The following is a 72,089-nucleotide window of genomic DNA, read 5'->3' as shown; positions in this document are numbered from 1 at the left end:
AATCCTAAATAAAATTAATCAAATAAAAATAAATAAATTAATATTTAATTGAATTACTATTAAATTAATTGATTACTATTTAGTTTGTATTAACTAAATAATTTTAAAAATTAATTGATTATTTAATTTAAATTTATTAAATATTTTAATAATTAGTTGAATTACTATTAAACTAATTAATTATTATTTAATTTGAATTAATTTGAAATCAATAAATATTTATTTGTGTGTTATTTAATTTCAATTACATATAATTTAATTTATTTCTAATTGATTTAATATATTGAGGTTTTACATTTAATCAATTTTATTTTTAAATTGGTGTATTATTCGAAATTAGTAAATCAAATAGGTTCGAAACCCCATTGATATAAATTTTATAATTTTTGTTTTAAATTCATAATTATTTAATATTATTAAAAAATTTGGAAATTATTTTTTATGAATGTATATTGGTCTAGTGGTAAAGACTTAAGATATTGTTTAATAGTATTGAGTTCGATTCCTTATAAAATGAAAACCAACGTGGCAGTCCAGTCACGGTTTAAAAGTATGAAAAAAATCGATTTGTTAAAAATATTAACATAAGGACTAATATGGCCCGGTTAAATTTTGTAAAGAATTAAATCGAGTCCTTTTTTTTTGTGAGGGACTAATTTGAGTTGTGTGATTTTTGTGAGGGACCAAAATGATCTTCACTCTAAAATTAAATAGAATTACATTAATATACTATTACTAATACATAGTAGTTTTATTCCCCTTTAGCACAGATGAGTGTTTTAAGAGTCACATGTATTTGGTGTCTCAATGGATTAAAAATAACTTTATGACTCTTAAAGTGTATGTTGAAAAAACCAAAAACTCAAAAATAAAATTTGGAGCAAATAAATTAAATTCATTCCAAAAACAATGTTACACACGCTGATCAAACGATCCAGGCAAACCAAAACGATTACAAGACACAACCTTATAAGACCAACTAATCAATACACCTACTATTCATCCTCCAATATCTAACTAGTTTGTTGTTTGTTTCCACTCGCCACACCACAATTTGTATGATTACTTTACATTTTAGAGGCCTTGGACAAATATTAAATATTTTATATTATAATTTATTATTATAAAATAAAATAAAAAATAATAGAACTAAATATATATAATAATAAATTATATTTTATATATAAATTTAATAATAAATGAATTTATTATATAATTGATATTTTAAGTATAATTTATATTTGTTATTCAAAATTTATTTTTAAAAAATTGAAAAGTTTCATGAAATGCATGTAAATGTTTTGGGATTTGGATCCATGGTCAAATGTTTTGAGTTATATTAATACTATTTTTTTTTTTTAAGTTAACGTAGATTATCGTATTTCTCACGTTGCCATTGTGGTAAGTAAAAACAAAAATGGTAAAAAGTGCTCTGACAATGATTCAAACTGATGACCTTCAAGTGGCAAGAGCGTGGCACTTTCCGCTAGATCACTACTGCTATTTATGAAAATGAAAATATTAGCGAAAGTTATATTTAATACGTAATATTTATTTTAATTTTATACCTCTCACCCGATTTTGAGGCTCCCGATTTTTTGAGGCCCTGGGCCATAGGTCTGGTTGCCCTGGCCCAAGGCCGGCCCTGACTTCCTTACTGTTTAATTCTTTATTGTTGGGACTTTGTAATATCAATTCATTCCTTTTCCTCCAAATTGTAATACCCTACGAATATGTGTCTAGAATCATATCAGCATAATACTAATAACTGATATTGAGTATATACAAAAGTCAGGAATAATGATATAAGATGTATACATTTCAAGAACATAATGATAAAGTTCATAGCGGAAGAAAAGCTCAAGCACGGTCTTCACGGCATTCGATCAAAAGCTCTTGGTTCAAGCATCCAGCAAAACTCAATCTTGCACGGTACCTGAAAAAATAATAAGATGAATGGGGTGAGATTATTAAATCTCAGTGAGCTCCCCTATCTTAAGGGTCCTCTCGGCTCTACATGGTACATGCATCAACTACAGATCAATCTCAGATCCTAAGGTTTCCTCATTATCCAATACAGGAAAGCCTATCAACTAGTAGCACCACGATTGAGTGCCCACTGACCACCCAATTTGATACTCTGAGAACATATCACATGTTCAGATATTAGGTACATGTTTCCTGCAGAATAGGTCTTCCGGATTTACCTGCCAGCCTTCTGTCGGGAGCTACTCTCAAGGTATAGTCTTCCAGATTACCTGTCTATCTCGGAAACAATACCTAAAAGCACACCTTTTAAATTTACATGGTAAGTGTTCTGGAACTGGGCCAAGGTTAGGCCCAATCCCGCTTTCGGCCCAATAAGCCTTAGAGGCCCACGAATAGTTCATTGCCTTCCTGCACGCCTTACCCGGAGCAGATGACCTTGCTCGGCGTTAACACCCTACCCGGAGCAGATGACCTTGCTCGGCGTTAACGCTCCCCCGGACGTCTCCCTTGCCGAGGACCCTGCTCCGCACAGGGCTCCTTCATATTCAACCCTCCGAATAACTCGGATCCCACGTGGCTCCTAAAAGACCGCGTCTTCCCTTGGACTTCGGAGCGGTTAACCAGGACAGAGGGCGTACACGCACCTCCGATATTTCCGCTCAGGAAACCTGGCAGTCTCCTAATTGGGCTTGGGAATCCAACTCAATAGCGAGATCATGGCCCAGCGCTGGGGGCTATATATACCCTCTTTGACTAGAGGGTCAGGTATTCACTTCTTTCTAACCTTTAGCTAGTACTTGCGCTCCTTTGCTCGTCTTCTCACTTTGGCATCGGAGTACCTTGCAGGTACAACCCCCCTCCTCCTTCCTAGAAGATCCAGTCCGAGCAGCCTACGACGATCCTTCTGATCAGGTACGATCAGTGGCACCGTCTGTGGGAATCTTGCTTCCCCATCTTTAACGAACAAAGATCAAAGCTAATCATCTCCAATCGTCATGGCTGACAACAACAATATCCCAAGCGCTGACCCTTTCCTCCTTCACGAGCTGATCGAGGAATCCTCCCGCGAACTGGCTAATCGTCGTCGGGAGGATCGTCGGCGACAAAGGTCCGGGCATGAAACCCAGGACACTCAGCTGTTGCAGGTCCTTCAACAAGTCCAGAATGTCGACCATGTTCCTCCCGAAGGGCATGTTCAGAACGGAGGCGGCACCAATGGGCCAGAACATGCCCAAAATGTGAATGAGACCGATCCCCGAGACGGGCAACATGCTTCCTCATTCACTCACACCTCTGAAAGGCGGAGAGCCCGTCATGAAGAAGAAGAGGAGCCGCTCAACATTCCCGAGGACGCTGACCCCATCACCGTCCGCCTGCTCAAAGAAATACAATTGACGAACAGCCTCCTCAGAATTCAGGACGACCGAATTCACGAGCTGGAAAGACAGCGACGACGTCGCCCCTCGCCGAGGAAGCACTACAGGTCACGCTCCTATTCCTCCTCGCGCTCACCGCCGAGAAGGTACCGTCGGCGTTCCCCATCCTCTTCAAGGTCTCCACCAAGAAGACATCGCCGCCGGAGGACTCGCTCCCGTTCTCGTTCTCCACCCAGAAAAAACAGGAAGAACCAGAAGCCTGAAACCGCTGGAGAAAGAAGCCCCTCCCCCGAACAGGGCCGTCGGGGCCCTTCCAAAGCTGCGTTGGAGGAGAACCGAGAGGATCCCCGACGAAACAGGCACTACAATTCACCAGGACCAAGTGACGAAGAGGACTTCCGCAGCCCTTTGTCCGGGAGCATCCGAAGAGCCTACCTCCCTCGAGGGATGGAAAAACCTCCAGTACTGGACCAGTACGACGGGACCACTGACCCTGACGATCATATTCGGAGCATCGAAGCGGTCATGGATTATCACGTCGTCAGGGGCTCAATCAAGTGCCGCATTTTCCCAACCACTCTCAGGAAAGGGGCAATGAATTGGTACCGGAACCTCCGTCCGAACTCCATCCACTCCTGGACCGAGCTCAAGGAACTCTTCTTGAGCCACTTCACAGCCTCCCGACGACAACCAAAATCGGAAGCCAACCTTGAGGCCGTGATACAAGGACCCAACGAACCTCTTCGGGATTACCTCGAAAGGTTCAACAAGGAGGCCGTCCAAGTACAGACGGCCGACTACATGAAAAGATACCTCTTGGAGCGAGGACTACTCCCCGGCAGTGACTTCAAAAAGGCCATTAAGATTGAGAAGGTGCACTCGATGAACGCCCTCCTCCGCAAAGCAAAGGCGTTCATCGACTTTGAAGAAGGTGAGGCAGCCGCGGTCAAAGCCTCGAGAGGCAGTGACGCTGCTCGCAGCTCAAACCTCGAGGACCCAGGGTCACGCCGAGGACAAGATAAAAGGAGGGACGACAGGTCCCGAGATGTCAAAGAACGGCGAGGACCAGCGGGGCGGTTCAACGACTACACTCCTTTGAACACCTCCCGGGAGAAAATCCTGGCCGACTGCCAGAACGCCGAATTCAAAAAATCCAACATCAGGCCCCCGAAGTCAAATCCTACAAGACCGGGGACGGACAAATCCAAGTACTGCAAGTACCACAAGAGCCACGGGCATCTGACCGACGAGTGCATACATCTCAAGGATGCCATAGAGACCCTGATCAAAGAGGGCCACCTGGCGAAATACACGAAGAGGGGAGAACCCTCTAGAAGAGACGTTCCTCGAAACTCTGACGAGGGGAACTCACCAGACAGCAGACCGCTTCAAGTTGCGCTGTCCGTAACCCGACCGGAAGACTTCATCCTTTCGGTCGGCGTCACGACGGCTTTTAGTGTCTGGGAGCATTTCCCAACAGCAATGGTCATCTCCAACGGCGGTGACCCCGGCTCCCTCACCATCAGCTCGGTAAAAAGAAAATTCGACGAGCTGATCAGCGCCAACTCGGATTTCGCCCCAACTCTGCGGAAGTTTAAAGGGAAGTCGGACCCGATCACCTTCTACTTGGAAGAACTGCCGGGCGGCGCCCCGAACGCCACAATTCCTTTACTGGTCCGAGCCAGAATGGCGAATTTCGACGTCCGGCGAGTCCTGGTCGACGAAGGGAGCTCGGTTGACATCATGTACTCCCACCTGTTCCGGACACTCCAGCTAGACGACTCGCACCTCACTCCCTATGTGGGTTCCGATCTCCAAGGCTTCAACGGTGCTACCACCAAGCCGTGGGGATACGTCGAACTGATCGTCACGTTCGGGGAAGAGGAAGCATCCAGGCAGGTCAAGACCAGATTCTTGGTGATCGACTGCAAGACCCTCTACAACTGCATCATCGGACGTCCTACTCTGGCCGAGCTCACTGCTGTCCCCTTCACCGTGCACCTCAAGATGAAGTTCTACACTAGGCGAGGACGAGTGGCCACCATCAACGCCGACATCGAAGCGGCTAGAAGAATCTTCGACGCCTCCGTGAAGGGTTTGCAGCTGATCGCCCCTCCATCAGACCCAAACAAAAAGCCGAGGGTAGAAGAAAGTCATCCTCAGGAAGATCAACCTCCACCGAACATCAGCTCCATCGACTTGGACGCTCGGTTTACTGACGAAGAGCTGAAGAACGCCGAAGAAGGAAGGCCGAATGCGACTCACCCCGTCAGGCCCGTCCCAGACGGAGACTTCGACCTCATCCCGCTGGGCGACAACCCCGACAAAGCGGTAAAGATCGGCAAGGACATCCCAGATCTTCCGAGGAAGCAGCTCGTAGCATGTCTTCAAGCCAACGCCGACCTATTCGCCTGGAGTGCAGCCGAGATGCCCGGACTCGACCCTGAGGTCGCCTGTCACCACCTCTCCATCGACCCAGCCGTGAAGGCAGTAGTTCAACGTAGGCGTCGGCAGTCTCCCGAGAAAGCGGAGGCTGCCGAGAAAGCTGTAAAAGACCTCCTAGAGGCAAATTTTATTTCCGAGGCCAAGTATTCAACTTGGCTCTCAAACGTTGTACTCGTTAAAAAATCTAATGGAAAATGGAGAATGTGTGTTGATTATACTGATGTTAACCGGGCATGCCCCAAAGATGCTTATCCTTTACCTAATATTGATAGACTGGTCGACAACTCGGCCGGTTACAAATTGTTATCGTTCATGGACGCTTATTCAGGTTACAACCAAATTCCCATGGCGAGATGCGACAAGCAATGCACGGCATTCATGACCGAGTCGGGCAACTATTACTATAACGTAATGCCGTTCGGACTCAAGAATGCCGGAGCTACGTACCAGCGGATGATGAACAAGGTCTTCCGAGGAGAAATCGGCGACACCCTCGAGGTATATATGGACGACATGATCGTCAAATCTCGAGAAGACGTCGATCACACGGCGCACCTGGAACGAGTATTCAAACAAGCTCGGTCCTGCAAGATGCGTTTCAACCCTGAGAAATGCACTTTCGGAGTACGGGCGGGCAAGTTCCTCGGTTTCTACCTGACCGAGCGAGGAATAGAGGCCAACCCCGATAAGTGCCGAGCGTTCTCGGAATTCCCTACCCCCGTCAACAAAAAATCTATCCAAGTACTGAACGGAATGCTAACGGCACTATCCCGCTTCGTCGCGAAATCCGCTCAGCATGCTCTCCCGTTCTTCAAGTTACTTCGGAAAGAAGCGACCTTTGAATGGTCCGAGGAATGCGAGCAAGCGTTGTCCCACCTCAAACAAGTTCTCTCCAAGCCACCTGTCCTCTCCCGTCCAGATAACAACGAGATTCTGTATCTCTACCTGGCCGTCTCGAACGAAGCAGCCAGCGCGGCCTTAATCCGAGAAACCGAAGACGGGCAGAAACCAGTGTACTTCACGAGCAAAGCCCTGCAAGGGCCCGAGGTGCGGTATCAACAAATAGAGAAGGTCGCCCTGGCCCTAATAACAGCTGCTAGGAGGCTCAGATACTATTTCCTCGCCCACACCATCGTCGTCCGGACAGACCAACCCATCAAGCAACTTCTCAGCCGACCAGACATGGCCGGAAGAATGCTGAGATGGTCCCTCGAATTGTCCGAATTCGACATACAATACGAGGGCAGGAAGGCACTAAAAGCCCAAGCGCTCGCTGATTTCGTGGCCGAGATGACCTCTATTTCCAGCTCCCAAACCCCGACTGAAAACAAATGGACCATCTACGTGGACGGCGCTTCGAGCTCCTCAGGAAGTGGAGCCGGCATTATCCTGGAAAATGACGAGGGACTCATCATCGAGGTATCCTTGGTCTTATCTTTTACCACGTCGAACAACCAAGCCGAATACGAAGCTCTCCTAGCAGGCCTACGTCTGGCCGAGGACGTAGGAGCTCGAGAGGTCATGATCTACACCGACTCCCAGCTCGTCGCTTCCCAAGTCAGCGGCGATTATCAAGCAAAAAACGACACACTGGCCGAGTATCTCACTCTCGTCAGAGAGAAAATGAAAAAATTCTCAAAGGTCAACGTCGAGCATATTCCCCGGGAGCACAACTCACGGGCCTACATACTGTCCAAACTTGCGAGTACGAGAAAGAAAGGCGGAAACAAGTCGGTGATCCAAGAGATCTTACCCAGACCGAGCATAAGCGAGAAGGCCCAAACCCTACAGGTGTTCGCCATCGGGGACGACCATTGCTGGATGACCCCGGTGTACAACTTCCTCACCAAGAACGAATTACCTGCCGACGCGAAGGAAGCTTCAACTATCAGGAGACGAGCCTGCTCGTATACGGTCGTCGAGGACAAACTATACCGACGGGGCTTCTCCATCCCTCTCCTTAAGTGCGTTGACGCATCGCAGGCGTCCGAGATACTCCAAGAGCTCCACGAGGGGATCAACGGCCAGCATCTAGGTGGCCGATCACTAGCCAGAAAAGCCCTCAGAGCTGGCTACTACTGGCCGACCATGCAACAAGATGCCAAAGAACATGTCCGTAAATGCGACAAATGCCAGCGTCACGCCGACATGCACTTGGCTCCCCCTAACGAGCTCAAGTCTCTATCATCACCTTGGCCTTTCTCCACCTGGGGAATGGACCTCCTCGGACCATTCCCGGTCGGCTCATACCAAAACAAATATCTTGTGGTTGCCGTCGATTACTTCACGAAATGGATTGAGGCCGAGGCGCTCGCCAAGATCACATCTCAAAACGTACTCCGTTTCTACAAACGAAATATACTCGCCCGGTTCGGGGTCCCTCAGGCCATAATCACCGACAACGGCACCCAGTTCACTGACAAAAAATTCCAAGAGTTTGTGGCCAAGCTCGGCACGAAGCAACACTTCACCTCAGTCGAGCACCCTCAGACTAACGGGCAAGCCGAGGCAGCTAACAGAGTCATCCTCCGAGGACTAAAGCGAAGACTCGGCGAAGCCAAGAAAGCTTGGGTCGAAGAACTGCACAGTGTGCTTTGGGCATATAGGACGACCCCCCACTCGAGCACGGGCGAAACTCCGTTTAGACTAACCTACGGCACCGAAGCCGTAATTCCTGTGGAAATCCGAGAGCCTTCTCGGCGCACCGAGTCGCCCCTCGAAGAAGAGCTCAATGACGAGGCTATGAGAGAGGAGCTCGACATGGTCGAGGAGATCCGCACAGGATCTTCCCTCCGAGAAGCAAAATTGAAACAACAAATAGCTCTCCGCTACAACACCAAAGTTATCAAGCGCGAATCCGAAGTCGGCGCCCTAGTGCTCCGCAGGAATATGAAGGATTCGCGCGAGGGCAAACTAGCCCCAAACTGGGAAGGCCCGTACCGAGTTTACGATAAAACCGAAAACGGCGCCTACTACCTCGAGGATCTCCTCGGAGTAAAACTCGCTCGGCCTTGGAACGCTGAAAAACTCAGACGTTATTACAGTTAGACCCGATCTAACACCCCCGGACACCTGTATCCATCACAGGTGCTAACCGGGCATGGACCCGCGTCGTAGGTACGAACGCGAGAACTCCACGACAGCAACGGTCGGATCCGACCACAATATGGGAGAACCGACCACACGGAAGACTCTACACCTAGACCCTCCGTGGAAGTACCTGCACGGCAGAACCCCAGCTCGCGATGGGATCGTTCACGCCGCGAGAACTTGGCCATGATCATGGTCTCGTACTCGCTAACAGCGCACACCTGCTCTGCGCACCCGGACCGTAATCAACACGCCCGGGCAGTCATTCTTGGTCGAGCACAGTCCATAAAAACGATAAAATATCCCAAGTATGGAGGTAACTCCTCGGAGCAAACGAGTATAAATCAGCAGTTGCCAAAACACGAAATACCTCCCCGGCACAACCGAGCGTAACCGGTTGCAAACAAAAAATATCCTAAGTACGCAGGAAACACCTCGGTTTACGAGCACAACAGAAGAATTATCAAAAGACGAGCATACAACGATAATACTTTAAAAGATGCAAGTAAACGAATATAAACAGGCAAAGCTATAAAACATTAAAGCTGCCGACCAAATTGGCCGGCGATATCCAAAAGTTACAAACGAAATAACGGGCACGCAGGCCCCCAAAAGTAATCCGGGCATTATCCAACAAAAGAGAAAATGGCACGCAGGCCGAAGAATACAGGCACGCAGGCCCGGGATCACCCTGTCTACTCGTCACTCTCAGGAGATTCGGGCACCAGCACGCCGTCCACGATCTTCGAAGAAAGGCCGATATTGTCCTCCTTCAAACCTGGGTTCAGAAGCCGCAATTGATGAACAACACGCTCGAACCCGACTTCAGCCATGTCGGCCAAGCTTATCTTCAGGCTGTCAATCTTCTCCACGAACTCAGCCCTGGACTTCAAAGCAGCCACGTTCGGGGACTCGTCCGCCGAAGGAGCCCAATCAAGCTGAGAGTCGGCGAGTTTTTTCTTCAACTCCGCAATCTCCCCGTCCCTCTGCTTCAGAGCCAAGTCGATCTTCTTCTTCAGCTCCTTGCGGTCGGTCTCCATGACCTTCATCTTCTCCTCGGCAACCTTCTTAGCCGCTTCTGCCTTCTTCACGGCCTCGGCCGAACCCGAACCACCAGCGGCTAACGCCTGGGCCATTCCCAAAACCCTCATCACGGCGGCACCATCGCTCGCCAGCTGCTTCTGAAGAGACGGGGAGTCCATTTCACCGATCCGACGAGCTTCGTCCGGAGAGGTGACCAGGGGGAACTTCTCAAAGTAACCTCCATCCTTATAGCAGGGAGGCAAGACGAAGGCCCGCTCGGAATTCAAGTTCGACGGCTCGTGACGACCTCTCTTGGGAGATCTCTCATCTAGGTTCACCCGAGGAGAACCTGCCGAGGCCGAATGCTCCCCGGTACCAGCACTCCGATTCTTCTTCTTTTGATTCCTTTTCGCATCCAGAGCCATCTTGAGGACCGTGTCTTCCTTCTCCGGCATAGCATCTGCAAAGAAAAAGTAAAATAAGTTAGCAAAAACACTGGACAGAAGGGGAAAAAACAGAGCGAAGGGACACGACCTAACAACGCCCGAGTTTCCTCGGGAGTCCGACAAGACAACAAAGCCCTAGTGTTGATGGACCGCTGCTCCGCGACCTGCACACCGTTCTCGTCCAATACGGGAGCCCCATTCTTCGTCACCCACTGGGACATAGTGAATCTCTCTACATACTTACACAAGACCGAATAAGACTCCGCATCCTGCTCGTCCAGGTCCCCATCCTCCCAAACATAATGTTTAGGAGGAGAAGAGAAATGACCCTTCCACCAGAAAAACGGGAACCTTGTGCAGAATTCCCTCGCCACCTGTCCGTCCTCGCCCCTTAACACCTCCCCGTCGTCATCACGCATGACCACGAGATCCGATACATCCGAGTAGGCCATTCGGCTGATCGGCCGGACGACAAAATACCGATCCTTGAAGCCTTTCACGGAGTCAGTGTACATCCCGAAGAGTTTTCGCTCGGCGTTTCTGAATGAGACCCAGCTATATCGACCGTTTGCCGCCTGCCTTTGGACGCGGAAACACCGGCCGAACAATGCGGTCGTAGCGCCAATCCCCAAATAATTACAAACGATCTCGAATGCTCGCATAAAAGCAAAGGCATTCGGATGCAGTTGGGACGGCGCCAAATTTAGAAATGCCATCATCGATTTCTGAAAGTCGGAGAAGGGTAATCGGAAGCCGAGTTCCTTGAACACGTATTCATACATTGCAAAGCCATCCCCGTTGAATCGAGAGCATATGCGCTCGTCTTGAGACGGGCAAATCACTCGGTAATTCGGCGCTTCACCCTCCCCCAAGATCTCGATTTCTCTGAACGCCCCATCCAAAGACTCAGTATACCGAGAAGCGACCGTTAAGGCTTCATCAGCTATCCATTCGAGCGCAACCGTACACTCATAACTAAACAAAGGCATGGGGGAAACCCCTCCCTCGGCATCCGAACCCGGGGAATCAGCATGGTCATGATCCGCCGGGGAAGGCGCGTTTTGATCTTCGATGATCTCAACCTCAGAGCTAGTGGCCGTCGAATCATTCGACTCACTCGTCCACGAGTCAGATTCCGAGCCAGACTCCGAACTAGCGCTCGATTCAGATCCACCTGCAGGCAGAAGGGAAAAAGTGAATTCGACGGTCATCAAATCCACCCTTCCACCGCGATACGAGCGAAAGGGTAGAGCAGGAGCAGCGGAGCCCCCGGCTAAACCCCCATCGAGGAAAACGCTCGTCAGCCGAGGACTCACTAATGACACCAATGGAAAACGTATCTAAACGGCTTAACACCAACGTCCTCCGGTCCGCCAACCCACACTAACCCCCGGGCATCGCTGAGATAACCCGGGGAAGACGTTGGTGACGAAGGCCACAAAAGCAAAACACACAAATCCTATGAAAAATAGTAAAGCAACGACAGGCTAAACGAACTTACTTGCAGACATGGTGATGATGGCCGAGGGGAATCCTCCGCTAGGTGACGACCTTGGTGTGATGAACGAGCTAGGAAACTATTCTCCGAGGAACCCTTGATCGAAGCCGAGCAGATAAACAGAGAGAGGAAAACTTCCAAATGAGAGAATTCGCCCCCTTTTATAGGGAAAAGGCTCGGAAGGCGAAGCGTCACCTCTCCTGACAGGCGCCGCCTCCTAGACCCTAGGCCATCATTGCCTATGCCACGTCAGCACGTGTTTCCCACGCGCGACGTTTCGCCCACCACTGGATTTTCCTCCGAGCGCGTCTGTGTAACGAGGGATCAACTCACCGAGCAACTACGAGGATATGGGTCCGAGCATAAAGTAAAGTCACAGCTTCTTGACCTGAAAACTCCGACTTGGGGGGCTCCTGTTCTGGAACTGGGCCAAGGTTAGGCCCAATCCCGCTTTCGGCCCAATAAGCCTTAGAGGCCCACGAATAGTTCATTGCCTTCCTGCACGCCTTACCCGGAGCAGATGACCTTGCTCGGGGCTAACACCCTACCCGGAGCAGATGACCTTGCTCGGCGTTAACGCTCCCCCGGACGTCTCCCTTGCCGAGGACCCTGCTCCGCACAGGGCTCCTTCATATTCAACCCTCCGAATAACTCGGATCCCACGTGGCTCCTAAAAGACCGCGTCTTCCCTTGGACTTCGGAGCGGTTAACCAGGACAGAGGGCGTACACGCACCTCCGATATTTCCGCTCAGGAAACCTGGCAGTCTCCTAATTGGGCTTGGGAATCCAACCCAATAGCGAGATCATGGCCCAGCGCTGGGGGCTATATATACCCTCTTTGACTAGAGGGTCAGGTATTCACTTCTTTCTAACCTTTAGCTAGTACTTGCGCTCCTTTGCTCGTCTTCTCACTTTGGCATCGGAGTACCTTGCAGGTACAACCCCCTCCTCCTTCCTAGAAGATCCAGTCCGAGCAGCCTACGACGATCCTTCTGATCAGGTACGATCAGTAAGTAACTCACATGACTAAAGAGAACCATGGAATCGACATTAAATCTCATCTCACGATTCAACTCCTTAAATATCCCAGGGCCCGAGTCGTAAACGACATTCACCCGTATGAGAGGCGACAAAGGAGAACGTGAGGTCACATCCTCGGGAGTTGATCTCCAAAGAATAACTCCTGAACTACGAAGCCGACCCATTCCCATGACCAAAGTCCGAGAACGCCTGCAATATATGTGGCACATGGGCATCCTTGGAATTTCTTTACAAGAAGTATCCAACATATATGTAACGTGCCTACTCGCAGTTACTATCCTTATGTTCATTCTCTAACCCCTCGTCCATATTTACTACTACTACTACCATTAGATTGTAGGATTTCAAAAGAAGTTGCTTGATAGAAAAAGGAATGGTAGGCTAGCATCTGTCCATATCTCTTTGTCTAGGTATCCTAAGGTTCACCTTACCATATCCACATTTTGTTAACCGACGTAAACAAGTTACACCAAGTAGTTAGACCTCCTCGCCTCTAGATTCACATGGTTAGCTTCACAAGCTATAAGACCTCAACATCTTTGGTGTACGTGGCTAGCTTTGATTTTCCATCACCGCTCATTTCATGATGCCTATAACCCAATTAAAGGAAAACTTGGGCACCAAGGCCTTTATAACGATTAACGGATCAATTATCCGAGCATTATCTTTTAGTAATCAAGGTAAAAGGATACTCACATGGATTTTATTAATACTGTAGATGTTTTCATATTGGCTGTATTTTATGGTAAAACATTCATATGTGTTATGATGTCTTGACTAATGTCATGATATGCTATGTGTAGTGTTCTGCAGGTTTTGTATGTTTGAGCTAATACATGAGCTAGTTGGATGTCATGCTCGATGTCATGACATTAGTAATTGACAGCAGTGGCTGATATGTTTTGTTGTTATGTTTCCTTATTTATCTCAGACTATATTTTAGGAAACTATATATTTAGTGTTGTATGGTTTACTCTAAAAGATCTCATCTACAGCATATGAGTTAACACACTAATGATGTGGAAATTAGGCTAACTTGGTTAACCCTAATTTATGTTTGGAAGGCCCAAGTGGTGCTTATAAGAAGATTTCTAATCCTATTTTCAGCAGCAGAGATTTTGATTGTGAAGAACGTACTTGCTGCGACCTGTGTGTTCTGTGTTATTTGTTCTTAGTGTTTCTTATGAGCCAAGCATTTATCACCTTGATGATTTCATTGGACTAGGGTGTTTTGAGTTGTAATTTGTTTGTGTCACTCAAATCTTTTAAGTACAAGTGTTGTGTCTCTTGATTGAAGCTTTTAAGCAAGATCAAGATTTGTTTGAAGTATGTCTTCACTCTATTTTTATTTTCATCTGTTTGTTCTCACTGCTGTGATTGAGGGGGAGTGAGTAGGAACTCAGGTCTAGCACTATATTGAAATTGCATTGGGTAGATCTTAAGTGAAGAGGGTAAACAGGTTGTTTAACTCTGAATTAATAACTGCTTATAATGGATTTCCTCCCTGGCTTGGTAGCCCCCAGAGTAGGTGTTGTTGTACACCGAACTGGGTAAACAATCATCTGTGTTCTTTAATGCTATTGTTTACTTTTGCAAAGTTTTTAATATCTGTGTCTCAGTGGATGTCATGACATCCGATAAGAAATTGACTGAATGGTACTAGGATTTTCAATTGGCATCAGAGAAGGCACCCTTCCTGTTATTTTTTAGGTGAGAACAATATGTAACGTTTATTAGATAAGGGGCTAATAGGTGAGAATAAACATATATCTGACGGTTTCTCTTCAACCACCTCCTTCTGTTAGTGTCGAACTTATTATCAGATTCTTCTTTGGCTGTCCTGAAAGTTTGAACAATAGAAGTAGAATCTAACAATAAGTTCGACATTAACAAAAGTAGAATCTGGCAATAAGTTTGACACGGACAGAATAAAAAAAATAAAGATAGAATATAATAAATTATTACAAATTAAAACTGTATACATAATTTTGAAATGTTTAAGAAAATAGAAGAAAAAAATAAAGAAAAAACAGTATATTTTTTTAGGTAAATAAAGAGTGTAAAAATGAAAAGACATAAATCATTTACATATAGAAAATTAAATATCATAATTAACTTTAGAAATTGATTGATTGCAACTTTTAATTTTTGATTTAATGTGATTGCAACTTTTGATTTCGTATTTTGAAATTTGAATCTAATATAACTCTTATTAATAATTTGTAATTCTGTATACTTCTTCAGATTGGCGAAGAAATATTGTGTAATAAGTGTTATCAATGCAAAATAGACAAAAAATTTAATTGTTTAGTAAAATTTCATTAAAAAATTATGAATTTGATTTGAATATATATATATATATATATATATATATATATATATATATATATATATATATATATATATATATATATATATATATAGAGAGAGAGAGAGAGAGAGAGAGAGAGAGAGAGAGAGAGAGAGAGAGAGAGAGAGAGAGAGAGAGAGAGAGAGAGAGAGAGAGAGAGAGAGAGAGAGAGAGAGAGAGAGAGAACTTACTCCACATCTTGACCATTTATTATTTTCAATCTAATGGTTAAAAATAAAAATTAGTTAAATATGGAGAGAGAAAATTATTTCTTATTATTTTTAACCATTAGATTGAAAATAATAAATGGTCAAGACAATCAAATATGTTAACCATCAAATTGCAATTTACAATTTACGCGACTATGTACAATTTACGCGCATGGTTCGATTTGGTTTGCGATTTTTATTTTGTAAACGAACCAAACCAAATCAAACCGCATTATGTTACAACCTAAATTTTCCCTAACCCGCATTCAAACGAAACCTAAAACTATTATACATTAGCCTTATGATTACGAACAATTTTCTCATCCTTACGTTATGGTTTCAATTTCAGTCTTCTCAAATCTCTCCTAGAATTATCGCGCCATCTTTCCCACATAAATCTTACCTCTTCTTCTCTAATCTTTACTATCTTATATTCTTTCTTTTTCATCTTCTCATTTTTATGCAAATGTTCCCTCTTTCAATTCCGTTTTTATCGCACATCTTTGTCTATAATCTCTTCTCTTTTATGTTCTTTCTTTTTCATTTTCACTAATCTCTCATCTCTTATATATTTTTTTGTTTCATTACAATATTTTTGATATTGTTTTATGTAATTATTTTATGTTTATTATTTCACTTTTGTCTAATCTAATTTATACATATTAAATGGGAAGTTGTTGTCCAAATATGATGAGTTTTGTTGTTATTTGGTAGTGTATGAACGAGTAAATATAAAGTTATATTGTCATCTATATGTGTATATATGACTCAATAAAATATTTGTAAAAAACCGAACCGAACCAAACCACATAGGTTTGGTTCGGTTTTTTTCTAAAAGCCAACCAAACCAAACCAAACCGCGCGTCTTTTTCTCTTGCGATTCAGATGACTTTTAGCGTTAAAACCACTCAAACTGCACTGCGAACACCCCTATTACAAACACACAGGTATATACTTTCCTTATTTACATTTTTATTATATTTAAAAAACAAAAGTGTGTGTACCACACCAGTACCCGTGTCAACGCACGTGTAACATATCAGTACTATCTGAATGCATGGGTAACCAACCATATCGGAATTCGTGCGAACCCGCTGGTTATTTTATTTGTTTCACAATTAAAAAAAATAAAAGTAAATATATTTAAAATAATGTATGAATTTAAATAGGGGAAATGTGTTATTTTTTTAATTATTTATGTTACTAATAGCTTTGTTTTGGCATTGTTTTAGTTTAAGATATAATATTTTTAAAAATTACACGTAATACAGCGGTATCCGTGCAATTGTCAGGTAAAATTAATGATAAAAATATTAAATATTAACGGAAAAATGAAGTTATTATTCAAAATAATAAATATTTTTGGAATTTTAATTTTTAAATATAATACAGTATTGTGTAACAAACACGTGTAACACGTGTATATGTAACAATTGATTTTTTTTTCTTCTTTCTCTCCTTTATTAAACCCATTTTGATTTATTGCATTCACTGATTCACACTTGCTACAATTTCCACAACATATTTTTGTTTTGATCGAAACAAACCAAACATGAAACATACCACTTTACTATTTACTCCATCTTTTTCAAATTATAAGTTTGCATTGCACACAAATAAAAAAATTTAATTATTAGTGTATGAAAAGATAAATCATGTATAACATGTTCCTCATAATTACATACAATTATCAGTATAAAGCACCATTCTTCTTCTCAAGTTACCAAACCATGCCAAGTTGGCAACAATGTCTCCTTCACCCTTACAAATCTTCATCACACTCCTCACCATCTTCCTCCATTTCCACCACACCTCATCATTCTCCCTCTCAGTAGAAAACCCCCAACAAAACTTCATACTCTCACCCAAACGCACATTCACCGCAGGCTTCTACCCCGTAGGTGAAAATGCTTATTCATTCGCCATTTGGTTCACGCAAAAACACAAACACCTTAACAACAACAAAGCCACCATTGTTTGGATGGCAAATCGTGACCAACCAGTAAACGGAAAACGCTCAACACTTTCTATTCTCAAAACCGGCAACCTCGTCTTAACCGATGCAGCTCAATCTAATGTTTGGTCTACAGACACCACCTCATCAAAACCACTTCAATTACTCTTACATGACACTGGTAACCTCGTTCTCCAAGAACTAAACACAAACGGTTCCTTCAATAGCAATAGCACTCTGTGGCAAAGCTTCGATTTCCCAACAGATACACTTCTCCCAGACCAACCCCTCACTAGATTCACCAAACTCGTTTCATCTCGAAGCGAAACTAATTCCTCATCTGGTTTCTACAAACTCTTCTTCGACAACGACAACGTTCTTCGTCTTCTATACGAAGGTCCGAGAGTTTCAAGTGTTTTTTGGCCGGATCCTTGGGTTACTAGTAACGCTGCTGCGGGTAGTGGTAGCATATCGACTTACAACAGTAGCAGAATCGCTTCTTTGGATTCATTTGGCAGGTTTAGTTCTTCTGATAAATTCGTTTTCAATGCTTCTGATTATGGAACATTGTTGCAACGTAGACTTACACTCGACCATGATGGTAACGTTCGCATTTATAGCAGAAAAGATGAGAAACAAAGTTGGTTTGTTTCCGGCCAATTTAAACAACGGCCTTGTTTCATTCATGGGATTTGTGGACCGAATAGTACTTGTAGTAATGATCCAATGAATGGTAGAAAGTGTTCTTGTTTACCTGGTTATGTTTGGATTAATGATAGTACTTGTAGTAATGATCCAATGAATGGTAGAAAGTGTTCTTGTTTACCTGGTTATGTTTGGATTAATGATCAAGATAATTCTCAAGGTTGCAGACCTAATTTTCAGCTTTCTTGCAGTAACAAGACTAATGAGTCAAGGTTTTTGGCTTTACCTCATGTTGATTTTTATGGATATGATTATGGTTTCTTTGTGAATAAAACTTACAAAGAATGTGAGGATCTGTGTTCGCAATTCTGTGGTTGTGCTGGATTTCGGTATACTTTTACAGCTGAAGATGGTGGTGTTTCTTGGTGTTTTCCGAAGATTCAGTTACTTAATGGCCATCGTTTACAGAGTTTTGTGGGATCATTCTACTTGAAATTGCCAAAAAATAGTGATTTTGTTGATCAGATGAAGATTCAACAAAATGGGATGGGAATGGTTTGTTCAAATAATTGAGTAGTAAAACTTGAGCAAGAATACATAAAAGAAAAAGAAAATGGTTCCTTGAAGTTCGTGCTTTGGTTTGCTTGTGGTTTAGGTGGAGTTGAGCTCTTGGGATTTTTTCTGGTGTGGATTTTCTTGTTTAGAAGCCAGAACTCTGATGAAGACAATAACAGGCATATTCTAGCAGCAGCAGGGTTTAGGAAATTTAGTTACTCTGAATTGAATCAAGCTACAAAAGGTTTTAGTCAAGAGATTGGAAGAGGTGCTGGCGGAAGCGTCTATAGGGCTGTATTATCTGATAATCGTGTTGCTGCGATAAAGCGTCTTCATGTAGCAAATCATGGAGAGAGTGAGTGTGAGTTTCTTGCTGAAGTTAGCATCATTGGAAGGCTTAATCACATAAATTTGATTGGAATGTGGGGTTATTGTGCAAAGGGGAAGCATAGGTTGTTGGTTTATGAGTACATGGAAAACGGTACTTTAGCTGAAAATCTCTGATAGGAAGATTTTCCTATCAAGACTATGAACTAGGGTTTTCTAACTAAAAGGGGAAGAACATTAAAAGTAAAGAAAATTAAAATAAAGATAACTTTTGATTTCATTGATTGATTTGTAATGTGTCAATGACACTACATATATAATGTAACTAATGGGCCAATAACTAAAATGCCCAAATACTAGTGGAAACCCAATTCAATAACAATTGAACTAAAATACCAACTAATATAAAACCTTAACTTAATAATTCTAATTAAACTGAAAATATTAAAATATAACTAAATACTCTCTATCATTGCCGCGGGGTTCACTTGAACCTTGTCCTCAAGGTTCTAGAATTGGGATAATAATAGAGATTGCATTGCCAGAAGAAAAAAAATCCAGAAACATTGACCAGCCAACATTTATATTTCCTCTCTATTCAAGGATAATAACTAAAGTGCTTCTAATTTGGTATCCCCAAATAGTTATCACCACTAGTAACCTTGCTAGTTCCTTTAAACAAATGCTTCTTGTGTCATGCATTCCATTTACTTTCTCCCAAACAAAGTACCATGGAGTACAAGCAAAATCAAATGTGATGAACTGGTGAATGAGCAAAACAGCACCAACAAAATCCATTTTTTTTGAAGAAGAGAGAAAGCATTGGAATGGTTAAGAAGTTCATCACCAAATACCCAATAAACAGCTGAAGCAGTTGCTGTGAACCAATTTTTTTATAAATTGAAAGTGCATCTAATTTGGTGATAAAACTAATTTGATGTACATCCACACCTACTCCTCCATAGTGAAACTGAATAGCCAACCTATAAGTTTTGACTGCAGTGTCATCGTTAATCTCGCCATGCACCAAATAACCATCTTCCACTCTTCCAGCTCGACATAAAGTTGTTATAAACTTGTCATATTTGACAGTGCTCGGCGTGAAATCCCGCTCCAAGGCAAGACGGATCAGCTCCTGCACCTCATTAACCTTGCACTCTCTATACAAAGCATTGAAAATTGTGGTAAAGGCTCGTATATCATTTAAAAAAAACCCATTACTGAGAGAACATTTGAGCATACTGTACGCCTCCTTAACACTCTCATCCCAACACAGAGTAAGTATAAAATACTTGTAAGCCATTAGATTCAGATTCATTCCAAACTGTGACCTGAAATTATACATTTGCAGTGCAACATTCACCATCCCAGCTTTACAAAAGAAGCACCACACATCATTCATGGTAAACATATTAGGAGGAATACAAGACTCATTCATATCCATCAACAAACCATAGACATCATGAAGCCATATCTCCCTCAAAAGCATATAAATCAACATGTTATACCTATATGAACCAGTAACATAGCCTTCTGAATCTCTCTCCATCCTAAAAAACTCCGAAGCCACATTCGGTAAAGAAATGGTGAAGCTGCAAACTCTTTTAAATGCTTCAGGTGTGCATGTTCTTTCCATATTTGAATTAGCATCATGAGGTTTTGCTAGAATTTCGTAATCAATGTCGTCGTGAAAATATCCACTATTGGAACCATCCGCTAGCCGCCTTACCGGGTCGAGATTCATGAAATTCCGAACGATACCCTTTAATTGTTGTCTGACATATAGGGATAAATCAGAAACAATGTTAACTTCGAACGCTGATTTCACAACATCAACATTATTGACTAGGAGTTTCAAATCGACGTTGGATGGGGTTAAGACCGGAACGACGTTTTGAGAAGCTCTTAACAAATCATCTAAACAAAACTTTCTAGTCACATTCTCAACGAACACCAATCTCCATTGTAATGATACACCCAAAGCTGAAACGGAAACCGAACCCGAGACCAAACAAGAACCTGAATTACTCACATCACCATCACCAGCACCATTTTCAACATCAACACTCTTGGCATGTACTACATTTTCAGAATCACTTTTTGATCTTTGTCTATTTTGTTCCAAAGACAGTGTATCCAAATGAGAGAGCTTGTTGAAACTAGAAAAAAATTCATAGCTGAAATTATTATAAGTTACTTCTTTTCGATGTCCAAAACAATAGAGGAATATCATCCATGTAAGGGAACCACTGAGCTTCAAATAACCAATATCAGTCATAATGAAAAACAAGCGAGAGTAGTGAACCATGGTACAAATCTCAAGCAGAAGTGGTGTAACATAAAATATGGAATCCATAGCCAAATGAGAAGGGACAAGAGTGATTAGCATGTAATTGACCAAACCTGTTTGAGGTACAGAACATTGATGCTGGTCCAATTGAAAAAACAACAGGATCATATTTATGTAGTCTTGACACAATGTGCTATGAGGAACAACTCGTTCCGACTTGTGTGGGCTATTCAGAAAATCAATTTTTGTAGTCGCAAGTGGTCCTGGATCGTAGGTCATGGAGATGATACGTAACATCGCTTTGGCGAAGAAACTGATGCGCAACCCCTCTTTGGCGAAGCATCTGGCAGTGTCTCGTTCCAACATTTCATCAAACAGATGGTGAGTTTGTTCAAGTCGCAGCAGCAAGACTGGTACCGTGATTGAATCAAGTGGCTCTGGAAGTGGAGATGACCCTGATTGAATCGATTCAGCACCATCATATCCATCAAGCACCGAAGCCCGACTTCCAATGACAACAGTGAAAACCTCAAAATCATCCTTAAGAGCTTCTTTCCTTGCCTGTTCATCCTGATGGCCAATTAAAATATCTTTCTTTTCACGCTTTTTCAACTCTTTTTCCGCAATAGGCACCTCAAGTGGTTTCACATCAGGTCTATGCTTTTGCTCTAACTCCTCTTCAAATTTATCATCAGACCGTGATCGGGTTGCATCCCGAGATTTTAGTGTCGTCTTTGAAAAGCTTTGATCTGGAGGTTTTGGTGGAACTGAAAAATCTTCATCATCCCGAAACGCAATTACCTTGAAGGGAGCTTTGGCCATGAACATTGATGAAGAATCAAAGGCTGATGTGAGTTGAGTTGTGTGATCGAAACTTGATGGTTTCTCCGGTGGTGAGTTCTCTTCCAGGGACTCTATTTCTTCATCCTCTTTTGTCATCAGATTTGTTTGCGACACTTGATTTGTGTACAAATACGATGCTTCTTCTACATCCTTCTCAACAAGTTCTGAAATTGGATATAAAGACTCCGTAACACTTTCCTCCACCAAGGATGATAACTCTTGGACCAATTCCTCTTCCTCATCAGAAATCGGTAAAATCTCTCTCCATTCAGATTTAAAATGCCAAAGAAACACACTAGTGAAAGTATCCCAACAAGATGGTGGATGAAGTTGAGACCTCCAAAGCCACCATCGAAGAGCATGACCTCGAAATGATGTGATAGCTTTTACCACTTTTAATGTTTCCCTTGTTCCTTGCTCTTTGAAAAATTTCTCAACACAAAGAATCCACCAGTAGGCATCTTCTTCTTCTTCTCCATAGAACACTGGAAGTGCCATATAATTGGGGAGAATGAGATCGAAATGAAAGCACCAATTGATAGGAAGATTTTCCTATCAAGACTATGAACTAGGGTTTTCTAACTAAAAGGGGAAGAACATTAAAAGTAAAGAAAATTAAAATAAAGATAACTTTTGATTTCATTGATTGATTTGTAATGTGTCAATGACACTACATATATAATGTAACTAATGGGCCAATAACTAAAATGCCCAAATACTAGTGGAAACCCAATTCAATAACAATTGAACTAAAATACCAACTAATATAAAACCTTAACTTAATAATTCTAATTAAACTGAAAATATTAAAATATAACTAAATACTCTCTATCAATCTCTCTTCAAATGCACTTGATTGGGATAAGAGGTATAACATTGCTCTAGGAACTGCAAAGGCTCTTGCTTATTTACATGAAGAATGCTTTGAGTGGATTTTGCATTGTGATATAAAGCCACAAAACATTCTTATTGACTCTGATTACCAACCTAAGGTAGCAGATTTTGGTTTGTCTAAGCTATTGAATAGGGATGACCTTGATAATTCGAATTTCTCAAGGATAAGAGGGACAAGAGGTTACATGGCACCAGAGTGGGTTTTCAACTTGCAAATCACTTCTAAGGTTGATGTTTATAGCTATGGAGTTGTGGTGTTGGAAATGATTACCGGAAAGAGTCCAACAACTAGTATACAGATCAAAGAAGAGTTGTGTCATGAGAGGTTGGTAACATGGGTCAGGGAGAAAAGGAGAAATGGATTAGAAGTTGGTTGTTGGGTAGAACAAATTGTTGATCCTAAATTAGGATCAAATTATGATGTTAAGAAAATGGAGACTTTGGTAAATGTGGCTTTGGACTGTGTAGCGGATGAGAAAAATGTTAGACCCACCATGAGTCAAGTTGTTGAAAGGCTATTAAGCAATGAGCTTAGTTATGATCTCCACAATAAATAGTCATCTCTGATGGCAGTTAATTACCCGTTTTTTCTATTTATTTTATGTAATTAGATTTCTTATATATAAATAAAATCAATGGGCTTAAGTTAAAGCCTAAAAGAACTCTTGATTGTGTCAAATATGAGTTTGGGATTCAACCATTATTGTCGGAGGGGTTTAATTAGCCTCGAATTCAGCTGGCATGCACCCTAGGGTTTGGAGGATTTTTGAGACCTTGATAGAATTGAACTTGAGGTGAGGGATTCCTCCATGATTGATTTTGGTTCTTGTTCACATTTTCATGCTATTAGAGTGTGTTAGGAAGAAATATTTTAACTAGGTAACGTAATGTTTTGAGATAATTTAAAATGATTTGCACAAAATTTATTGTTTGAATATAAAAATAAATTTAATTTAAGGGTTAAATAAGTTTTTAGTCCCTATAAATATGACAACTTTCAATTTTAGCCCCTGCAAAATTTTTCTTCAAACAATAATCCTAGCAATATTTTCCGTCCCTATTTTTAGTCTCTCCCGTTAAATTTCACTAACGGAGGCTTACGTGGTACGCCACGTGTAACACCACGTCAATTAAATTCAATACTTATTAAAAATAGATAGATTGCGGGGGTTTTAAACCACTGTAAATAATTTTGAAATGACATCAAAACTAAAAAAATTTGAAATTCCTCTCATACTCATAGAATAGAATGTATTTGGTCTAAAATTATAAAATTGACCCCAAAAATTTTCAAAAAATTACAAATTGATTCTTAATAACTTTTAAAATTTACAATTTGATCCTTTAAATTTTTAAAAATTACAAATTGATCTCTACTTTTCAATTTTTTAATTTAGTCCAAAAAATTTAAATTTTATAAAAAATATCCCAAAAATCTAACAATGAATTATCTTAATACCCCATTCAAACAAAATAATTTAAAAATGAATAGATTTCAATTGAATCATTTGAATTGCTTTGAATTTTAAATTCTATTAAAATTTCCAATTACCTCATCGAAAGACATTCTTAGAGTGTGTTTCGATGAAGCATTTTAATGAGATAATGTAATGTTTTGAGGGAATTTAAAATAAGAGTGAAGACCCATTTTGGTCCCTCACAAATATTACACAAGTCAAATTAGTCCTTCACAATAAATTAGACCCAATTTAATCCCTTATAAAATTTAACCGGATCATATAAGTCCTTCTGTTAATATTTTTTTCAAACCAATTTTTTCTTAGTTTTGAACCGTGACTAGACAGCCACGTTGGATTTTATTTATTTTTCATTTTTTAAATACTAAATTCATTTTTATTTTTAAATTCGTTTTTAAACAATTATAAATTAATAATATAAAAAAGTCAAAATTATTTCTTATAAGGAGTTGAACTCAGACTCATGTGGTTAATCTTAAACAATTCTAAATTTAAAATAAAAAATACAAAATTTGTATCAATATGGTCTCGAACCTAAGTCTCTTCAGATTAAATGACGGTCAATTTAATAAAATAGAAATTGATTTGTCTATTTGTAAATGATAGTCACTTTACTAACAATAGAAATTGACTTGTCTAGTTATAAATGATAATCACTTTATTAACAATAGAAATTGATTTATCTAGTTGTAAATGATAGTCACTTTAGTAACAATAGAAATTAATTTGTTTTGTTGTTAATAATAGTCATTTTACTAACAATAGAAATTGATTTTTCTAGTTGTAAATGATAGTCACTTTACGAACAATAGAAATTGATTTTTCTAGTTGTAAAGTGTAAATCATTTAACTTGAAGGGACTTGGATTTGAGACCTCATAGGTAAAAATTTATGTATATAATTTGTTAATATTAGAAGAAATCTTGAAAATTACTTGTTTAAAAATTACTTTATAAGAAATAATTTTGACTTTTTTGATTTTATTTATTGATAACTGTTTAAAAATTAATTTAGTATTTAAAAAAAATTCAACGTGTCAGTTCAGTCACGGTTTAAAAGTATGAAAAGAACCGGTTTAGAAGTAGGAAAAAACCGATTTGAGAAAAATATTAATAGAATGACTAATATAATCCGGTTAAATTTTGTAAAGGATTAAGTTGGGTCAATTTTTTTGTGAGGGACTTATTTGACTCGTGTAATATTTGTGAGGGACCAAAATGGGTCTTCACTCTTAAAATAATTTGCACAAAATTTATTGTTTGGATACAAAAATGAAGAATTGTTAAAATGATGGAAATTTATAGAATATTTTATTTAAGTTAAATTTAATCATTTTTAATTGAGACCAAAAACCAAAAAATTTGAAATTGCTCTCATACTTCATAGAATGTATTTATTACTATTATTTCTTTAAATTTTGCAAATTAGTCTTCATATTTTCTAAAATTACAAAATTGACCCCAAAAAGTTTCAAAAAATTACAAATTGGTCCTTAATAATTTTTTAAATTTATAATTTGGTCCTTCAAATTTTTAAAAATTGCAAATTGGTCCCTACTTTTTCGAGTTTTTAATTTGGTAAAAAAAAATTAAATTTTATAAAAAAAAGACCCCAAAAATCTAACAATGAATTATCTTAATACTTCATCCAAACAAAATAATTTAAAAATAAATGGATTTCAATGGAATCATTTGAATTGCTTTAAATTTTAAATTCCTTTAAAATTTCCAATTACCTCATACATTGATAAAATGGATTTAGACATTTCTGCAATGTAACTAACATCTAGTCTTTAATGTGTTAAAATCAACCAGGGTGGTCCTGTTACAATTAGTCGTGACAAATAAGTTGTGGGATTGATTGACATTGTCGAAAAGTTGATCATGGTGTTGAAAAAGTAACTTCAAGTACACGAGGAAAGGGGTGAATTTTGGTATTCAAAATTTGTGATTAATTTAAACTCAATTATAAAAATAACAATTTGTATTAATATGATAAAAAACTGAGACAAAACCGATTAAAAATGGAAGGAAAGAAATATATCGAAAAGTAAATGACTAGAAGTATATAGAAAGAGTTGAGAGAGATTGCACTAGAAGTTGTAGTTGTTTCACTGATCTCTTGGCTTAATCATCTCCTAGGAAAAACTTTGTGAAGATTCCACTAATAATATATGTTGAACTTTTACCTTGTTATACCCATGAACCTTATTATAATTGACTGAGAGATTTTCACAGGTTGATCCTTCAAACCAATTGCAACTTTTCACAGGCTAAGCTCACAAACCAAAAATGGGATTTTGACTAGGTGATCTCAAAAACCAAACAGATGTTTTACCAGAATAACCTCAATAACCAAACAAAAGAAACTTAAACAGAATCACACACTTAAAAAAATAGTTGAAAACCACTACAACTAAAACCTCATAAGTGTATTTCACTCATAAAGACTCTAAGACAACTTTTAGTGAAGACAAAATAAAAGAGATAGAGAGAAGTTGAAATGAGAGAAGACTGATATAAAATCGAATTCTGATGTATAAAATAGTAAGGAGGCTTCCTCCTTATATAGGAGACAATGTAGCTAAAAAAGAAAAACGATTCATGGACTTTTTAATGCTCATAATCAATCATGCACATCACGTAATCGAGTATGTAGTGTAAAAATGGAAAGTTTTCAAATTGGATCGTTAATAATGAAATACAAACCCTTATAGTCGATTATGAGGTGAAATAATCAATTAAGCACAAATGATAATCGATTATCCTATGTAAATTCCCCAAATAATGAATTAAGCGTGAAGGATAACTGATTATCCAATGTAAAATTCGCTCATACATCACTATTTAGGTTAGTAGTCAAATAGTTAGTACGTAAAACAACATCAAAACCATCATGATCCATCAAGAACATCAACTACAATACCTACAAGCACATAAATACACATTCTTCTCCTTTTTTATGATGACAACACATCTCTCAAGGAGGTGAATAGAACAAGAAAACAAGTGTGATAGATTGGAGTGGTTAAACTCTCCTTGAAAAATATAAAGAGTATCCAATGTAAATTCCCCAAATAGATTGGAGTGGTTTTCAATTTGGATCGTTAATAATGAAATACAAACCCTAATATTCGATTATGAGGTGAAATAATCGATTAAGCACAAATGATAATCGATTATCCTATGTAAATTCCCCAAATAATTAATTAAGCGTGAAGGATAATTGATTATCCAATGTAAAATTCACTCATACATCCCTATTTAGGTTAGTAGTCAAATAGTTATTACGTAAAACATCATCAAAACCATCATGATCCATCAAGAACATCAACTGTAATACCTACAAGCACATAAACACACATTCTCCTCCTTTTTTATGATGACAACACATCTCTCAAGGAGGTGAACAAAACAAGGAAACAAGTGTGATAGATTGGAGTGGTTAAACTCTCCTTGAAAAATATAAAGAGTATACCTACTCTCCTAAGAGTATACTTCCACCCTTTTTGCATAATCAGAAACGCGTGAAAAAAGAAGCGATAAAAATCCAGCACTTAACCACATGATTGCTTAAATAAAAGAAAAGATTTTACGTGATACAATGGTGGAAAATAGGTTCATAATGAGGCATAGATAAGCATGGCATATCATACTTCTCCCCATATATGGCAACATCTAGATATGCCATATGATTTTTTGGCAGAGGTCTTTTGCGAATCTTTTCTTTCTCATAAGACTTTATTTTCAAGACAAGGTTAGTAGAAAAATAAATATAATGAAGATGCGATACTTTTAGCAATTATTAGGATAATAACCAAAGTTTTCCGATTCCATTATCTACCAAGTGACTTATTTCCCTTGATTCTTTCTCAAACAAAACTCCACATTAGGCGGGATAAAATGCATTTTGCGTCAGAGGTTAAAAGCGCTTTTTATAGTAGTGATATGTCCAACATCTGATATCTTCTAATTCATGGATTTGTATCTTCATTTTTTGTGTTGCTCGTTGTTGGCACTATTACCACGTCACTAACACTTCAACACGATACATATACATTATTTGACCTCATATTGTCAGAAAGACCTTGGATACAAGTTGTAGATCTTTTAGTTGAATCATTGACTCTAATATCACTTTTGAGTCATGAGGAATGCATAGATTATCACATTGGATTTTGAACAATCACATAAAACGAGTTGGACATCATATTTTAATCCAAAATCTTAAAATATTAGTTCTATGAATCTACTCACTTATAGAGTGTTCAATGAGAGAATTATACACAATTAATATTGGCTTAAATGCACTTTTGGTCTCTGTAAGTTAGCGAGTTTTTGGTTTTCGTATTTGTAAGTTTTTTTTTTGTTTGAGTCTTTATATCTTACTTTTTGCTTGAGGTTTAGGCTCTAAAGCCAAAATCTGCAGGTTTCCTGCGAATTTTCCTACAAAATTTTCTACGGATTTTAATTTTAGGAACTAAAACGAATGCATAATCGAAATATGGGGACTCAAACAAAAAAAATTACAGGGGACGAAAATAAAAAATTTGCTAACTTACCGATACCAAAAGTGCATTTAAGCTTTTAATATTTATCAATTTCTCCCTTAAATATGGGTCCATTCATTCTTAAATTTAATAATTATCCAATAAACCTTCTAAGTTTATGGGTGTCCAATAAATTATGAGTTGAACAATCAAATAAAACGAGTTAGATCATATAAAATATAAAAGGATGAGATTGTGTGACTTTGTAGCGGGAAAGGCGTCGAGCCGTTGAATAAACCTAACCCACCTAACCCGTTTGATGGACCGTATGATTCAAATGAAGCCACGTATCCAACTTTATTGTTTTTAAAACAAACACTAGCATTTTAACACACATGAGAGCAACCGTCGCATGTTGAGTTTCTATCAACCTCGAACCTCTGAATGACTTCAACCCCCTCACGCCTTTCACCGGACCCAGACCTATACTTTAATATTATAATGGCCATTTTTTAGTCCTTACTTGTCTTAAGGGAATATGTCATATATTCATCATACAAAATGTAAAAATTTAGATTATTTACAGCAACACTATATACTCATTAATTACTGGAGAGCAAAAGTGGAGGGGTTAATTGGATCATTATTTTCTTGTTACTATGGACTGAACCAAATATTTGTTAATGGATGATTATGCATTTTAAAGTTATTTATACTAATAACTTGGTAAACAATAAAAAGTAGAGTGCCATTAAAATGATGAAAATGATTCATACGATTACGGTCTGTGTAAAATGATTCTTTTAGACGTGTAGTTTGCGACGTAATAGGTCTGCAGTGTTTTCCGCGGATAACTGTATTTTTCTTCTCTATTAATTCGGCCGTTAAAGGGATTAGTGCAGTATTGCCAAGTCTTTTCTTTGTCTTCTCGCGTTTCTATACCGCACATTCAAACACTCAAAGTTCTATTAATTATTTATACAACAATATTATTAGAGAATAGATGAGCGACCATCTCCAATGGTACAACTCATTTTTTTATTTTTTATGGGTCCCACCAACTATTTCATCTCAAAATAATTTACTCCATTTAATTTTTATTTTATTGAGTAATTCTAATGGGTTCCACAATTTTATCTCATAAATTAATTTGATTGGGTACCACAAATTTTTATTAGTTGCATTGCAATGCAACTTTACTATAACATTGCAAATTATTTCAATATTTAATTATTATATTGATGTCCAGCAGGAGAACTCAAATAAAAATACCACCAATAGAGATGCTCTTAATGTTATGTACTGAGCTGGCAGTGAGCGAAAATATTAGAGAATAGATAAGCTTAGCTTATGTCTATTAGACCATCTCCAATGGTAGTTTCTTCTATTGAGTTCTCCACATGTACTATTAAATTAATAATTAAATATTTTAAAAATGTGTCATGTCATAATTGAGTTGCATTGCAATGCAACAACTAAAAGATTGTAGTAGCCAATCAAATCAATTATGAGGTAAAGTTGTGGGACCCATATCAAATTTTTAATAAAGTTAAAATTAAATAAATTCTTTTAGTATGATGTGGCTTAGTGAATCTCATAAAGAACTCAAATGTAAGTTGCACCATTGAAAATGCTCTTAGTGTTATGTGCTGAGCTGGCAAGTGACAGGTGTCACTGCCACCGCACCTCTTTATAAATACCCTTAGATTACAACTTTATAACAAACTCTCTTTCTCTTCTCTCTCTTGCATTTGCTTTTTTCTATCAATAATGTTAGTTGTACACCTACACCGTATGTACGGACGACACTATTCATGTACGGACGGTATTATTCACTCTCCGTACATGAACAGTGCAATATTATATTTTTTTTAAAAAAATATCATTTTTTTAAAAAACTAGTGTCTTACCCGTGCGTTCGCACGGGTACCCGTCGTTTTCGCGCATTGTGATTGAGAAAAATAAAAGATATTAGTAAAAGATTAAGTTTTGGGTAAAATTGAAAAAGTTATAAAAATAGTAATATTTTATTTAACAAATTATAATGAAGGAAAAGTTTTAAAATCGCAAATTCACGAATTATAATGAAGAAATATTCAATCAAATTATATAATTCAATTAGTGATAACTATTAGCCCAACCTCAAACAATCAGCTAAGGAGAATCGATTATTTTTTGCTAGCTAAGGAGAAAATTAATTATTTTGGCTCAATTATAACTACAAACTATCAGCCCAATCTCAAACTATCAGCTCTGTCTTGTAGGCCAATGAGAAACCATTACAAACTCCATTTATAATAATGATTCATTCAAAATGCATAATTAATAGAAAAATACTTTGACCAGTTACTTCATGTTCCCGTTAATATTCATTATTTTGATAAGTAACTTCGTATTCCCGTTAATATTTCAAATTTCTTCCCGTTAATTTTCAAAATTTTGATCAGTAACTTCATGTTCTTGTTAATATTCATTATTTTGATCAGTAACTCCTTGTTCCCGTTAATATTCATTATTTTGATCAATAAGTTCGTGTTCCCGTTAATATTCCAAATTCGTTTCCGTTAATATTCAAAAAAATTATCAGTAACTTAATGTTCCTGTTAATATTCAATATTTTGTCAATAACTCCGTGTTCCCGTAAACATTTATTATTTTGATTAGTAACTTTGTGTTCCCATTAATATTCAAAATTTGTTCCTGTTAATTTTTAAAATTTGGATAGTAACTTAATGTTTTCGATAATATTCAAAATTTTGATCATTAACTTTGTGCTCCCGTTAATATTTAATATTTTAATCAATAACTCCGTGCTCCCGTTAATATTCAATATTTTGATCAGTAACTCCGTGTTCCCACTAATATTCAATATTTTGATCAATAAACTTCATTTCCCATTAATATTCAATATTTTGAGCAGTAACTTCATGTTCCCCTTAATATTTAATATTTTGATCAGTAACTTCGTGTTCTCGTTGATATTCAATATTTTGTTCAGTAACTTTATGTTCCCGTTAAAATTCAATATTTTGATCAATAACTTCAAGTTCCCATTAATATTCATTATTTTGATCACTAACTTCGTGTTTCTGTTAATGTTTCAAATTTGTTCCTGTTAATATTCAATAGTTTGATTAATAACGCCATGTTTCCATTATTATTCAATATTTTTAGCAGTAACTCCATGTTCCCGTTAATATTATATACTTTGCTCTGTAATTTAATACTCACGTTAATATTCAATATTTTGATTACTAACTTCATGTTCTCGTTAATATTCAATATTTTGATTAATAACTTCATGTTCCCGTTAATATTCAATATAGTTTGATCAATAACTTTGTTTTCCCGTTAATATTCAATAGTTTGATCAATAACTTCGTGTTCTCGTTAATATTCAATATTTTGATCAGTAACTTTATGCTCTCGTTAAGATGCCATTTTTTATCAGTAACTTCATGTTTCCGTTAATATTCAATACATTTAATATTTTGATCAGTAATTTAATATTATCTTTAATATTCAATATTTTGATTAGTAACTTCATGTACCCATTAATATTAAAAAAAATTCTATTAATATTCAATATTTTGATTAATAACTACATGTTCCCGTTAATATTCATTTTTTTTATCAGTAACTTCATGTTTCTATTAATATTCAATATTTTGATGATATTTTTGAAACAAAAATAAATTAATTTTAACATTGTTTAAAAATATTTGATGATAATTAAATTTTTTTATAATAAAAAAAATCTTAAATTGACAAATTATAATGAAGAAATATTCTATCAAATTATATAATACAATTAATAATAAATATTTAATATAATTGATTAAACTCAATTTACAAATCAAATATATTATTCCATATATAAAGTATTTGAATCAATAGTTAATTATTCCTATATATAAATATTTTTGTTTTGGAATTATTTATAAAACTATTTAGACTTAATTGCAACTTTAATCCTCCTATTTTGTCTTTTTTATTTTTATTTTGATCCCTCTATTTTAAAAATCACTATTTTAGTCCCTTTTTTAAGTTTTCTGTGCAATTTTCGTCCCTCTATTTTGTTTTTTTTTTCTGCAAAATTAGTCCCTATTCCTGTCTCTTTTTCATTAGAAAACTCAAAAAGGGGACCAAAATCGTGGTTTTAAAAATGGGGGGACTAAAATCGAGAAAAAGACAAAATAGGGGGACCAAAGTTGCAATTAAGCCAACTATTTCAATCAATTGTAAACTTATTCTCGTTATTACATTTAATTAAATGTGTTAATATCAGTACCATATGTGCGTACCATATAATTACCCGTGTGTATCCGTAATATATTATTTAGTATTTAGATAGAATTGACCCATTAAAGTTTTAATGGTAATATTTCAATTATATTATATTATATATAGATAAATATATATATTGATTATTGATGAACTTGTTCAATTAAATTTTAAATTTTATAAATGAAAAACAAATTGTATGATTAATAAAAAATATCATACAATTTTGATATTATTTATTCATATATTACTTATGTTTCATTCTATTACTACTTATTCATACATTACTTATGTTTCATTCTATTACTATTTATTCATACAATACTTATGTTTCATTCGATTACTTATGCTTATTAACACCCATAGTTATTTTTAAATATTTTTTTTAAAAAAAGTCAATAGATCTAATATATTTATTTTATTTAATAATCTCTAAAAAATTTCATTTATATATATATATATATATATATATATATATATATATATATATATATATATATATATAACTTTCATATTTTATATTTTAAATAATTTAGTAGTATTAGTAAGAAATCTTATTAAAGTGAAAATAGAAAATAGTAGTTAGTTTTTCTATACAGAGAATGACGATGGCACATGTTGTATTTTAAATATTTTGAAAATATACTTTATTTCTATAATAATATCTATGAATTTTTTATCAAAAAACTCCATACAATATATAAAAGCAATGATATGCCTAAAATATTTTATTAAAATATGTATCTAATAATATTTATCCTTTTGTTAAATGAGAGGTTAAAAATCTTCTAACCATATGAAATTTGGTTTCAAAATTATGTTGATAAATTCATTATTTTGGAAAGTTTCTATTAAATAATTTTGAAGGAAATCAAGTGAGATAAATTATATTTATTAATTTTTAATGATAATATGATTCACTCAATTTTTGGTGATACAACATCAATATAATTGGAGTACTAAATATATTTGTAACGTATTTATTTTATACCAATTAAGATATTGGTAAGTAGTTGATATGATTTTAATGTATTGATTCTATATCAATTAAATTATTCCCAACGTACTGATTTTAAGGTATGGGTCGTTAAAAAGGCTTTTATATCTTACAAAGTTAGATAATTTTAGGTAAATCATACAAAAGTATAATATTTATTCAAAATTATATTATTTTTAGGTAAATCATACAATATTGTAAAAACAATATAATTTTGTAAGATATAAAAGTACAATATTTTCTCAAATCTAATAATTTAAATATACATATGGTAAGTACTAAAAGAATAAGAAATCAAAAGTTGCAATCACATGCATTAAATCATAAATTAAAAGTTGCAATCAATCGATCAATGATTACTAAAGATAATTATGATATTTAACTTTTTTATAAGTAAATGATTTATGTCTTTTCATTCTAAACTCTTTATTTACCTAAAAAAATATACTATTTTTTTCTTTATTTTTTGATTCTATTTTCTTATACATTTCAAAATTATGTATATGTTTTGAATTTGTAATATTTTATTATATTCTATATTTATTTTTTTTGTTCGACCTTAGAATAAATAAATATCAATAATATTTTATAAAACTAACTTTATAAATTATATATATATATTGATAAACTTAATTTTTTTAATTTGAACTAACTAAAATATTCTTTAGTTATATGGATTAATATACAATATTATGTTATTTATATATTATAATATCTATAATTTTTATAGCTACTAAGATTTAATATAAATATCACTCAAAGATAAAATCAATTAATCAATGAAATTTATTTATTAAAATTTGCAATAATATACCAATTATTTCCATATCAAGAAAATAGGTGGGCTGCTTCATTATTTCAACAAACCATTCTTTAAAATCACGTTCAAATCGACCATAATGCTTGGATTATTATGGATAAGAAGTTAAAAATTGTAATCACATTAAATCAAAAAATTAAAAATAATAAATCAAAAGTTGCAATCAGATTAAATCAAAAATTAAAGTTGCAATCAAGTAAAATGATTATGATATTTAATTTTTTTTATAGGTAAATGATTTATGTCTTTTCATTTCAAAACTCTTTATTTACCTAAACAAATATAATGTTTTTTTCTTTACTCTTTGATTCTATTTTCTTATAAATTTCAAAATTATGTATACATTTTTAATTTGTAATATTTTATCTTTATTTTTTGTTTTGTTCGACCTTATAATAAATAAATATCAATAATATTTTATAAAACTAACTTTGTATATATTGATAAACTTAATTTCTTAATTTGACCTAACTAAAATATTCTTTAGTTCTATGAATTAATATAAAATATTATCTTATTTACATATTATAATATCTAGCTACAATTTCTATAATTACTAAGATTTAATATAAATATCACTCAAACATAAAATCAATCAATTAAGATTTATTTATTAATATTTGCACTTAAAATATAAAAAATTAAAGTTCATTCTATGAATTAATATAAAATATCATGTTATTTACATAGTATAATATCTACATTTTTGACAAAACTTGGGCAAGCATAACCCAGTAATTTCAAGCAGATTCTCCATTGTATATTGACACCAGCCAACTTGATTTCTACTTCTACAGCTCAAACTTTTGGGACAGTCAAAGAAGAATATTTATTTCAAACGAATCGTATAGACGATGTTTTCTACTGTTTGCACCAGAAAAAAATCCAAAACACATATTAGGACAATATTTAAATTGTTACTAAAAAAATAGAAAATAGGGATTGGAAACAACCCATGTAAAAAACGAACCATATACTATGGAGTGACGCCAATTGGTACTTCAGAATGATACATTACAAATTCAACCTGCAAATAACATGAAACGCCAATTAGTACTTCAGAATGATACACTACAAATTCAACCTGCAAATAACATGAAAGATATTTTCTATCAAGAAAAGAAAGAAAAAAATGTTAAATTTCGGTTTGTCCATGAATAGTCGTGGGAATGGCTGTAATTGCAAAAATAGTATAAACCAAAATTTTCCACATGAATAGTCGTGGGAATGGCTGTAATTGCAAAAATAGTATAAACCAAAATTTTCCACGATTAGGTTTGATGAACATGATAGATACTGTGAAAGTATGATGGTTATATATAGTAATGATAAAAGTGTTTTGGAACGTGGAAGGTGGAGGGCTTGGAAGGCAGAAGGGGCTTGGAAGGCAGAAGCATTATATGAGGTCATTAGTGCTGTAAGCAGTTGTGAATGTGAATGGCCAGAGAAAGTAAATAATTTGTAACTGCGAGATCATGAGAGGTTGGAGGTTTAAAGTTCAATCCTACAATGGGAAAGGAATGATGTGGAATTTTGTGAGAAGAGAGGCTGATGTGGCATAGCTAAGAGATGAGGAAATGGTAGACTTTTCTTATATGATAGATATATTTTTTATGTTTTTTAAAATATATTTGACAATACCTGCAAATTTACCTACGGATTTGATAATACCTGCGGATTTACCTACGGATTTGATAAAACCTGCGGATTTTCTTATGGATTTACCTACGAATTTGACAATACCTGCGGATTTACTTGGGAATTTACCTACGAATTTAAGTAAATCCGCAGGTAATTTCAAATGTAGGTAAATCCGGAAATAAATCTTCAGGTATTGTCAAATATTTTTTAAAAATATTTAAAAAAAATATTTTAAAAAAAAGTAATATTTAAAAAAATAAATAAAAAACATAAAAAAATATTACTATAATATTGCACTGTTTATGTACGGACGATGAATAGTACCGTCCGTATATCAACAGTGTCGTCCGGACATAGTAGTTTTACACTTTAGTGTACACACTGTTTTTCTATTAAATATCACCAAAAGTAAATACTGTTGAGTTGCTATCAACCTCGAACCTCTGTATGACTTCAACCCCATCACGTCTTTCACCGGACCCAGACCTATAATGATATCGTGTATTTAGAAACATTACACGATGTTGGGTCTGATTTTGTCTTCTCGCGTTTCTATACCACACATTCAAACACTCAAAGTACTACTACTAGTCTACTACCCCAGTCTCATTATTTATCCAACAGTATCACCAAATCAAGTCAATACTGTATTATGCTCCGATCTTCTTCCCAACAATGTCTCCTTCACCATTACAAATCTTCATCACTCTCATTATCATCCTCTTCCATTTCCATCACTCCTCATCATTCTCCCTCTCAGTAGAAAACCCCCAACAAAACATCATACTCTCACCCAACCACACCTTCACCGCAGGCTTCTACCCCGTAGGTGAAAATGCTTATTCATTCGCCATTTGGTTCACGCAAAAATACAAACACCTTGACAACAACGCCACCATTGTTTGGATGGCAAATCGTGACAAACCCGTTAACGGAAAACACTCAACACTTTCTATTCTCAAAACTGGGAACCTTATCTTAACGGATGCAGCTCAATCCAACGTTTGGTCTACAGACACCACCTCATTAAAACCACTCCAATTACTCTTACATGACACCGGTAACCTCATTCTTCAAGAACTAAACACAAACACAAACTGTTCCAGCAATAATATTTTATGGCAAAGCTTCGATTCCCCAACAAATACACTTCTACCAGACCAAACTCTAACGAGATTCACCAGCCTCGTTTCATCAAGAAGCGAAACAAATCAGTCATCTGGTTTCTACAAACTCTTCTTCGATGATGACAACATTCTTCGTCTTCGTTATGAAGGTCCAAGAGTTTCGAGCATTTTTTGGCCGGATCCTTGGGTTACTAGCAACGGTGCTGCTGGTAGTGGTAGCAGATCAACTTTCAACAGTAGCAGAATCGCTTCTTTGGATTCATTTGGTAGGTTTAGTTCCTCTGATAATTTCGTTTTCAATGCTTCTGATTATGGAACATTGTTGCAACGTAGACTTACACTTGACCATGATGGGAACGTTCGTATTTATAGCAGAAAAGACGAGGAACAAAGCTGGTTTGTTTCCGGGCAATTTAAACAACAACCTTGTTTCATTCATGGGATTTGTGGACCGAATAGTACTTGTTGTAATGATCCAATCAATGGTAGAAAGTGTTCTTGTTTACCTGGTTATGTTTGGGTTAATGATCGAGATTATAGTCAAGGTTGCAGACCTAATTTTCAGCTTTCATGCAGTAACAAGACTAATGAGTCAAGGTTTTTGGCTTTACCTCATGTTGATTTTTATGGATATGATTATGGGTTCTTTGTGAATAAAACTTACAAAGAATGTGAGGATATGTGTTCGCAGTTGTGTGGTTGTGCTGGATTTCAGTATACTTTTGAAGCTGAATACGGTGGTAATTATTGGTGTTTTCCGAAGATTCAGTTACTTAATGGCAATCGTTTACCGAGTTTTCGAGGATCGTTCTACTTGAAATTGCCAAAAAATAGTGGTTTTGTTGATCAGATGAAGATTCAACAAAATGGGATGGGAATGGTTTGTTCAACAAAAGGACTAGTAGAGCTTGAGCGAGAATACATAAAAGGGAAAGAAAATGGTTCCTTGAAGTTCATGCTTTGGTTTGCTGGTGGTTTAGGTGGAGTTGAGCTCTTGGGATTTTTTCTGGTGTGGGTTTTCTTGTTTAGAAGCAAGAAATCTGATGAAGATAATAACAGGCATATTCTAGCAGCAGCAGGGTTTAGGAAATTTAGTTACTCTGAATTGAAACAAGCTACAAAAGGTTTTAGTCAAGAGATTGGAAGAGGTGCTGGTGGAAGCGTCTATAGGGCTGTTTTATCTGATAATCGTGTTGCTGCGATAAAGCGTCTGCATGTAGCAAATCGTGGAGAGAGTGAGAGTGAGTTTCTTGCTGAAGTTAGCATCATTGGAAGGCTTAATCACATAAATTTGATTGGAATGTGGGGTTATTGTGCAGAGGGGAAGCATAGGTTGTTGGTTTATGAGTACATGGAAAACGGTACTTTAGCTGAAAATCTCTCTTCAAATGCACTTGATTGGGATAAGAGGTATAACATTGCTCTAGGAACTGCAAAGGCTCTTGCTTATTTACATGAAGAATGCTTGGAGTGGATTTTGCATTGTGATATAAAGCCACAAAACATTCTTATTGACTCTGATTACCAACCTAAGGTAGCAGATTTTGGTTTGTCTAAGTTATTGAATAGGGATGGCCTTGATAATTCAAATATCTCAAGGATAAGAGGGACAAGAGGTTACATGGCACCGGAATGGGTTTTCAACTTGCAGATCACTTCTAAGGTGGATGTTTATAGCTATGGAGTTGTGGTGTTGGAAATGATTACTGGAAAGAGTCCAACAACTGGTATACAGACCAAAGAAGAGTTGTGTCATGAGAGATTGGTAACATGGGTTAGGGAAAAAAAGAGAAAAGGATTAGAAATTGGTTGTTGGGTAGAACAAATTGTTGATCCTAGATTAGGATTCAACTATGATGTTAAGCAAATGGAGACTTTGGCAAATGTTGCTTTGGATTGTATAGCAGATGATAAAGATGTTAGGCCCACCATGAGACAAGTTGTTGAGAGGCTTCTAAGTCATGGCTCATGAACATATTGTTGATGGTATGCACAATAAATAGCCATATCTCATGGCTACTAATTACTCCATAATTTTACTTTTTATGTTTCCATTATTTTCCATTATTTAAGAAAAACTGCAATAGAAGTAGGTTTTATCAGAATGTTAGTTGTTTGTTTGGTAGAGGTAATATGAAACACTTGAATGGCTTTGTCTTGAAATTTCTCACGAACAAAGTAAAGATCTAGTTCAAAATATTTTGATTGGAGGCAAGAAGGACACTACTGAGGTCGTCACGGTAAACTATGAGTGGCTTGGTAATGGAGATTTTGGTAATGGAATTAGTAACTGGTACAAATGAGTTTGAAATTGGAATTGATGTAGATGTTGATGATTTAGTTAAAGGAATTTGTAAAGTCTCACCTGATGCATGAGATGTTGTATGTGCATGATTATAACTTTGATGCTCGAAATTTGTTTCATTGTGAGTTGTATCATGCAAAATAAAAATTTCATCATTAATGGGAATAAGATTGAATCAATTATGACAAGAGATATTAGTCAAGGTTGGTACATGTTCAATAGTTATAGGAAATCTACAAGTGGACTTGGAATTCTGATTGTGCATATTGGAATTAACTTGTAAGAGAAAAAGAGTTTCATCAGACTTGACATGTCTAGATATGTAAATTCTAAAAATTTGGTCCAAAAAATATATATCTCTGTGATTAGGACTATGGCCAAAGAATACACATTTCTCAAATTTAAATTACAACACAATCTGATTCAAACACTTGTTACACGACACCAACTTAAGTATTTGGTTTTTCATCACTAACACATTTGTTACACATTTCTAAGAATGACTTTGTCTTGATTTTTTTTCATGGAGAATAGTTGGAGCCCTAGATGTTAGCTTTCATTTTTTGTCATTTTTATGTCAATTAGAGTTATGATGCTCTAGATATGGTCAAAATGTCGCACATATATCATGATGTAAAATGTTTTGGAGATAATTTTTTTGAATCCTTCATCCTTCTTTCATCGCGTTCCTTTGTGACCCTTCTAAGAATACGTGATTATTTGCATCAATCATAATATCTTTCCCTACAAAGTCAATAAGATTTGTAAATAGACTATCGTTTACCATCCATGCCATTTGTGCACCCTCGTAGACGTGACGTTTCATCTCAAACCATAGTTTTCTGAAACCCACGATTCACCCCATCCTTATTGTGTATGGAGTCAGTCACATGTTCAACAAATATGTCTATCCTACTATTTTCAATCATATTTTCCATGAGTTCCACTAGTTAATAGATCTCTCAATCATTAACAATTTTTACATAATTCTGAGGTGATAAAGTAGAGAAACAAATGTATAACTTTATCTCACAAGGTAAAGTGAATCACTTGAAATCACACCATTTAGCACAAAATACCACTTCTCATTAAATTTCACATTTCTCAACATAAAGAGGATTATCTCATGGTGAGCAAAAGAAATACAACAACTCAAATTCTCATAGTTAACATTTCTAAACACAAACGAAAAGAAAATGGAAACCTAAGTGTAACACTTATACTTTTTGGAATCTTTCAATCAACAGGAGACAAGTTCTGTCACGCCTTGCAGCTTAACATGTCTTCAAGAGAGGGAGGATGAAAATATCTCTTCACTTATGGTTTAGACGTCTTCTTCTCCAAATGAGATATTTTCTAAGTTGTTTCTCATGTCTCTCACCTTCTGAACCTTTCTCATTTATTCAAGGTGGTCCTTTTACATCCTCATAACTTTAGGATTTTCTTTTATCATTGGATCACGGGCCTTGTGATTATCCATTAATTTGGCCCATAAAAATCAGCATAAGATAAGCAACGTGTAAACTTCAGCGTCCAACTACCTTTGCAGGTTTTGTCTGGTAGTGTTTTTTCTCATCCATCCAATTTCTTAGACTAGTGCATTCAATTTCAAGCTCATGCCACGTTTGCCTTAGTGTTGAGATCTTTCACTCCTTACAACTTCTTATAGCTCTAAGGCCTGATGAGTGGTAAGGTTGAATTGCAATTGCCTTCCTATCGTGCCAAAATAAAAGTAACAAACACATAAAACTCACAAAAGAGAGTACTCTCTCTGGTTCAAAATAAAAGTCTTTTAAGATTGTTGCACATAGATTAAGAAAAGTAATGATTGACAAAAATTAATTAATATTGCATTGAAAACATAAAAAAACTCTTATTTTGGGACAAATTTCTTTGGCTAGAAAGACTCTTATTTTAGGAGAGAGGGAGTACCTAGTGTGCTTCATGTTAATCAAGTTTAAAACAATAAAAACCTAATTAAATTAACCAAATAAAGCTTGCTAACACAAAATAAAATCAACTAGTAAAGACTTAAATATCTCACAAATAGTGAGTTGTCATAGAACTAGCACCGAAAACAAACCAATCCAAAAAACAAATAACACAAAACTCCGGATTTTATTCTCTAGACTAAGAGTTTGGATTTCAAAATTCGGACTACACTGAACCTGAAACACGAAGCAGAAATAGAGCATGCACGAACTCTAAGTTCTAATGTTCAACATTTCAAAGAAAACAGTTCAGGACAAACAAAAATGACATATCTATTGCATTTAAGTCTAATTATCATACCTATAAATTATTTAGGTGATGCATGTGGAATCAAAAAAAGAAAAGAAATGAGTAACTTACTAATGCAATGGAGTATAACTTCAAATACGTGCAATGCATTGGACTAGATATGTGTTAAGCCTCAGCACAATGGAGTAAAATGATGAAACAAACTCTAAGAACGTAAATGAGGAGAAACTTTCTAGTTTTGCTCTATTTTCATAAATAAAAAAGATAAGTGAGAGGTAAAGGCGCGAATACTTAAACAGAAGCGTCCAAAATCCAATCTTAGTAGGCAATCTAGACATTGGAATCCGAATTATTTTGAAATTGCATGATTCTAAAATTGGGCATAGGTGTGATGTGTTAGACACATTTGGAGTTCAATCTCTGTAACTTACTTTACGGATTCCAAGTTCATACTTTGATTCAAACTATAGTTTTAACGTGTTTCAGAGAAGACTTGTTATGTATTAAGTGCCTAGTTTTAACGTGTTTAGTTTGATGCACAGTATTCTATGATTGTGGGCATTTCTCTAGTTTGTTTAATTTATTTTACTATTTTATTGTGTTTTTAGATTTAAGTTTATTTTTACTCTTAATTTATTTTTATATTTTATTTTCAGCAGAAGCAGTTTTTACTGTGAAAATCATAATTTGAGCCACAGGATGTCGTTTTGTGCATTCTGATATGCGTTGGAAAACTAAGAGAATGAGCTACAAGTTTCATGTTGAAGCTAAAAGCTAATTCGGACTGTAGAAGCCTCGAATAATTCGTTGAAGTTCCAGACTTAGGAATTAATTAGTTTTGGGTCCGGTTTGTTTGGTTTTCCAACCCGGTTGGGTTAGAACCCAAAATTATATGTTTTCCTATACCTAGGGGGCATAAATATTGTTCATCTTCTTCGATATTCACTATTCACAAAGTCTTCATACGCTTGGTAATAGAGAACTAATTCCAAGGGATTAATCTGTTGTAATCGGTTTTCGCCGACACTTTGAGGTTCTTTTAATTTCCAATAAAAATCTATTTCCTTTCAATTCTTCTCTTGATATCTTGTTTTATTAATTCGATTAATCTTAGGGTTGATTGATTTATTTCGATGATTGCATGTTCCTGTACTTTAATCGTGTTTGCTTAATTTGCATCTCTTTATCGTGTTCTCTTAATTTACGGTTGTTATATCTCGTCTGTTTGCTTAGTTCAGAAAATCAAGAACATTTGGCATGTAATATCAATTGCGCTTGTATGATCTGTTATAATCGAAAAGGGAATAGAGTCCGCTTAGGAGTTGAAAATTATTTGGGTCGATGATAAGTTGGGAAACCAAAACAGTAGATTAATCGTTTAAGCTTATTTTGATAATCACTTATTCGCACTATTTTTCTTAATCGAACAACCCACCTATAATTGTTTTTAGTTGGTTAAAAATTGTACAAGATAATTAAAAAATCGTGGGTGATAGCGGATCAAGTTGGCAATGTTGTCGGGGATCCTCGTATAATTAAAAGGCAATCATGATACGTGAATTGTTATAATCAGATTTAAGAATAGTTGGACAAATAGGGGGTGTAAGGACTATGATGCATGGTGCTTTAGACACTTGTAAGGATTGAATTCGCTTAAGAGAGGTCCGGGGAAGCTATCTGAGTCCTTAGAATGACTTGAATCGTCCTCTAAATCCTTATGCTACCTCACTTTGAGTCACGACTTTCTTTTTTCTTGAATAGGGTTTTTGGATCCTCCAAATTCGTCCCATAAGGTCTGATCAGGTTTAGGTATTTATAGAGACTGAATTAGATCAAGAAAATTGTATCGAATCTCCATATTTTGAGAGATTGAGATTTGATTTGGAAGAGATATGGAAACCTTCTATTTTGGTCTTCAATCAAGCCAATCAATTTCGCATTCAATCTCATATGATTCCTTGCTCTCCAAGATCAGATTTTTTAGCTTCTAGAAATATTTAAAATAACATTTGTGATTTAATCCATTTATTTCATATTTTTAATAATTTATTTAATATTTAAATGAATAAAATTCAAATAAATATAAATATAAATCATAAAAATAAAATGATGGATTTAAAGGTCTCTATTCATCTTATTCGATATTCACTTTGTTAATTCTCAGAGTTTTGTAATTGGAATTTATGTTTGGCTAAACTATATATGATCATATAATGTAAAACTTGCAAATAGAAAACAATTACAATGCACAACAGGTCTAGCAAGAGGATGTCCTATGAGATGTTAGAACATGTTATGGAATAACATGTCCTATGGAATAACTGTTGACATATCGCACCTACTGAGCTGGATTAACGAGATTCAGTTTCAATTTAACAGATGCAGAATATTCTCTGAATATTATGCAAATCATATAAGGCATTATATATTTAAAAGGTCTGAAGAATCAAATCAGAATATTTGAAGAGTATATAGTTTCTAATTATAGAGATATTCTCGGAAACTAACAGATTGAAGACCTTGTTTGTAGCAGAAGTTACTGTGATATTGTAACAGCAAATATGTTGTGATTGAAGGCCAAATCCAGTTGGGTTATAAGTTATAAATAGAAGACTTTGTGACCTAGAAAAAGGAGACAACCACCGAGTAGAAAAGACGTAATCTTTAGGGTTTGTCGAGGTAAACCTCCCAGGCTGTGGGAAGGTTACCATTGTAATCCTCAAAGTCTGTAAGCAAGAGGAGTATTATTCTTAGAGGAAGGTTTGAAGTAACTCCAAGTTCGTGGTCATAATCAAGAGTCTTGGATAGGGATTGTCATGGAAGTATGTCTTCCAAATTATTTATCTGTGGGATCAGAATGCGTTGGATATTAGGTCGTTGCTACAGCTCCTGGGACTGGAGAACTGTACAACATTATTGCAATGATTGGAAGTGGGATGGGGATATTCCATATCTAGGGAGGACCTAGGTAGAAGGGTCATTGGGTAAGGATTAAGTGAGGGGTTGTAAACTTGGTACTAGTTTAGCTCTGAATTAATACTGCTGATAGTGGACTTCATTCCTGGCTTGGTATGCCCCCAGAGTAGGTGTAATTTCACCGAACTATGTCAACAATTACTGGTGTCATTTATCTTTCAGTTTGGCATAATTCTGTGTATATACCTTGTTAATGTTTCTTGACAGATCACATGTCTCGACATCTTTCACGACATTTGGATCTGTTACACCAGAATTTCACACTATTCACGAAATTGCATACGCTTAAGCACGCTTGGTAATGGAGAACTAGTTTTAAGGGATTAATCTGATGTAATCAGTTTTCACCGACACTTTGAAGTTCTTTTAATTTCAAATAAAAATTTATTTCCTTTCAATTATTCTCTTTGATATCTTGTTTGCTTAATTCGATTTATCTTAGGGATGATTGATTTATTTCGATGATTGCATGTTCCTATACTTTAATCGTGTTTTCTTAATTACCAATTGCTATATCACGCCCGTTTGATTAATCCAGAAAATTAGGAATATCTATCGTGTAATATCAATTGCGCTTGTATGATTGTTATTATAATAAAAAAGTGAATAGATTCTGCTTAGGAATTGAGCACTATTTTTCCTAATCGAACAACCCCCCGTAATCATTTTCAGTTGGTTAAAAATTGTATAAGAAATCTTCTGACATGATACTCAAATTGCCGTTACCGTAAACTATATTTCAAAAATACTTATTTTTGATCCATACACGACAGTAGATCAGTGCGTCAGGATTTTAAAATCCGGATTTGAGGATTAATGTTAAAATTTCTCCCGAGATGTAAGTAACATGAGTATCTCACAATCCCTTGTAGTGATGATTATATAGAGCATATGAAAGGAAACTCTTAGCCCAACTAACTGGTCTACGGTTACTCCTCCAGTCAAATGACTTGAGGTGTTAGCAAAGAAGTGTTTGAAATGCATTTCAAGTTTTCAACACTGCCCAACACAGATTGTCTTATTGTAAACACAACTAGTGTGATACCCGTGCGTTTACACGAGTACCCATTCTGGCACGCTTATTTTGTTCAATATTGTACTTCTTTACATAAAAAAATTATGTAGTTATTATTATGATGCATTTTGTTTAGTAAAGATACATAATAAAATTAAAAATGAAATTGATAAAGAATGGAATATATATCTTGTAGTAGCAAAATTATATTTTGATCAGTAACTTCATGTTTCTGTTATTATTTAATATTTTGATCAGTAATTTCATGTTTCCTTTATTATTTAATATTTTGATCAGTAACTTAATATTCCCGTTAAAATTCTATATTTTGATCAGTAACTTCATGTTCCTGTTTATATTCAATATTTTGATCTGTAACTTTATGTTACCGTTAATATTCAATATTTTGATCAACAACTTCATGTTCCGGTCAATATTCAATGTTTTGATCAATAATTTCATGTTCCCGTTAATATTCAATATTTTTTATCAGAAACTTCGTACGAGCATTTGTTCCAAAAATATTATAAAAATAAAATGATTTTTTTTAAAATAGATAATAAATCAGTGCTTAATTATTTCAATATATCCAAATATTTGAATTAATAATATAAATATTTTTTATATAAATATTATTTTTGTTTTTTTTTTTAAATTATTGTCAAAAATATTTAAACCAATAGTAAAGTTGTTCTATTATTATTCAATATTTTAATCAGTAAGTTCATGTTTCTGTTAATATTTAATATTTTGATCAGGAACTTCATATTCCCGTTAATATTCAATATGTTAATAAACTACTTCATATTTCCGTTAATATTCAATATTTTAATTAGTTACTTCATATTTTTGTTAATGTTCAATATTTTAATTAGTTATTAATATAAATTTATGTTTTGTAATTAAACGATAGAAGTATTAATTAAAATAAAATTTATTATAACATTGATGAAGTGTAACTGATTTTTAAATACTCCCTCCGTCCCAAAATATAAGAGAAAAAAATGCATTTTTCTTGTCCCAAAATATAAGAGAAGAAATCATCTTTCATTTTTTTCAAAGTAAAATTAAATACAAATTGCATTTAATTTACATTCTCTCTCATCATTTCTATAACCAACAACCAATTAGAATTTTTTTTACATTTTCCAAAACACTTTATTTCAAAAAAACCATAAATTAAATGATTATGTTTTTACTTTTCTTAATAAACGTGATTTTGTTTTTTTCTCTTATAATTTGGGACGGAGGGAGTATATTGTAAGAGTGACAGTTAAGTTTTGATAATAAAAAAGAAAGATAAATACATAATTGAAACAATTGAGAAAAATGGTTAAGTGAAGTGCATGGAGATGGCAAACATACATCATTTCATTTTGTCACTGCTTGTAGGACTCTATTATCAGATTTCAAATTACCAGATATAATTTATATACCGTTCCTCATTTCACTTTTCCCTATTTTTAGTCTCTTCACTTATTTAAACGCTTTAAAATAAAACGCACAAAAACAAAGACATAATTGCCATTACTTTGTCAAATTATTTTTTACAGTAGTTTGTCATGATTTTATATTTAGGCTGATTTTTCGTTGCACTGCTTCAATTAATTTTGATGATTTTTTAATTGATTTTATAAGTTTTTTTAAACTGATATATATATATATATATATATATATATATATATATATATATATATATATATATATATATATATATATATATATATATATATATATATATATATATATATATATATTGTTTGCATTATTATACTTTAATGGTTAAGTAAGTTAAATATTTATGTATATATATTTAAAATATGAGGTAAATCTCAATTTTCATTATAGCTAAAATTCTCATTGATTGATTGAATTCTTTGAAAACTCTTAAATCAACGCTTCTAGCATGGTAATTATATAGGAGTGTTAAAAATTCCTTATACATTTCTGTGGTAACAACCGATTTTGCTTTCGTTACAAACACCATTGCATGACCAAACATAGGATCATTTCTTGAACTGCTCATATTGAAGGCTGAAACCAAAATTCAAAAGGTAGAGAGGGAAGCGAGAATATGAGTTTTAATTAGGTAAATGAGTATGTGAGATCCTTTGTCTTTATATATAGAGTCAGAAGAAAACTAACAAACCAATTATTTAGCTAACACCTAGAAAGATTCACGTGTCATCCTTATATTTCTCCTAAACTAACTATTTTATCCTTTAAATAAAAAATAATAATTTAAATTTTCTAATTGTTATAGAAACATGAACACTATATTTATAAGTTTTTATGCTTCAATATTAAGACCATGCTGGTTGATGTCCATCGTCCTATAACAGAAAGACAGCATTAAGTAAGAAGAAACAGTGATATGCATGAAATTGAAAATTGGATCAAAGTAGTAATACAGACAAAACCAAAGCAAATTTCATACATGTAAACCCATACATGATTTCAAAATCTGAGTCCCAGCAAGAAAACAGTCCAAATACAAGTATAAGAAATATCTATAACCAGAATAGGATTAGGATTTAAACAAAAGAGCAAAGCATTCACATCTAAAGGCATGTTTCAGATGGTTAATCAAGATACTACAAACACAAAAAAATGATACATGACATGCACTAAGACGAATCATCAATACACAATACCATTTCCCTGATTCTGCAAAGCAATAAATCCCTGTATTTGGATCATAATAATAGCCCAAACTGCTGCTGTAATTATACCTGGACCAATATAGAATCGATGTCAGATCGAGTTGTCAGCATAATTTTTTTATAAAAGAATGCATCAAGGAAAAGAAGAAATGAATTCTACTTCTAAATGAATGTTTACAGCATTAAAACATAGGTAAATAATGTAGATAATTTTATTGGAATTTAGATTCTTTAAAATTACATACAAAATGACATGTATATTTCACCATTTCAAAATGACAATGCCATGAGATGAATAACTCACCTGTGTGGGGGAATATCTTATATCATTGGCCTGGTTGCCTCTCCAGAATAGGAATACCAACAATAAATTTATCAATTTTCAAAAGAAGTAAATTCGACTCAAACAGCTTCAGTTCTTCTTCTCTGGCCTCTTCGTATGACTCCTATCCAATCCTATTTCTCACACAAACATAACCAAGACCTATATTCACGTCATCAGCAGTTACTTTCTCTAACAAACCTTCTGGAGACTTATCAGCCTTTGTGACAACAACTAAAGTTCTCAGACCAGTTTTATCAACAGTTTGTGACATCCTAATAGACTCACAAGTTGTAAAATCAACAGTTGCAGAGAGAACATTTAAGATAATACTCTCTTCAGGAGTTATATTATCCATGACGATATCCTTTATCTGATCTTAGATGTTATCCGGTTGACCATGAACCGGCACACGAGTTATTCCAGAAAGGTCAACCATGGTAAGATCAGGAACACCATTCTTGTTCACAATCAAAGTCAGTGGTGTGTTAGAAATGCCTTTGGCTGTCCCAGTAAGCTCTTCAGAAGCAGTATTAATTGCATGAGACATTAGTCTCATCAGTTGAAACATTCTTGCCATAATACTCCAATATAAGCTCTGGTTGTGGAAGTGGGTGATTCTGAAGGCGCATAACCAAAGGAACCCTAGTGCAGATTCCTTGGCCACGGGGCAAGCTGATACCAGCAAGAGATTCAAGAACATTTGATTTTCCAAAAGACTGATCTCCAACCACTACAATGGTTGGCTGCTGAATTCCTTCTTTAATTATTAGACACAACTTCATCTTCCGACATAAAACCATCAAAAATATTACAAAACAGGGATGAAAGTCCTTACTTTGTGATCAGCAGACAACGCCATGGCTTCTTTCCCGCGATACAAGACAGCTCGTGAATCCCCGCAGTTTGCAATTATTATGTGTGTTTGACTTAAAATGGCAACCACTGCAGTGGAGCCAGCAGTCTTAGGAGCAATAGGTTCAATGTTAGACTCAGATCCCCCGCCGTTACTCTCGCTACTACCTGCACCGATTCCTCCAACCTCGTCGTCAACTTTCTGAAAACAGTTGAACAATACTTTCTTCCAAGTATTGGAGTTTTGTAAATATATTAGAGTGGAGCATCAAGCTTCTCAACAAATGAACTCTAAATGATCATCATGTAATTATAGCTTTATAACATAACCAACATTGTCTTTCAAACTTTTATAGAATTAAGACCTCTATAAGTACTCATTCATCCTCCTCTCATATTCATATTTACACATTCATTCAAAGGAAATTTTAAATGAAGAAATCTATTGGAAAACAAAACACAAGATAAAGTTAAAATTTGAAACACGTTTGACAATCAACAATTTTTTCATATTTTGGCTGGGCTAAAGTACTATAGCGCGCCGCTATTTAACAACATTTTGTACTAAATAGCTTGATGTTCAAGTCAATTCAATCATAACAGAAAGAGTAACCGATACAGCGCCGCAATTAACTTACTTACAATTGAAACGATCTGATTAGGATCTAAGACAGAAAGAGTAAGATCTTCATTCTACTCAGGATTAACATCCCTTTCAATATTGTATTTTTTTTATATGTAGTTTAATTCTGATGCATTATCACCGTAAAATCTTGTACTATTACTTAATCATGCATTGCTGCATCACACAGTTTGTACAGCATACTTACCTTCATCATCACCGTCATCAAAATCACCACCCACTGCATCGTCGCCACCCATCCCGCCAAATTGCTGCAGCACAAAAAACAATTAGGATAAAACAACATTAATAAGAGAGGGTTAAAACTCAGAATCACATGTACGCGAAAAATGGTCAAAGTGGACAATGAAAATACCTGCGCAGTAAGACTGCACTGCAGTGCCATTTTCAGTAGTTGAAATCCCAACCCGGTCTTAAACATTCTCTGAAAATGAAGATGTCGAGCATGCAATAATGGTGCAATGTTTCCGGAGTTTCGGACGACAAGGGACCTTAGGGAGATGACAAAGCCATCAGCCATCCCTGAAATTGTCATTCCCAGGATCTTCCTATAACAGTCACTAAATTTCACATCTCCTTGGACGATCCTCTGAAAATCAAAATCAAAAGTATCAGCATAAAAAAGAGAAAAGTACTAAAACGTGTGATTTCATTTTCACCTTCTGAAATTTTCACACCTCAATTTCTTATAACAAACAATAACGTTTGATAAAATGCAAATTGAATCCAAGTACTAAAAACTCGAATCAATCAGGCATGTATTGAATAAGGCCATTACATAAGATGCAGCGATGATTAAAAAACGCAGAAGGAGAATTATAAGATAAACCCCATTAAATTGGCTAGATTCTTAGCCAGCAATTCCCAAAAAGTAAATTTTATCAGTGTAAAAAGAGTTGGAGGACTACATCTATATTTTCAAATATATTTAAGATTTAAAAATAAAAATGAACGAAATCATAATATATGGGATCATTTAAAAATTCAATTAGTTCCTTCAATATCCTTCTCACAAACATATATATGTGACCAAGCAGTTGCAGAATGTGAATCCTGCAATATGAACCTGAATGTATTTACAGAAGACTTGTTGTCTCTTCAAGGTCATTGAGCACAAAGAGCTCTTGTTCCTTCTATGATAATGTATAAAATAAGTGATAAGTTTATTTATTTTATTTGATTGAGCTTAAAATAGACAGATATAAAATAGAGATGTGATATAAAATAGAGATATGAAAATTATGATGAGGCACTTATTATTCATTATCTCAGAATTTACCACACTAACACATATTATGAGTGGTAATCGAACTCACATAGGTTCTTGAATCAAGTTACATGTAGAGAATAATGGAAACATAAGAAGTAGAACAGTGGAGTAATTAATAGCCATGAGATATGGCTATTTATTGGGCATACTATCAATAATTATGCTCATGACTTAGAAGTCTCTCAACAACTTGACTCATGGTGGGTCTAACATCTTTATCATCTGCTACACAATCCAAAGCAACATTTGCCAAAGTCTCCATTTTCTTAACATCATAATTTGATCCTAATTTAGGATCAACAATTTGTTCTACCCAACAACCAACTTCTAATCCATTTCTCCTTTTCTCCCTGACCCATGTTACCAACCTCTCATGACACAACTCTTCTTTGATCTGTATACCAGTTGTTGGACTCTTTCCAGTAATCATTTCCAACACCACAACTCCATAGCTATAAACATCAACCTTAGATGTGATTTGCAAGTTGAAAACCCACTCTGGTGCCATGTAACCTCTTGTCCCTCTTATCCTTGAGAAATTTGAATTATCAAGGTCATCCCTATTCAATAGCTTAGACAAACCAAAATCTGCTACCTTAGGTTGGTAATCAGAGTCAATAAGAATGTTTTGTGGCTTTATATCACAATGCAAAATCCACTCCAAACACTCCTCATGTAAATAAGCAAGACCCTTTGCAGTTCCCATAGCAATGTTATACCTTTTACCCCAATCAAGTTCATTTGATGAGAGATTATCAGCTAAAGTACCCTTTTCCATGTACTCATAAACCAACAACCTATGCTTTCCCTCTGCACAATAACCCCACATTCCAATCAAATTCATGTGGTTAAGCCTTCCAATGATGCTAACCTCAGCAAGAAACTCACTCTCACTCTCTCCGTTATTTGCTTCATGCAGACGCTTTATCGCAGCGACTCGATTATCAGATAAAACAGCCTGATAGACGCTTCCTCCAGCACCTCTTCCAATCTCTTGACTAAAACCTTTTGTAGCTTGTTTCAATTCAGAGAAACTAAATTTCCTAAACCCTGCTGCTAGAATATACCCATTATTGTCTTCATCAGAGTTTCTGCTACTTCTAAACAAGAAAAACCACACCAGAAAAAATCCCAAGAGCTCAACTCCACCTAAAGCACCAGCAAACCAAAGCATGAACTTCAAGGAACCATTTTCTTTCTCTTTTATGTATTCTCGCTCAAGCTCTACTACTCCTTTTGTTGAACAAACCATTCCCATCCCATTTTGTTGAATCTTCATCTGATCAACAAAATCACTATTTTTTGGCAATTTCAAGTAGAATGATCCTAGAAAACTCTGTGAATGATGGCCATTAAGTAACTGAATCTTCGGATAACACCAATAATTACCACCATATTCAGCGTTAAAAGTATACTGAAATCCAGCACAACCACAGAATTGCAAACACAGATCCTCACATTCTTTGTAAGTTTTATTCACAAAGAAACCATAATCATATCCATAAAAATCAACATGAGGTAAAGCCAAAAACCTTGACTCACTAGTCTTGTTACTGCAAGAAAGCTGAAAATTAGGTCTGCAACCTTGATAATTATCTTGATCATTAATCCAAACATAACCAGGTAAACAAGAACACTTTCTACCATTCACCGGATCATTACTACAAGTACTATTCGGTCCACAAATCCCATGAACGAAACAAGGTTGTTGTTTAAATTGACCAGAAACAAACCAACTTTGTTCCTCGTCTATTCTACTATAAATGCGAACATTCCCATCATGGTCAAGTGTAAGTCTACGTTGCAACAATGTTCCATAATCAGAAGCATTGAAAACGAAATTATCAGAGGAACTAAACCTACCAAATGAATCCAAAGAAGCGATTCTGCTACTGTTGAAAGTTGATCTGCTACCACTACCAGCAGCACCGTTGCTAGTAACCCAAGGATCCGGCCAAAAAACACTTGAAACTCTTGGACCTTCGTATAGAAGACGAAGAACGTTGTCGTTGTCGAAAAAGAGTTTGTAGAAACCAGATGAGTGATTTGTTTCGCTTCGAGATGAAACGAGTTTGGTGAATCTGGTGAGGGGTTGGTCTGGGAGAAGTGTATCTGTTGGGAAATCGAAGCTTTGCCATAGAGTGCTATTGCTATTGCTATTGATGGAACCGTTTGTGTTTAGTTCTTGAAGAACGAGGTTACCGGTGTCATGTAAGAGTAATTGAAGTGGTTTTGATGAGGTAGTGTCTGTAGACCAAATATTAGATTGAGCTGCATCCGTTAAGACGAGGTTGCCGGTTTTGAGAATAGAAAGCGTTGAGCGTTTTCCGTTTACTGGTTGGTCACGGTTTGCCATCCAAACAACGGTGGCGTTGTAGTTGTTGTTGTTGCTGTTAAGGTGTTTGTGTTTTTGCGTGAACCAAATGGCGAATGAATAAGCATTGTCACCTACGGGGTAGAAGCCTGCGGTGAATGTGCGTTTGGGTGAGAGTATGAAGTTTTGGTCAGGGTTTTCTACTGAGAGAGAGAATGAAGAGGAGTGGTGGAAATTGAAGAGGATGATGAGGACTGTGATGAAGAAATGGGATGGTGAAGGAGACATTGTTGGGAATTGGGATGGTGTGGTAGGTTGAGGGAAGAAGATTGGTGCTATTATATACAGACTGTAGTGAACTGTTTTGGTTTGTTTCGGTCAAAACAAAAATAGAATGATAATGCTACTTACTTTGGATAATTTGAATAGACCGTAGTAATGTGAATGCAATAATCCAAAAAAGGCTTGATAAAATAAAGGAGAGAAGAAAAAAAAAAATCAGTTGTTACGTCTACACGTGTTTACACGTATTTATAACACAGTGTTTAATTAAAAATTGACATGTTGAACAATAATATCAATTTTAAAATAATGATAACATGCATGATGATTTTTTTCCCCACTTTTTATGTGTTTTTTATGTTTATAAATCTTGATTATATTTTGCGGGTCTAGAGTAGACATTTTGAAATCTAAGGTCAATTTTTGCAGCTATCTTTTTCAACGAAACCTACGTTGAACTTCTTGCTTTATTAGTGGGATTTCCCATTATTAAAAGAGTTTCGATTTTTCCTAAGAAAACTATTAAATAATTTTTGTTTTCTACGTAGTCATTTCCGGGAAACAGATTATCCATTAGTTGACGACAGGAAACGGGAAGCGACTTTCAATCTCTATGATTAAAATGAAGCCACGTCAACATACTACTATAGAAATAAATAAATAAATATGAGATTTGGTCCTATTGAATTATTCGTTGAATCCATTAATGTTTGTTAGATTTACAGACAATTTATTCTTTTTTTCGGCTTTTGTATTGTGAATTTTGAAAATTTTCTGACCGATTCTATCTTTCTTTCCATTTCAATGTATGCTTTTATTTTAGTTAGTTGTGTTGTGTTTTTGCTAGAATTTGACTTTGTGCTTTAATTGTATTTTTTTTATTATTGTTTAATTATTTTATATTCAATTTAATTAAAAATATTTAACTAAAGTGTACTGTTTTTTAAAATTTATTTAATTGTTTTTTAGTACAAAAGTGATAATGAAGTGTAAAAAAATTGATATATTTGTTAAAACAAAGACCTTACGCACCACCAAATTAGCAAAAATGTCTTCGTGCTTCCGTAGATGCATCTCTGGAAGCACCTTCTTTTTTTTTTGTTAATGTTGTTTTGTTTCGTAGATGCACATACGAAATACTTCCGTAGATGCATCCACAGAACAAACTCATACTCAAAAAACCAGAACAACAACATTTGTAACGATAAAAGATCTATTCATTGATTAAAATCGGCATTGATTAAAAGATACATTGAAAATTAAAAAAACTAAGAGATCTAAGAAATTACAACAGTTAAAACAATGTCATCTGATTCATGCGTCATTAGAACGGAATCAACGTCGTCTTCCACTTCATTCCACCAACGTTCCTTTTCTCCGGTCTCAGACGAGGTTCTTGTTCTAAGCCTCTGGATCCTTCTAATGACTTTGTCGGGTTTGTACTCCCCCTCTAAATAAGACATCTGAGTCCTCTTGAGTTGGTCGAAGGAATGGATGTTCCAAATTCTAATTGGCATGAGGGGTTTGACGGGAGAGAAGATAACATGTCCATCCCTTCTGCGATAAATCAGTTCAGGATCGGGACGCTTGGATGATGTTCGCTGCAATGAACAAGGCCTTATGTGAGCCATTTTTGTTTGTGTTTAGGGTTTGTGTGTTGTGTTTGTGTGTATTGCAACCCTAGAAACACCAAATTTATAGAAGCCTTTGGTGAATATAGACCACACAATTTCTGTCATAGAACGTCCCGTAGATATATCCACGGAAGGGTCATAGATTTCTCCATTCCGTAGATGCATCTACAGTAAACACCCATAATTTTCAATATCAGACCCTTCCGTGGATACATCTATGGAAGTTTCCCTGTTAGTTTTTTAAACATAACTCAATGTAGTAGCAGTAGTAGAAGGAAAAAGACACAAACACATAAACACATAAACTAATACTTGACAAAAAAGATTATATAGCAATGTTATAGAGTGCATATATTACACTTTGAAACTAGAAAATACATCAAAAAAACAGTCGCTAGTTAAATCTATTGGAGGTTCTAATCTTGACTTTTCGGCATTTGATTCCTTTTCGATGTTGTTCAACCTTTCGAAATCGTGCATCCTATCCAAAAAATGATCTGGCCACGTCTCGGCTGCTTCGGTATGATGAAGCGCCCATTCTGGTGACGTAGGTGGTATGGGGCATCCCGGTTTCAAGTAAACTTGCACAACATGTTTCGATTTTGCGAGCCATCCAACACACATAATACGATCATTTGGATTTGTAGGAGGTGCAGTGCAGAGCAGAAAAAAGGTTTCCGAAAAACCATAATGCATCAAGTCAATGCATACCATGTCATATGCGCATGCAATAAGATGTTCCATTTTCGGGAATCTCATCCATTTTGAAGTTGGTGCGTAAGCGCCCAACCAAGAAACAAGAGCTTCGTTAACCGATTCAAATTTAGCTTCTACACGGTCTCCTTCATATTGTAAGCACGTCGACAAACTCTTTTCCGCTCCTAAATCTAAAAAAAGTTTCATGTCGGTTGTTTTTGGAAACTCGATGGCATCCACCTATGTTTGTTTCTATCTAAAGGGTGTGTAAATCTATAGCTTAATGCAAAGGGAATGCATGCAAATGAAAGAAAAAGAAACACGTGGAAAAAGGTTTATAAATAATTGTGCTCGCTTAGGCCCCGCGACCTAATGCCTACGTATCCTTTTCAGGAATCAGAGCGTCGTAGTTCGGCTCACATGTTTTAGTTTGTTTTTGTGTTTTTTTAGTGGACGAAGTTACATTCACACTCCGCTGCTCGACCTCTGGAGTCTTAAGCTGAGAATAGAGCGGAAATAACGTGTCCGATTAAGGGAAAGAATGCCCTGAAGGCAAGAGAGAGAAGAGAGAAGATTGTTTTGTTTTTTTTATGTAACTTCATGATGAACAAAACCTAATACAAGGCTTCGCACCACTTCATTACTTTGTTTAGGTCTGAGCCTTTATTAAGTGTTTTAGATGTTTTTGATTGGTGATTTTTAAGGGGAATTAATCTGCGAGTTGAATCACATAAAAGTGTATGATGGTAGAGAAACTGATTAGGGAATGAATCCCACTCATTTCTCTCCCATCATATAGTGATTGAGAAACAGATTAGGGAATAAATCCCACTCATTTCTCTCCCACTATTAGTAAAGTGTGATCCGCCTCTTCCTTTATTAAATGTTTTAAAGTTCAAAAGAAAAAGGAAAGGAACCTAATCTAATATGAATTAAAAGAGATTTCTAAGTCCTAAGTGTTAAAAAGGGAATTTCTAGATCCTAATGTTATCATGGTTTCTACCTAAAGTTAGGAATTAAAGAGACATGAAAATAAAGTCACATTAGAAGCAAAAATTGAGAATGGCGCAATGGTACAAAATCACACATAAGCATGAAATATCAAGTCAAAAATATAGAACAAAAATGGGCTAAAGATACTATTATTTTTATATTGATTTTTATGGGAGAAATTGAATTACAAGTCAAGCAAAAAGGATTAAAACAATTAGCCTAAAACAAATATTTTTGTGATTATTTTTATATGTCAAAAATTATGTATTAAAGGCTAAAAATGATGGTAGAAAATTAGTTTTATTTACTAAGAAGAAATGGCAAAAATCTAATAAAATCTAGACCAAAAAAGATGGAAACATGGGGGGTGCATATTGAAATTAGGGGCCTGTTTAGCAAAGGCTTAGGGCCCAGTTTGAGTTTGGCCCAAGGGGCGTTTGATCCAGATTTGCTTAGATTTTTCTTATCAACAAAAAAAAATGGTGATATCTTGGGCCCGATGGGGGTGCATAACAATGATTCGGCCCAATGATTTGTGTGTTTCAGCACGTTTTGATCCAATTTGATTATTGTTTTCTTGCCAAAAAAGACGGTATTGAGCCAAAGGGAGTGTTAAGAAGAGATTCGGTACAGGCCCAAGATCATTGAGTTGATCCACTAAATTATATTTTCGTTTTCAAATCAATAACACTAATAAATGAAAATGAAAAAAATTAAATAAAAGAGAAATAAAAAAATGGAATTGGGATTTAGGGTTACATGAATGGCGCTTGGACTTCTTCTCTCAAATGTGCTTGCGACGGCGACGGATTTTCTCCGATCGCTCTCTCTTCGTTCGTCTCTCTTTCGATCTCAACTAGATGTAATCGCGAGCAGATAGCCAATTTGTGCGATGGAGATGATGATGAACGTTGTTGTTGTAAGCGCAGATTCGCGGATGAGTATTATGAAGATTGTTGAATCATGTTTGCAATGAGAACGAAGATGCGACGAAGATATGCGATAAAGACCGATACTGGTGATTGACGCAACATTGAAGTGTTGATGATGATATGGATGCGTTTGAAGGAGTTATGATGATGATGAAGATGTTACAGATCGAATCAGAGAGAAAAAATATGAAGGTTCTTCTGTTATGAGGTTAGTCCCAATCGATTTTCTTTTTCTGTTATCTGGTTTTCTCTTCTCCTTTTTTTCTGTTGGTGATTGAAGATAATTGGAGAAGATTGAAGAATGTGATTGGAGAAGATTGAGAGAGGTTCAGAGATGAAGATAGAGTGGTGAGAAGAATGGAGGTTCTGAAAGAATGAAGATGAAAGTGAATTGTGGAGAGGGAGTTGCAGAAGTGGTGAAGGTTGAGTGAAGGTGATGATGATGTGGCTTGTGATGGATGGTGAATGGTGGATGAGGGAAGAGGTGGAAGAGTGAAGAGATGAAGATGATGATGAATAAAAGTGAAAAATGGCGGAGGACCTGAAGAATGAATCGAGTGCAGAGTTATATAGGTAGGTCATCAAGTTCCCTTCTTCCTCTGTTTTGATTCAGTTAATCTGTTAGAAGGTAGTTATCAAATCTGTTAGTTGGTTTTGATTCTGTTAGGGAGTTAGTTATAGAAGTTAGGTGGTTAGAGATTAATAACTGATTCTGTTATTTCAGCTTTTGATAGTTACATGGTAGTTATGAGAAGTGGTTATGACTTGGCTAGGTTGTTATTCTGTTTGGTAGTTATTCTGTTGAGAAGTTAGGTGTGGTCAATTTGTAACTGGTTTTTTCTGTTAAATACTAGTGAACTTGTTAGATTTTGAATGGATGTGGAGTGTTTGAATTATATAGGACTGTTTTCTTTTTTTGTCATGAATGAACAGGTGTAGGACTGATTTGTAAATGTAATGGTTGCTGGTTTGATCAATGTGCAGGGTCTGTTTCGGTTTTATTTACTAGGGATTAATGTGTTTTGCTGAAAATGTTGCAGGAGCTGTTAACTGAATGGTTCAGAGCTGATTGTAAAGTGAACTTGTATTGATTGTTTGGATGTAGGCTGTTAGTGACTTGAAGGTGGAGGAAACTTTGAAGACCAAAAGGAAAAGGAAGGATGAATTTGATGTAGAAAAAGATGGTCCTTTATGGAATTTGTTTGGATTAAAGATATTTGTAATTTAGGATGGAATTGTAACTTGATTGTAAATAAAGTGTACCCTTTTTTTTGTGTAATATGATGTAATGGTAATGATTGAGGTTGTATATGACATGAGATTTTTTTGTAATGGATATGTATAATGGATTGGACATGTTGAAATGAATTTTGAAATGTATTGGTTTTGGATGATGTTGGAAGTATGTGAAATTCTACTGGTAACTTTAATCACAATGAAATATTCTTTAATATGGACTTATGCAGACACATAATGTTTTCTTGAATTTGTAATAACCATAGTTTCAAAGTTTCAATTATTTTCTCTTTGGTTTCCCTTCTTGCAACATGAATAAATCATGGATAAATGGGCTTTAAGCTTCACCCTTGAACTTGAGATAATCACCATACGGGCTAGAGATGTAAGAACTTCTTGACATCTTTGAATAAAAACATACTTTGAATCCTTGAATTGTGATAACCTTGAATAATGCCTAAAACACGATATCTTGTATGCGAAGAAATTCAACCAATCAATTTACTCTTTTGTGAGCTTAAACCTTCAGTCTCTAAATAAAATCCTTGACATCCAAGATCCTTAATCTCATTTTCAAATTATTGATGAATGTATGATTTTTATTGATGGCCTAAGATGCGAATGATTCTAAAGCAATAAGCCAGTTAGGAGTAAAATTAGATGGGCAAATTTTGGGGTGAAACACCAACCTCGACACAAATCACCCTTGCTATTACACAACCAATTTTTCAAAGTAGCATGTGTCAACTCAATTCTATTGGTGGTTGTATTCCTAAGGTGTCGGACCTTATCAGTCCACGCAGAAACAAACTTCTCCTTCACCTTGTCAAGAATGGTGCTTTCAACGTATTTCAATAAATCGAGATATTTTTCACATATTTTCTGAAATTGCAATATGGCATCGGCATACAATTATTTTGTCGACAAACTTGCAATATGAGCCCATGCATCCATTATTTGGTCAATAACCACTCTGGGCTTCACCGGTTTCCCACCTTCGGTCTCTATTTGTTTCGTCCCCACAGTGGGTTTAACCTAACTTCTCACATTACATGATATGTGATATCGACAAAGTAATGCATCAGAAGAAGGAAATACCTTTGCAACCGCATTCATCAAAGTGGGGTCGCGGTCCGTAACAATCGCCTTAGGCATCTCGACTTGTTTCTTCAAAAGTGAGCGACACACCTCCAATGCCCACCTAAAATTATCTTCTTTTTCACACTCTAAAAAAGCAAAACCAACGGCAAATGTCTTCTCGGTAGATGTAACACCAACCATCTCAAATAATGGAAGTCGATATTTGTTGGTCTTGTAGGTAGAATCGAGAAGGAGCACTGTCGGGAAAGTGTTGAACAACTTTATCGAATCCGAATGAGTCCAAAAGATATCTTGGACCATAACCTCCTCATCGCAAGTTCTGTATCGTGACACGTATTTGTTAGCATCCAACATTTTCAACAATTGTTGCATTTCACTCCTATCTCCCCTACTTGCCTTATTATTGCGGTACTGTTGATTATACACTTGTCTTATATTCGATACGTTGTCGGGTTCCTTCCTTTTCAATGTGGCAAGTATATTTTTCAGTTATACAAGATTCAAGGACATGTCTTTAATAGATGTCTTCTCTTTCGGATTGAGCCGACAAACACTAAGATGTCCTTGTAATTTTGCGCACAAATCATGGTTATGCAAACCACAAATAATGGAGAATCTCCACTTCTTGCTAGCCAACATGTAACAACGGATTTTAAATGGACACTCACATTTTCTAGTACCCGTGTCGTCTCTTTTAAAATTCTTTAGAGGAGGATGGTATTTCCCGCTTCTTTCGCACAACATTTCTACAAACGGGTTTCTTCTTGTCGTACCATTATCTGATATTCCTATTACCACACCAAAACCAAGGTTAGTTGCATTCCTACGAATCCATGTAAGCATGCTTTCACGATCATCAAATTCTTACTTGCTACTAATGTCACCTCCGACATCTACCATCTTTGCGACTACCCCAATAACACTCGTACAAACATCGACTAAAGGAGCTAATTCTCTTGAAGTATTATCGGGATGCACCATACCTATTTACAAACAATTGCCAAAATTATACAGAATTACAAAACTGCTGAAAAAAAAACTCAGGAATTGTTTCGTAGATGCACCTACGTAAGTGTTCTTCCTTAACACGTTCCGTAGATGCATCTACGGAAGCAGCGTAACTTTTTTTCACAGAAATTAGTTGCATAATATGAACAATATAGTGGTTGAAGATGAATATTTACCTGAAATTCATACTCCTCTTGCTCCCTTTGATTTGTTGCACCAAAAATTTTGAGTCTTGGAGTTAAATAAGGTATTGATGATGTAGGGTTTTTAGGGTGTGGAATATGGAGAGCTTGAAGAAATGAAACAAAGGGGGGAGTGATCATGCTGGTTCAAACTATAACAGACACATCCGTAGATGCATCTACGGAATAATGTGGTGCTAAGCCATTCCATAGGTACACCTATGGGAAAATCCCTGAACTGATTTTATGTGTATTTTTCCCCATATATACTAGTTTATTATACTTCCGTAGATGTACCTACGGAAGAAATCAATTTCTTTGGATAAATGAGGTGCTTCTAGAAGTGCATCTACGGAAGCAGAGGGCAAAAATGGAATTTTGTGCGGTGTGTAAGTGATGACATAGTTGAAAATAAATGTTAATTGTTTCAGTAACAAGACATAGTTGTTGGTTTGTCTTAGTTGAGTTGTAAATTCAACGATTAATTGACATGTGATTGAAGTTTATCATTAGGGGTAAGTGATTGAGAGAAAGTGAGAGGGGTTCTTATTTTTAAGGGGAGTCCTAAATAGAAAGTCATTAGGATTAAGAAGAAACATTGAGCACTGATAAGTGCAAAAATATCATTATTTTGTGTATATAATTTGTTGCACTTATCGATACTTTTTGTTAATACCGTTTAAATAATTCGTTTTGTTTGTAAATCCGTATACTTTGTGAATAGTTGTATTTTCATAAACTTTTATACTGTTTGATAGTTTTTGTGTCTTTTTGTAGGTATTGATGCGTATTTGGAGCACGATCAATAAAGTGTCGAAGACACGGCTTCAAACACGTGATTTTGAGGAGTTCGTCGGCGGATAAGGCTCAAAAAAAATATGAGAAAAATAATCAATTTTATTGATATTTATTCATTGTTAGATAGAGCATGAAATAAGCTTTTCAACGCTTCGAACCGGACGCAAATCGGAGTTACGGTTTTCAAGATATGGCCAAAATAAGATTTCAATTTTCTGTTGAGCGGGCTAAGCGCGCTCTGGGCAGTTTGGAAAGTCATTAAATAGGGAAAAATCCGATTTTTTAGGGTTATGCTTTGGGGTATTTGTTCCCAAAGTCATCACCTTCATTTTTTGTACATTAGAGCTTAGAAAACAACATTTATGGCTTGCTCATGGATGATCCGGGGTCGGGAGCTTAGTGGATCGTGTTTGACACCGCGAGAAATTGGGTTTTCTTCTCTTCCTCTTCTCTTTGTAACTATTTATGTTGGGGTTTTGTTGTAAGTATGCTTTGTTTATATGTATATTTATTGCTCATGGTGTTGTTTAATGCTTTCATTACAAATCTTCATTAGTGATTGCTTTCTCTATGTGGGTTTGGATTGTTGGAGAGATGGATGATTTGAATCCGGGTTTAGGAAGAACATTTATTAGGTTTTAACTCTAGAGATAGATTAGAACTTAGTATTCACTGTAGTGTCGGTTCTTAATGCTTCTGTGTTGCTCGTGTTGTGCTGAGAGATCGTCGACGCGAGTAATACGGTCGTTGTCTCACTTTGTGTTAGACATAACCTCTGTGTGAGCGATACGTGATGATGTTGATTAGTAGTTTAGGTTGATTTCAACTGAGTAGTAAGTTTAAGTATTTAACGGGTATATGAGTTCCAAATCTCGAGAGTCTCTATTGTCCGAATAATGAAATTCTTGTTCTTGTTCATAGTTTAATTCCCACAATTTACTTTAAACTCATTTTAACCCAAACTCATAAACACGAGACTTATTGAACGGCAGTTCAATACACTAATCCCTGTGGAGACGATAATTTCCCGGATAAATACTTCCAAAACTTTTATTGCTTTACCGCTTCAACAAAATGGCGTCGTTGCCGGGGATTGGTGTTTTATTGAATTTGCATTGCAATAGTTTCTATAGTGTTGAGTTTTGTACATATCGCACATTTTGTATATTCTCACTTGTTTATATTAAAACTTGTGTATGTTTACTACACTTGTACATATTTTCTTTATACTTGTGAATTTATTATATTATTGTTTGTTTCCTTTCACGTTTTCTTGTGTGTGGTTAGGAATAACTTGACGGAAGTAACTTGAAGAAACGTACTTTAATAACAGGCGTCGAGCTTATGACGTTAAACAAGCATGTTTATTCTTTTTAGTTTTTGTTTAGTTTAGGTAGTGTGATGCAATTGTCTAAACAAATTTAGATCGGATCAATTCTTAAATTTCAAATCTTCACTTTTAAATTTGTTTAGACAATTTCATCTGGTCTTTTAGTTTGTATATATTAATAGTTTGTGTGTTTTCCTTTGAGATTGTTTTGAGTAGCTCGAGGGATTTTAGGTAATTTTCCAAGTTTGATCGTTTCGACTTGCGAGTGTATGGTAATGATTTTGTTAAAGTTTTGTACACGTTCAAGGTATGTGTTTATCGCTTTCTAGACTTTATCATATTCATGATACTTAGGCTTTTTACAACTTTTATGTCATTCATTCTTTTGTATACTTGTTCGTTTTTGAATCACTTTAGTTCCCACCTTTTTGTGAGGTAGCTTTCCATTGTTCACATATGCTTGGAGACCACAATTTTTGTTCTAACTGGATTTTATTATGCTTAATCTTTTGTTTGTGTTGATTATATGATGCATGAAAGTGATAAAGGCATTTTTGTTCCATTTTGAGCACAACTACCTTGGCCAAATAGTCAATTTACCTTGTGAGTGTGTGATCATTAGTAACCCCTTTGAGCTTTTTGTCAATGTCCATGTTGGTTTGCTAAATGCTTGTCTTTGAGTGTTTGGTTTTCCTTTTTGTATGGATGTTGATTTCTTTTTTCTTGAACCCTCTACTTTGTGTTGTTCTATGAATTTTTACCTTGCCTTAGAAAATAGGGAGTATTCACATGATGATACGGTTGAATTCAAGTTGGGGAGAAAAATGATTATGCATTTGTGGTTGATTACTATGAGGTTGAAAGAAAAGAAAAAGAAAAGAAATGTGAAAAAGAAGTGAAAAGAAAAAGAAAGAGAAAAGAGAAAAGTTTTGAAAAAAAGAAACAAAAAAAGTATGGAATAATATTGTGTTAATAAGCATGTGAATGGTTTGAGAAATTTGGGATTATGACGAAGTTTGATTGAAATTTTATGTTTGAACTTTTGTGAGTTGATCACTCCCTTAGGTTTGGGAAATTTTTGTTTCGATTAGCCTTAGGAATTATCCCTTGTTTGTTCACCCGGCCACATTACAACCTTGAAAAGTCCTTGTGATTCTTGCTTTTATGTTTTCAACATGATTTTTGGATGGTTGCATAATTTAGTCTTTTGTTTGCAAGATTGTTGGATGAGTGAAAATACCCCACTTTTATATTTTTCATCTACCGATGATTGTGTGCTAAGTGTGATTCATTTGCGAACTAGTGTTGTTTTGGAATATTTGGCATATTCTTTGTATTTAGCATTTTGTCATGTTTATGTTGTCGTCGTAGTTTAGTGGTAAGTATGTTTCTTTGTGTGTACCGTTTTTTATTTGAGTCATGCATTTGTTTTTGTTTTTCAAAACTTGTTGTTGCGTAATTGCTTGGATATCGCTTTTGTTTCCTTGAGGTAGTTGATTCTTGTTTGAGGACAAACATGTTTAAGTTGGGGAGAGTTTGATAAGTGCAAAAATATCGTTATTTTGTGTATATAATTTGTTGCACTTATCGATACTTTTTGTTAATACCGTTTAAATAATTCGTTTTGTTTGTAAATCCGTATACTTTGTGAATAGTTGTATTCTCATATACTTTTATACTGTTTGATAGTTTTTGTGTCTTTTTGTAGGTATTGATGCGTATTTGGAGCACGATCAATAAAGTATCGAAGACACGGCTTCAAACACGTGATTTTCAGTAGTTCGTCGGCGGATAAGGCTCAAAAAAACATATGAGAAAAATAATCAATTTTATTGATATTTATTCATTGTTAGATAGAGCATGGAATAAGCTTTTCAACTCTTCGAATCGGACGCTAATCGGAGTTACGGTTCTCAAGATATGGCCAAAATAAGATTTCAATTTTCTGTTGAGCGGGCTAAGCGCGGAATTGCGCGCTAAGCGCGCTCTGGGCAGTTTGGAAAGTCATTAAATAGGGAAAAATCCGATTTTTTAGGGTTATGCTTTGGGGTATTTGTTCCCAAAGTCATCACCTTCATTTTTTGTACATTAGAGCTTAGAAAACAACATTTATGGCTTGCTCATGGATGATCCGGGGTCGGGAGCTTAGTGGATCGTGTTTGACACCGCGAGAAATTGGGTTTTCTTCTCTTCCTCTTCTCTTTGTAACTATTTATGTTGGGGTTTTGTTGTAAGTATGCTTTGTTTATATGTATATTTATTGCTCATGGTGTTGTTTAATGCTTTCATTACAAATCTTCATTAGTGATTGCTTTCTCTATGTGGGTTTGGATTGTTGGAGAGATGGATGATTTGAATCCGGGTTTAGGAAGAACATTTATTAGGTTTTAACTCTAGAGATAGATTAGAACTTAGTATTCACTGTAGTGTCGGTTCTTAATGCTTCTGTGTTGCTCGTGTGTGCTGAAAGATCGTCGACGCGAGTAATACGGTCGTTGTCTCACTTTGTGTTAGACATAACCTCTGTGTGAGCGATACGTGATGATGTTGATTAGTAGTTTAGGTTGATTTCAACTGAGTAGTAAGTTTAAGTATTTAACGGGTATATGAGTTCCAAATCTCGAGAGTCTCTATTGTCCGAATAATGAAATTCTTGTTCTTGTTCATAGTTTAGTTCCCACAATTTACTTTAAACTCATTTTAACCCAAACTCATAAACACGAGACTTATTGAACGGCAGTTCAATACACTAATCCCCGTGGAGACGATAATTTCCCGGATAAATACTTCCAAAACTTTTATTGGTTTACCGCTTCAACAAAATGGCGCCGTTGCCGGGGATTGGTGTTTTATTGAATTTGCATTGCAATAGTTTCTATAGTGTTGAGTTTTGTACATATCGCACATTTTGTATATTCTCACTTGTTTATATTAAAACTTGTGTATGTTTACTACACTTGTACATATTTTCTTTATACTTGTGAATTTATTATATTATTGTTTGTTTCCTTTCACGTTTTCTTGTGTGTGGTTAGGAATAACTTGACGGAAGTAACTTGAAGAAACGTACTTTAATAACAGGCGTCGAGCTTATGACGTTAAACAAGCATGTTTATTCTTTTTAGTTTTTGTTTAGTTTAGGTAGTGTGATGCAATTGTTTAAACAAATTTAGATCAGATCAATTCTTAAATTTCAAATCTTCACTTTTAAATTTGTTTAGACAATTTCATCTGGTCTTTTAGTTTGTATATATTAATAGTTTGTGTGTTTTCCTTTGAGATTGTTTTGAGTAGCTTGAGGAATTTTAGGTAATTTTCCAAGTTTGATCGTTTCGACTTGCGAGTGTATGGTAATGATTTTGTTAAAGTTTTGTACACGTTCAAGGTATGTGTTTATCGCTTTCTAGACTTTAGCATATTCATGATACTTAGGCTTTTTACAACTTTTATGTCATTCATTCTTTTGTATACTTGTTCGTTTGTGAACCACTTTAGATCCCACCTTTTTGTGAGGTAGCTTTCCATTGTTCACATATGCTTGGAGACCACAATTCTTGTTCTAACTGGATTTTATTATGCTTAATCTTTTGTTTGTGTTGACTATATGATGCATGAAAGTGATAAAGGCATTTTTGTTCCATTTTGAGCACAACTACCTTGACCAAATAGTCAATTTACCTTGTGAGTGTGTGATCATTAGTAACCCCTTTGAATTTTTTGTCAATGTCCATGTTGTTTTGCTAAATGCTTGTCTTTGAGTGTTTGGTTTTCCTTTTTGTATGGATGTTGATTTCTTTTTTCTTGAACCCTCTACTTTGTGTTGTTCTATGAATTTTTACCTTGCCTTAGAAAATAGGGAGTATTCACATGATGATACGGTTGAATTCAAGTTGGGGAGAAAAATGATTATGCATTTGTGGTTGATTACTATGAGGTTGAAAGAAAAGAAAAAGAAAAGAAATGTGAAAAAGAAGTGAAAAGAAAAAGAAAGAGAAAAGAGAAAAGTTTTGAAAAAAAGAAACAAAAAAAGTATGGAATGATGTTGTGTTAATAAGCATGTGAATGGTTTGAGAAATTTGGGATTATGAAGAAGTTTGATTGAAATTTTATGTTTGAACTTTTGTGAGTTGATCACTCCCTTAGGTTTGGGCAATTTTTGTTTCGATTAGCCTTAGGAATTATCCCTTGTTTGTTCACCCGGCCACATTACAACCTTGAAAAGTCCTTGTGATTCTTGCTTTTATGTTTTCAACATGATTTTTGGATGGTTGCATAATTTAGTCTTTTGTTTGCAAGATTGTTGGATGAGTGAAAATACCCCACTTTTATATTTTTCATCTACCGATGATTGTGTGCTAAGTGTGATTCATTTGCGAACTAGTGTTGTTTTGGAATATTTGGTATATTCTTTGTATTTAGCATTTGTGTCATGTTTATGTTGTCGTCGTAGTTTAATGGTAAGTATGTTTCTTTGTGTGTACCGTTTTTTATTTGAGCCATGCATTTGTTTTTCGTTTTTCAAAACTTGTTTTTGCGTAATTGCTTGGATATTGCTTTTGTTTCCTTGAGTTAGTTGATTCTTGTTTGAGGACAAACATGTTTAAGTTGGGGAGAGTTTGATAAGCGCAAAAATATCGTTATTTTGTGTATATAATTTGTTGCACTTATCGATACTTTTTGTTAATACCGTTTGAATAATTCGTTTTGTTTGAAAATCCGTATACTTTGTGAATGGTTGTATTTTCATATACTTTTATACTGTTTGATAGTTTTTGTGTCTTTTTGTAGGTATTGATGCGTATTTGGAGCACGATCAATAAAGTGTCGAAGACACGGCTTCAAACACGTAATTTTGAGCAGTTCGTCGGCGGATAAGGCTTAAAACAAATATGAGAAAAATCATCAATTTTATTGATATTTATTCATTGTTAGATAGAGCATGGAATAAGCTTTTCAACGCTTCGAACCGGACGCAAATTGGAGTTACGGTTCTCAAGATATGGCCAAAATAAGATTTCAATTTTTTGTTGAGCGGGCTAAGCGCGGAATTGCGCGCTAAACGCGCTCTGGGCAGTTTGGAAAGTCATTAAATAGGGAAAAAATCCGATTTTTTAGGGATATGCTTTGGGGTATTTGTTCCCAAAGTCATCACCTTCATTTTTTGTACATTAGAGCTTAGAAAACAACATTTATGACTTGCTCATGGATGATCTGGGGTCGGGAGCTTAGTGGATCGTGTTTGACACCGCGAGAAATTGGGTTTTCTTCTCTTCCTCTTCTCTTTGTAACCATTTATGTTGGGGTTTTATTGTAAGTATGCTTTGTTTATATGTATATTTATTGCTCATGGTGTTGTTTAATGATTTCATTACAAATCTTCATCAGTGATTGCTTTCTCTATATGGGTTTGGATTGTTGCAGAGATGGATGATTCGAATCCGGGTTTAGGAAGAACATTTATTAGGTTTTAACTCTAGAGATAGATTAGAACTTAGTATTCACTGTAGTGTCGGTTCTTAATGCTTCTGTGTTGCTCGTGTTGTGCTGAGAGATCGTCGACGCGAGTAATACGGTCGTTGTCTCACTTTGTGTTAGACATAACCTCTGTGTGAGCGATACGTGATGATGTTGATTAGTAGTTTAGGTTGATTTCAACTGAGTAGTAAGTTTAAGTATTTAACGGGTATATGAGTTCCAAATATCGAGAGTCTCTATTGTCCGAATAATGAAATTCTTGTTCTTGTTCATAGTTTAATTCCCGCAATTTACTTTAAACTCATTTTAACCCAAACTCATAAGCACGAGACTTATTGAACGGCAGTTCAATACACTAATCCCTGTGGAGACGATAATTTCTCGGATAAATACTTCCAAAACTTTTGTTGCTTTACCGCTTCAACAAGCACTATGTGGTTGTAGTTCATAGAAGACTAAGTGTACTAATTTGAAATAGCAAATTTTCCTTCTTGGATCGAGTACCCTTCAGACGTAGGTGTTGTTTGCACCGAACTGAGTTACCATTCTCTTGTATTCTCTTTATTCTTTTTTTTCTTCATCATCTTCTATAAACTAAGATATTATTTATTATTATCATACTGGTTTAACATGTTGGACTAATTGTCACAACACTGTTTCCAATATCTGTCCTCTCACAAACAAAATTTCAGAGAAGAAACTTCCTTATATACAGGAACACTTAACACATAAAGATTATTTTTTGGGTAAAAGGAATTTACTCATACCACATTGAAGTAGCTAATTTAAAAGAAGAGTATAATAAATAAAAAATTAGATTATTTAAGATTGGATGGAGTGAAACATAATGAAATGACATCAATTTCAATCCACCTATTTAATATTTTTTTTTTCATATGATTTGAACATAATCATAAGTTTATTTTATTAACATAAAATATTAAATAATAGAATAAATCTTTATTATGTTTTTTCTTACAACCCTAATCTAGCTCATTCAATTCTTTGTTTTTAAAAAATAGACAATTTTTAAATAAAAAAAATAGACAATTTTTTAAATAAAAAAAATAGACAATTTCTTTATAGGTCTCAATGGAGTGAAAACCCTGCAGAAAACTCTAAAATATCATTCGGAGATGCATCTTTGAAAACACACAAAAAATTGGAATTTTGATTAATTTGGAGATGCATCTCCAAAAACACAAAAAAAATTGAAATTTTGGTTAAATCGGATATGCATATTCGAAAAAACCCCAAAAAAATTGTCAGATGTTTTTTCGGATATGCATATCCGAAAAAATCCCAAAAAATTAAAAATTTTGGGATATTAATTAATTCGGATATCTTAAAATTAATATAATTTATAAGTTATGAATAATAATAATGATAATTATACTGTTTATATTTATATTCTAATTTCAATTATAAATTAAAAAATAAAACTTAGAAATTTTTTTATTATTTTTTGATAAATTTCATATTAATAATTACTAAAATTATAACTAATACACAACAATAATCATTATATAATAAATAAATAAATTAATAATTATTCAACAAAAATATAAAATAAAAGAGATCAAGTAAGACTAAAATTATTTACTACTTTCTTTATATTTTAATATAAATTTTAAATTACATAGTTTTTCAAAATAATAAATAAAAATCACAAATATAAAAATTATTTTAATAACTAATTATGATAAAAAATCATTTATATTTAAAATAACTTTTAACTTTAAAATTGTTTTGAAAATTTTGTTTATAAAATTAATTTTTTTAACTATAAAATTGTTTTTGGAAATTAGTTTATGAAATGATTTTTTTTTATGTATCATAAAAAATAATAAATAAATATCTTTATTATAATTATTATTATTAATTTTATAAATAAAAAATAAGGTGTTGATTTAAATATTTATTAGGCTAATATTATTATTATATCTTGATTATAATAATATATATTTATTAATATATTTTAATTAATACAATTAATTATACTATTA

At 35.3% G+C, this 72,089-nt stretch overlaps 3 protein-coding genes, 1 long non-coding RNA gene and 1 pseudogene across 6 annotated transcripts; 3 read left to right on the top strand and 2 right to left on the bottom strand.

Moving 5' to 3' along the window:
* The first annotated feature begins 17,133 nt into the window (after positions 1–17,133).
* Positions 17,134–23,533, top strand: LOC131658464 (putative receptor protein kinase ZmPK1; annotated as a pseudogene).
* A 13,642-nt stretch (positions 23,534–37,175) lies between these two features.
* LOC131662128 (putative receptor protein kinase ZmPK1) lies at positions 37,176–39,864 on the top strand. Its single transcript, XM_058931824.1, has one exon. It carries the CDS (start codon positions 37,361–37,363, stop codon positions 39,782–39,784), a length of 2,424 nt encoding a protein of 807 aa, XP_058787807.1. The 5' UTR covers positions 37,176–37,360; the 3' UTR covers positions 39,785–39,864.
* Positions 39,865–48,257: 8,393 nt separating this feature from the next.
* Positions 48,258–54,834, bottom strand: LOC131662127 (putative receptor protein kinase ZmPK1). 3 transcript variants are annotated; one of them, XR_009301387.1, is made up of 5 exons: positions 52,149–54,834; positions 51,188–51,421; positions 51,020–51,083; positions 49,317–50,415; positions 48,262–49,081 (listed from the first exon to the last, which is right to left on the bottom strand). XR_009301387.1 is itself a non-coding variant. In XM_058931823.1 (1 exon), the coding sequence occupies exon 1, from the start codon at positions 54,702–54,704 to the stop codon at positions 52,254–52,256; it is 2,451 nt and encodes an 816-aa protein (XP_058787806.1). In that variant the 5' UTR covers positions 54,705–54,834; the 3' UTR covers positions 52,064–52,253. The 3 variants fall into 3 exon arrangements, 1 of the variants encoding a protein (XP_058787806.1); XR_009301386.1 differs by having other exon boundaries at positions 48,258–49,081; positions 49,317–51,083; XM_058931823.1 differs by lacking the exons at positions 48,262–49,081; positions 49,317–50,415; positions 51,020–51,083; positions 51,188–51,421 and having other exon boundaries at positions 52,064–54,834.
* Positions 54,835–56,686: 1,852 nt separating this feature from the next.
* Positions 56,687–57,235, bottom strand: LOC131658463 (uncharacterized). Its single transcript, XM_058927754.1, has one exon. The coding sequence runs from the start codon at positions 57,233–57,235 to the stop codon at positions 56,687–56,689; it is 549 nt and encodes a 182-aa protein (XP_058783737.1).
* Positions 57,236–58,734: 1,499 nt separating this feature from the next.
* On the top strand, positions 58,735–60,321 carry LOC131656264 (uncharacterized). The gene is made up of 2 exons (XR_009300044.1): positions 58,735–59,526; positions 59,994–60,321. It is a non-coding gene; the product is annotated as an uncharacterized LOC131656264 (long non-coding RNA).
* Positions 60,322–72,089: the final 11,768 nt, after the last annotated feature.

Source organism: Vicia villosa, linkage group LG3 (genome assembly GCF_029867415.1).
Source record: "Vicia villosa cultivar HV-30 ecotype Madison, WI linkage group LG3, Vvil1.0, whole genome shotgun sequence".
In the NCBI taxonomy this organism is placed as follows: domain Eukaryota; kingdom Viridiplantae; phylum Streptophyta; class Magnoliopsida; order Fabales; family Fabaceae; genus Vicia; species Vicia villosa.
This window is presented reverse-complemented; position numbering and strand designations above follow the sequence as displayed.

Coding starts and splice junctions, on each gene's coding strand:
- LOC131658463 (XM_058927754.1), bottom strand. CDS start 57,235: ATGAAACTTTTTTTAGATTTAGGAGCGGAAAAGAGTTTGTCGACGTGC.
- LOC131662127 (XM_058931823.1), bottom strand. CDS start 54,704: ATGTCTCCTTCACCATCCCATTTCTTCATCACAGTCCTCATCATCCTC.
- LOC131662128 (XM_058931824.1), top strand. CDS start 37,361: ATGTCTCCTTCACCATTACAAATCTTCATCACTCTCATTATCATCCTC.